Source organism: Fundulus heteroclitus, chromosome 6 (assembly GCF_011125445.2).
Source record: "Fundulus heteroclitus isolate FHET01 chromosome 6, MU-UCD_Fhet_4.1, whole genome shotgun sequence".
NCBI classification, from domain to species: domain Eukaryota; kingdom Metazoa; phylum Chordata; class Actinopteri; order Cyprinodontiformes; family Fundulidae; genus Fundulus; species Fundulus heteroclitus.
In genome coordinates, this window is record NC_046366.1 from 16,460,624 (window position 1) to 16,532,712 (window position 72,089).

The 72,089-nt window shown below is 40.2% G+C and overlaps 2 protein-coding genes and 1 long non-coding RNA gene across 4 annotated transcripts; all 3 read left to right on the forward strand.

Moving 5' to 3' along the window:
- Nucleotides 1–579: 579 nt before the first annotated feature.
- kncn (kinocilin) lies at nt 580–14,857 on the forward strand. 2 transcript variants are annotated; one of them, XM_036138189.1, is made up of 5 exons: nt 580–1,546; nt 3,450–3,518; nt 3,620–3,685; nt 10,968–11,061; nt 14,577–14,681. In XM_036138189.1, the coding sequence occupies exons 1-5, from the start codon at nt 1,399–1,401 to the stop codon at nt 14,590–14,592; spliced, it is 393 nt and encodes a 130-aa protein (XP_035994082.1). In that variant the 5' UTR covers nt 580–1,398; the 3' UTR covers nt 14,593–14,681. The 2 variants fall into 2 exon arrangements, with proteins under 2 accessions (XP_035994082.1, XP_012706713.1); XM_012851259.3 differs by having other exon boundaries at nt 584–1,546; nt 14,632–14,857.
- LOC118563442 lies at nt 7,395–7,862 on the forward strand. Its single transcript, XR_004931223.1, has 2 exons — nt 7,395–7,612; nt 7,790–7,862. It is a non-coding gene; the product is annotated as an uncharacterized LOC118563442 (long non-coding RNA).
- A 3,089-nt stretch (nt 14,858–17,946) lies between the features above and the next one.
- On the forward strand, nt 17,947–21,883 carry LOC105916685 (transmembrane protein 275). The gene is made up of 2 exons (XM_012851276.3): nt 17,947–18,491; nt 20,828–21,883. Exon 2 carries the CDS (start codon nt 20,850–20,852, stop codon nt 21,450–21,452), a length of 603 nt encoding a protein of 200 aa, XP_012706730.1. The 5' UTR covers nt 17,947–18,491; nt 20,828–20,849; the 3' UTR covers nt 21,453–21,883.
- The last annotated feature ends 50,206 nt before the right edge of the window (nt 21,884–72,089 follow it).

The following is a 72,089-nucleotide window of genomic DNA, read 5'->3' on the forward strand; positions in this document are numbered from 1 at the left end:
GTTAACAAGCTAACAAATAAAATATTATCAATATCAGAATCAGAATCAAGTTTAATTGCCAAGTAGGTTTGCTCTTACAAGGAATTTGACTTGGTATTGATAGTGCAGACAAAAAATAAGAATACAGTAAATAAATAATATGCTGATTTCTAATCAGATGTGGACTTTTAGATGCTATATATATATATATATATATATATATATATATATATATATATATATATATATATATATATGTATATGTATATATATATATATATATATATATATATATATATATATATATATATATATATATATATATATATACACATACATACAATAACAGGAAAGGATTTTAAAGGATTTTCTTTACTAAACACTTGCTTCTGTCACCAGTGTTTAGCAAGAGGTTAGAAACATAAAAAAAAAAGAATAAAAAAAGATGTTCCTAAACTGTTTTTTTTCCACAAACCTTTGCAAGTTTTCAAGTTTGGAACACACCAACCTTAATTATTGTTTTTGCTACACGACATCCTCTTTGCATTAATTAAAACAATAGAAAAAAGCAACTTTCTTTTCAAGGTCACAAATTACAGCTATATGACATGTGCATGTAATACACAGCCATATAGTTACCTGGTGCTGCAGGTAACTATATGGCTGTGCATTACGTGCATGCACATTTACATGCATGCACATATTAGTCACAGTGATTTATGCTGAATGCTGACGTCTGAATGAAGACAGACAGGGTTGACTTGAGGAGGAAATGTGTCGCAGTTTCTCCTGCACAGAGTCCTGTAAATTAATTTATTACCCTGTTCAACAGTGTTAATCCTGCTTACCCTCCTCTTTCCTGTGTTGCCATGGATATGCTATTCCTATGGCAACTGCATGCCTTTGTGGATGGCCTCGGGCCCCCGCCATAGAGGACTCTCTGAACCTTTCATTACACATTCCCTTCAAGCTCACAAGCAACTCATAGAAGTCACACATAGTCCTACTCTTTGATTGTGGCATTTTTTTATATATTTTTTTTTTTGTTCTGGCTTGCCGCCGCTTTGTCTCTGTGTTTGACCACAAACGGAGCTCATGATAAAAGATGCTCATAGGGAATGTGATCAGATTTGAGGCAAAATCCCCTGTCACAAGAGTCAGGGCTTCAAGCATTCTAATATCCAGCAGCAATAGAAACCAGAGCTCCGCTTTAAAGATTCATGAGGTCCCTTAGAAAACAGAGAACAGTGTCTAAACCAGGGAAAGTGATTCTGTGTCAGAGCAACAGACAAGCATTGGAGTGGCTGTAGTTGGAACTCGGGACTTGAGCTGAGGCAGATTTCAGTGTCCACGCTATTAGCTGTGCAGGAAGAGAGCGTGTTAGGTGAGCGTGGCGGGTGGAGGACCTCCACCTGCTGAATGAACCCTGTTAGCATTGGGGAGTACCATGGGCTACGGGTGGGCTCGGCCCTGCTCTGCATTGTCGCCGGCTGCATCATCATCGGGGTGTCCAGGGAATGTGACGCGGATGCTGTGGGAGGAATCTTCCTGGGAGCCGGAGGCCTCGGTGAGAGCCTAGAACTCTGAATGAGACGGACACTGATTTTGTTATTTTTTTATTCCTTATTAGCATTTGCAGATATTGTATAAATATTTAAAATGTTCTAAATGAGACGAGATAGAAAGGTTTACTTAGGACTTTATCAATGATCTGCTGAACATTTTAAGCTTTATGTCTCTCTGACATCGTTTACTTTGGTTTTAGTTTACTGTTTTTTTTTTTCTTCAAATAGCTGAACCTAGGAGCCCCCACAGCCTTCCACAGTTTTCAAAAGTTATATATTATATTAGGACCTTCTTTTAAAAAATAATGATCTGAAAAAAGTGGCGTGCAGCCGTGTTCAGGCCCTGTGTATAATACTTTGTAAAAAACATATTTTGCTACAGTTGCCGCTGTACGTTTTTAAGGTTTGCCTGTACCTGTTTTGCACATCTGGAAAGTAACACTTTCTGACAATTGTTTTTTTCTTCAGTATAGAACATCAGTCTGTTTGGATGAATACTGTCTGTGAACAGCATTTTTTAATCCTTGTCACAAACTCATTGAACTTTGACAAGACCATTTTGCCACATAGGTTGCAATCTTAACCAATTCATTATAGCTCTGGCTGCATGTTCACCGTCTCAACACCTTTTAGGCCACTAACAGGCTTTTAATCCAGGATTGCCTTCCATATACCTTCGTCCATCCTCACAACAACTCTGACCATCTTACGCTTTCTTCTTAAAGAAACGTTTTGTAAAATATGGAAGAGAACAGACTTTCTGAATATGTTCTACTATGGCTTGGTTTATCACATAATACCCCAAGAAAATACAACAAAGTTGGTGGTTGTAAAGTGAAAAACTCTGAAAATGTCTAAGGGGTTAAATATTTCAAAAAATAACATACATTGCAAGCATCAACAAAATTCTTAGATTTAACTTTCAAGGCAAGGGTGATGTGCCTTTTTACTTGTTCTGTCCCAAAATTACCCAATGTCCAAATATACCTGAATTCACTCTATACATGATATGCATGGGGGATATTTTCCGTCCCATGTTCATTCGATACAAGCCTGTAACCAGAACCAGCTGATAGCAGGAGGAGCTGCTCTGATAAAAGCGGGTCCTGACTGGTTTCCCGCAGAGAAAGAGCAAAGGGCAGCGCTTGTGATCTGTGCGAGACAACATCAGCACGTGTATACATAGTTAATGAGAAATTCATTCTCACTGGGGAGTCGATCGGCTTTCAATAATTAATCCGTCTTGCTAACATGCGCCAACCTGCATTTGCAACTAAAATCCGTGCACCGCAGCGTGACTGATACTTTCGCTCTCGCAGCATTATGTGCGGCTGAGCAGCAAACGTCCTAATTATGTGTTTTTTTGGGGGCTTGCGTGGCTCGCCGCCGCCGCCTCCGACACGCAGGCTGACTAATTGAGTATGAACAGAGTGTACTCGGCAGATTGTTTTCACTCCTTCTGCAGTTTCATGACATTTTAAGCACAGACATGCATCACAGCCACCCCCAGGAGCTGCCAGGCTATGAAGCCAGTTTTTTAGACTAATAAGAAAAATCAACGGTTGTGCTGAATGGAAGCATGGCGCTGCAGAAAAGCGCAAAAGCCCTGCGTTTTCTGAACCAGAGCAAACATCTCACACTGCACCGGGAGCAAGGATCATACCGCCAAGCTTATATTACCCTTTGGGGCTTGGCGTATGATTAAAAATGCCTAATCATCTGTGACAAAGTGATAAAATAGATCACCTTGGCTTCTGTTTTTTTAGAGTTACATCTTTTTCCAGGTATTAAAAGCAATTACACTATTTCTTAAAATAAATTGACTGGTTGGAACATGCAAATTATGAAGCTATTTCAGATCATTCACCCAAAAAATAATAATAATTGCCACTTTCTGCTTTGCAGGCTTGCTCATTTCAATCTATCCCTTCATAAAAGCCTGGCTCAATATCAACAACATCTTGCCATCTTTTGGTAAGTTTTTTTTTTTTTTCAATCTATACATAGATTCTCCTTTATTAGAAAACAGGATTGTTATTCTATCCCAATATCATTTGGCTGCTTTGTCCTCTCAGGAAATTTCAGAGTTCACCCCGCTGCAGCTATTACTGATCAACCCGCTGAGACACTAAGACGAGAGGGTGAGTAGAAACAACATCCCAAAGTGGAGACGGCTACAACTTCAAGGATCTTGAATTTACTTAACCTAGATCATCTTTATTAAATCAGATGTCTGCAAATACACCAGAAAGCTAATAAGCATCTATTTAGGACGTTTTTTTGCATGTTGTCAGGATACAAACTCAAACTTTGACGTATTTTAATGGCATGTTCTGCAACAGACTAACACAAAACAGCACATAAATGTGAGGTGGAAGGAATAGAATATATGGTTTTCCAAATCCTGCAGAAATGAAATGTGACATGCATTGTTTTACTCGATATTCCCAATTGAAATCCAGTGGAATCAGAATTTACCTAATTGGTAAGCAGAGTCACTCAGTGTCAATCATGTGAAAGAAAGCGCTCCAAACAAAAGAAACCAAAACTAAGCTTTCTGGCCTACATGCAAACTAAATTGTGTTCCCAACTAGCATTGCACTTCACCCTTAAGACACCATTGCTACCTTGAAAATTGGTGGTAGTGCCCTCAAACCTGGGCTGAGAAGCTGGTCAGAGTTGAAAGGAACACTGTTGGAGCTAAATAGGAGAAGAAATATGGAGGACCAATCCTGCCATAATTAAAAATACACACAGAAATAAATGAAGGACTTAATAATATAAAATGGCTTAAGAAAAGTGTCTAATAATATTAATTTGTGTGCCATTTAATGTGACAAAATAATAAAAATAAGATATTTCTTCAACAATTCATCAATTATTCATCAAAAAATATATATTTTAACTTACACTTTTATTTTTACTTTTCTTCTTGCTTTTATGCTGACTTATTTTTAACCCTTGTATTTCTGAAACAATCATTTATTTCTGCCTCTAACATTTCTAGCTGTTTTTTTACCCAAAGGATTTACACCTGCCCTTTTATTTCCTTTTCCCCTTTTTCCACTTCGTGTATTTCTAGTTCTTGTATTTAAAGCAACATTTTTAAAGCATGTTTTTACTCCACCATAAATATTTCTTTCTATTTTATTTTAAACTTATATTTCTGAAACATATATTTATTTCTGCCTCTAACTTTTCTAGCTGTTTTTTTACCCAAAGGATTTACGCCTGCCCTTTTATTTCCTTTTCCCCTTTTTCCACTTTGTGTATTTCTACTTCTTGTTTTTAAAGCAACATTTCTAAAGCATGTTTTTCCTCCACCATAAATATTTCTTTCTAATTTATTTTAAACTTATATTTCTGAAACAATCATTTATTTCTGCCTCTAACTTTTCTAACTGTTTTTTTACCAACCCAATTTTTGCCTGCCCTTTTTATTTCCTTCTCCCTTTTTTCCACTTCTTGTATTTCTACTTGGTGTTTTTTTACTTCCTCTTTTTCCACTTTGTTTATTTCTACTTTGCGTTTTACTTCCTCTTTTTCCACTTTGTGTATTTCTACTTCGTGTTTTTTTACTTCTTCTTTTTCCACTTTGTGTATTTCCACTTCATGTATTTCTACTTGGTGTTTTTTTACCTCCTCTTTTTCCACTTCGTGTATTTGTGCTTCGTGTTTTATTACTTCCTCTTTTTCCACTTGGTCTGACTGCAGCTGTTAATGTTAATACGATGGCAGGGAGGGAGGGGGGAGAGGGGGGCGGTGTCACCGGCAAAGCTTCACAACTATTGGCTAAGGCCTGCCTCCCCGGAAACGAGCCTGCATCAGCTGGCCGCTTTCCCAGAATGCACCGCGGCCGCAGCTTGCTTATGGACAGCGCTAACAGAGATCACAGTGGTAAGTTAAAAAATACATTTTCTGCTGCTGTTGTTCTTTAAAAGTACGTTTGAGGCAACAACATTATACTTTTAAGCTTCCCTATATGGCCTGTTTACAGAGTTAGTGTGTAATTTAAAAAGAACAAGTCCGACATGAGTGGACCACAGTGATCCGCAGATTCATTCGGGAGCGTCAGAAAGCTATGGTGCGTTCAGGAGCATGGGACATTTCATATTTACAAGGAAAGAGGCATAAAACGGAACAGAACTTCACTCATACAATATTTTGTCTATCCAGAAACAGTGTGGGCTTTCTTACAATACTGAATGCTCTATAATTGTATTTTGGTTATTTTTTTATTATGCACACCTGCTAGCTTTTTATTCTGAAACTTCTAATGTCCCATGCTCCTGAATGCACCATACCTTTCTGAATGCGCTGTGCTGTGTAGATAGATTCACGTCTGATCTTCCGCTTAAGACAAAGCTTTGCAGTTTCAAAACTCATGTCGGCTCTCACGGATTACTGTTGTGTGAATGACAAGAGACCACAACAAATAAATCAGCCATTCCTCTAGGGAACGCAAAAGTATTCTGAGGTAACGCAAAAAAATATATATTTTCCCCATGTCCCCTAAAGGGCTCTGTATACACTTCCCTCGGCCTTGTCGTGTGTCAAGTGCTGCTGGTTCTGATGCCGTTTTTTGTTGTTTTAATTCGGCAAAACGTTCATTTGTTTTGTGTTTATCTCACTGACTTGAGTTGCTTTATTAACTCAATACTTGCTGGAATAAATTATGTCTCCCAAGGACGACAGCAGCATTAAGGACAAAACGCATAAGCAGAAGCAGTTAGTTATCAGCTATTATATAGGTTACAAAATATGTTCGGTCTGCGAGTGTCATGTTAGTTACACATAGCAGAAGCAGTCGTAATATTGCCTAGCTTTTAGGTTTAACGTGGGTTCTGTTGTCTGTTCATCTTTTATTATGAAGTATTACATAATTGACATTTATATTTTAAACAGGGACCACAGAAGGAACCCAGGCCCTCATCAACTGGCGTATTCCCAATGAGGGCCTATTTACAGGCAGGAGGAACTCCTCCAAAACCAAATGGCAGTAAGTAATTTTTATTTATGTCTGCCTAAATGTTTATGTTCAGCTCTTGTGACACTAAACTTGTTTTCTATTCAACTAGTGATTTTGTGTGATTTTGGCTACCAAAAGGGCCAATAAATATTTGTCCCTTTTAGAAAAACTTGACAAGTTTTAAATAAAATCTATAAATGTTTTTCTTATCTAAGTGAGTTTCTTTTGAGCAAGGACACAGAGAATTGAGAGGGGAAAGAAAACAATTGTAACAGTGTAAAAAGACATTTATTTTATACAAATGATTTTACTTTGGAACAGAGTCAAGATGTAACATGTTCAGAACAATTAACATAAGATTTAAAACAAATAATTAACTTTTATAAACACCATGGACAAAGAGAACACCCACAAACATACAATTGATAAATAACAGGAATGGAAATTAATTTACTGATTTAATTTGTTTTACAGGTAGTGGAAAAAAAATTAAATGAAGCAGCATGTGTACATAACTACAACTGATCTAGGTTAGGTCACATGTAGGCTTGTTCACTTAAACATGCAGCCAGCTCTGCCGGGCTGCCAGTCTGGCTCGGAGGCAGCTTCCAGACAGCTTGCTGTCTTCAGCCGCCGGATGCCGTCCTCTTCTGGGTCAACCTCCTCCTCCTCCACGTCAAGCTGGTCCCCTGCCTCTATACTAATATTGTGGAGGATGCAGCAGGCGGCGATTACTTTTGGGGCAAATGTCGGGCGGACCTCCAGCGCCCTAAAGAAAATGGAACGCCACCACGTCTTTATAGCACCAAAGGCACGCTCAATGTTTCTTGCCTTGGCGTGGTGCCTGTAGTGGCGTGCCTCCACTTGGACTGTACCAAATATAAAATAACTTGTAATTTAGGTAATATGCTGATATGTCTTAATGTTCTATCCAATTAATATAATCTATGTATCAATTTTGTGTCATTGTTGGCTCTATTTAAGGACAAGAAGATAAGAGATCTTAATGGCAACTGGCGGGCGATAGGGCGTCAGGGAGGTGATTGGGTCCAGGAGGCATGGGAACGCACCATTGCAGTGTAGAAAAAAAATCCCTTAGGTGGGTATAAAGCATTTTTATACAACGGAGAGCGCCACAGTACCAGTGAGTGATGGACAAAGCCTACATTGTCGATGTAAACATTCAAAATCTTTCCCCGTGCCTCACACACACCCTGCAGGATGATTGAAGGGAAGAGTTTTCTGTTTAAATAACATTTCTTTTGTGGCTCTGCAGGTGGAACAATTCGCACGTCACCCACCAATGGCACCGACTGCTCCTTTGAGCGCCTCGATCCCGGCAAGGCGGGCAAAACCAGCACCCACTCCCTCCAAATCTTGTCTTTTTGGGAAGAATTTTTTTTTTTTAATGATCCCCATCAAGGAGTTCATGACTCTGTGCACCACCTGGCACACAAGGGCATCACAAAGATGTCGGCTGTTTCCCTATAGGATGCACCACCGCCAGCCAGAAGAGGGTCACCAGCACTCTCCTTATCCTCACATGTTTTGTTGGTGTTTCTTCCTGTAAATAAAAAATGCCAAATGTTACCATAATTGGTTTTTAATTTCTCACCTTTTCATATCATAAAACTATACCTGGTTAACATGTAAATTAATATAGTTCTCAAGAAGGAAAAAGTAAAATGTATAGTCCTGTAAAACTAGTCAAGTATAGCAAATGTAACAAATGGCTTCTCTTCTCTGGTGTTTTTATAATGTACAGATTCTCATTGTAAGATGTATTGATTAATTTTGCCATTTCACTAAGAATGAACTGAACTAACTGCACATAATTTATAGATTAATCACTGTAAAAGTGGGCAGACAGAAATGACTTTTCCTATCTTAATGATCAATGCTGTGGTCAGTAGGTACAACAAAGTACCCTAACCCTGCAATGTTATGTTAAAATTGTGTTTTCGTTTTCCCATGAGTTATAGAGAAATGGTCACAATTTCAACCTTATCACTTGGTCAATACCATCCTCAATGTTTTTTTTAAGATAAAAGTAGGAAATAGGCATGTTAATATTAAAATGGCTACCAGTTGGCACAGTTGAGCTAGCAAAGCAACACAAGTCAGTGAGATAAACACAAAACAAATGAACGTTTTGCCGAATTAAAACAACAAAAAACGGCATCAGAACCAGCAGCACTTGACACACGACAAGGCCGAGGGAAGTGTATACAGAGCCCTTTAGGGGACATGGGGAAAATATATATTTTTTTGCGTTACCTCAGAATACTTTTGCGTTCCCTAGAGGAATGGCTGATTTATTTGTTGTGGTCTCTTGTCATTCACACAACAGTAATCCGTGAGAGCCGACATGAGTTTTGAAACTGCAAAGCTTTGTCTTAAGCGGAAGATCAGACGTGAATCTATCTACACAGCACAGCGCATTCAGAAAGGTATGGTGCATTCAGGAGCATGGGACATTAGAAGTTTCAGAATAAAAAGCTAGCAGGTGTGCATAATAAAAAAATAACCAAAATACAATTATAGAGCATTCAGTATTGTAAGAAAGCCCACACTGTTTCTGGATAGACAAAATATTGTATGAGTGAAGTTCTGTTCCGTTTTATGCCTCTTTCCTTGTAAATATGAAATGTCCCATGCTCCTGAACGCACCATAGCTTTCTGACGCTCCCGAATGAATCTGCGGATCACTGTGGTCCACTCATGTCGGACTTGTTCTTTTTAAATTACACACTAACTCTGTAAACAGGCCATATAGGGAAGCTTAAAAGTATAATGTTGTTGCCTCAAACGTACTTTTAAAGAACAACAGCAGCAGAAAATGTATTTTTTAACTTACCACTGTGATCTCTGTTAGCGCTGTCCATAAGCAAGCTGCGGCCGCGGTGCATTCTGGGAAAGCGGCCAGCTGATGCAGGCTCGTTTCCGGGGAGGCAGGCCTTAGCCAATAGTTGTGAAGCTTTGCCGGTGACACCGCCCCCCTCTCCCCCCTCCCTCCCTGCCATCGTATTAACATTAACAGCTGCAGTCAGACCAAGTGGAAAAAGAGGAAGTAATAAAACACGAAGCACAAATACACGAAGTGGAAAAAGAGGAGGTAAAAAAACACCAAGTAGAAATACATGAAGTGGAAATACACAAAGTGGAAAAAGAAGAAGTAAAAAAACACGAAGTAGAAATACACAAAGTGGAAAAAGAGGAAGTAAAACGCAAAGTAGAAATAAACAAAGTGGAAAAAGAGGAAGTAAAAAAACACCAAGTAGAAATACAAGAAGTGGAAAAAAGGGAGAAGGAAATAAAAAGGGCAGGCAAAAATTGGGTTGGTAAAAAAACAGTTAGAAAAGTTAGAGGCAGAAATAAATGATTGTTTCAGAAATATAAGTTTAAAATAAATTAGAAAGAAATATTTATGGTGGAGGAAAAACATGCTTTAGAAATGTTGCTTTAAAAACAAGAAGTAGAAATACACAAAGTGGAAAAAGGGGAAAAGGAAATAAAAGGGCAGGCGTAAATCCTTTGGGTAAAAAAACAGCTAGAAAAGTTAGAGGCAGAAATAAATATATGTTTCAGAAATATAAGTTTAAAATAAAATAGAAAGAAATATTTATGGTGGAGTAAAAACATGCTTTAAAAATGTTGCTTTAAATACAAGAACTAGAAATACACGAAGTGGAAAAAGGGGAAAAGGAAATAAAAGGGCAGGTGTAAATCCTTTGGGTAAAAAAACAGCTAGAAATGTTAGAGGCAGAAATAAATGATTGTTTCAGAAATACAAGGGTTAAAAATAAGTCAGCATAAAAGCAAGAAGAAAAGTAAAAATAAAAGTGTAAGTTAAAATATATATTTTTTGATGAATAATTGATGAATTGTTGAAGAAATATCTTATTTTTATTATTTTGTCACATTAAATGGCACACAAATTAATATTATTAGACACTTTTCTTAAGCCATTTTATATTATTAAGTCCTTCATTTATTTCTGTGTGTATTTTTAATTATGGCAGGATTGGTCCTCCATAAAGAAACCCTTTTTTGAGGCTCCAGAAAACTTGAGAGTTTCAGCCTCCAGCATTATTACTCGTAGGTCCGAGCTACAGTTGAATTGTGGAGACCAAATTGTCTCAAAGACCAAGCATGAATTTCCCTGTCAATCTGTGGCAAGACTTGGAAAATGCCTGTTCACAAAAGCTCATCATTCAACCACATTTTCCCTCTGCTGCACAATTTAGCCCTACAGTGGGTTGAGGTATGACACAAAATTCTGACAAAATACAGAATTAGAATCATTATTGCATGGTTTTGAATTTTCATTAAACCTAAAAAATATATATATATATTTTTTCCTCTTCATCATAATGTTTGGTCCAGTGCAGCTGTAACGACGTGTAACAGTATTGCTGCAGCATGTTCTGTCTCCTTTCATGTGGCGTTGTCAGGCACTCAGAGTCACATCCAACTGGAGCGCTCGAAGAGTCGAATGGGAACCTTCGTGGAGGGAGGACCAACGGCTGAGCCCAATCCAGATGAGGGGTACGAACTGAAAATAGAAATGAGCTGAAATTAATTGAACATACTGTATTCACACATACTGGATGCAATGTTGTATGTTGGATGTGTTGTATTTTGGGCACCGCTGGTTGGAAACACTCCATATCACATACAAAACTCCACAGACTTAATTTCTAAGGTCCAACACATGAGACTGGCACCAGGGGAAACCATTGTTTGTTTGGTAGGCAGTGAACACTGTCAGGACCCAGCTAGAACATGATGCATGAATAAAAGACGGAACCAATTTAACACCAAATCAGATTTGTGACTTGTTGGACCTCTGTCTCTCAACCACATATTTCAATTACAGATGCAGCTTTTACAGACAGAAACATGGGGGTGCAATGGGCTCCCCAGTGTCACCCATTGTGGCCAATTTGTACATGGAGGAGGTGGAGAGCAGAGAGCACTCAGTGCTTTCAAGGGAACACCACCAACTCACTGGTTTAGATAGGTGGATGACACTTGGGTCAAAATCCAAACCAAAGAAATTGAGGCATTCACCAACCACATGAACTCAGTGGACAGCAACATAAAGTTTATCAGAGAGGATGCCAAGAACAACACGTTGACTTTTCTGGATTGTGCCGTACACATTGAGGAAGATGGTAGTCCTAAAACAGAGGTTTACCGGAAGCCCACACAGAGACCCATATCAGAATTTTGATTCACATCACCCACTGGAGCACAAACTCTCTGTTATCAGACATCTGAGTTACCGGGCTGAGAACATTCCCTCTGCCACAGAGGAGAAACAAAAAGAACACAAGCACGTCAGGAAATCACTGATTTAAAGCTTATGGTTACCCGAAGCGGGCTTTTGTCAAGCTGGCAGAAGAAACAACACAGCATCAAACACAGAGGAGAAAACAGAGAGATGCAAAAACTTTGCCATTCCATATGTGTCAGGAGTTTCTGAAAAACTCCGGAGAAGTTTCTCCAAACACAACGCCAAGGAGGGCCAGCAGCTCAGGGCAAGATTCAGCAGTCCACTTGTACCTTAAGAACAAAGGGCACTCTTTTGATGACGCTGATGATTTTGGACAAGGAGAACTGATGGTTTGAAAGAAGGGTGACAAAAGCCATCTTGGTCAAAAGAGAAAAGCCATCACTAAACAGAGGGGGAGTGTTTACAACTTAGTCCTCCAACACTTTTCAAAGAGATTACATCAGCATCATTCAGGTGACCAAGTACTCCATAGGATGGTCAAGTGCGAGACACTAAAATGATTAAAGACTCCTGGATAAATGTCAAAACGTTTTCAGAAAGAAGTGAGTGAAAGTCCAGTTGCCTCCAATTTAAGCCTGTTTGCTGACTTGGTGTATTATCGTGCCGTGAGCAGCAATCAGAACATTAAAATAGTTAAATTCAAAAACACTTTATTAATCCCAAAAAGAAATTAAATGCTTGTGTAAGTCATATTATAGGGTTTTCTTCTACATGTTGTTGTAGATGCTGATGGCTACAGGCAGGAAGGATCTCCTGTAGCGGTCTACAGTGGATCTCAGGAGGCCTCTAACTGAAGACACTGTTTTTGTGCGACAGTCTGATCAAGAGGACTCTCCGGGTTGTTTATAATGTTCTTCATTTTATGAAGAATCCTTCTTTGTGAAGTCAAAGGTCCCCAGAACAGAGCCAGCCTTATTTATCAGCCTGTTGAGCTTCTTCAAGTCAAGTGCTCTGATGCTGCTACCCCAACAGACGATGCCAGAGAAGATCACACTCTCCACAACAGACTTATAAAAGATCTGCGGCATCTTATTGCAAACCCTGAAGGACCTAAAGCTTCCTCAGGAAATTCCGTCTGCTCTGTGTCTTCTTGTAGACAGCTTCACATTTCCAGTCCAGTCTGTTGTCCAGGTGAACGCCGAGGTATTTATACTCCTCTACCACCTCCACTTCTTCTCCCAAGATGGTAATAGCGTTAGACCTATTCCTGTTTCTACCAGAAATCTACAATTATCTCCCTCATTTTATTCACACTCAGGATGAGATGACTGTTTCCATGTACTCAGCTCCCTGTCCGTCTCAGATGCATCCAAGGACTGAGCCGTGAGTCTGACTGAGATGAGATGTGGTGAAGTTCAGCAATAATGCTGAAGTAGGGTATGGCATTGAGATGTTTACTCCCTGGTACTGAGAACCCCAAAGTGAGCTTAGAAAATATGCTCCACACCAGTATACTACCACCATACTGAACTGTTTAAACAAGTCAATTGGATCCATGCTTTCACCCTACCATGTGGATATCGCTGCTAAAATCAGGACTCATCAGACCAGGCATTTTTACGAGTCTGTGTGAATCGTAACCTCACTGATGGGGTCTTCTGCTGCTGTAGCCCTTCTGCTCCCTAATGGGTTGTTCGTATCAGACATAGTGCTCCACATTCCTTTGTGTAACCCGTGGTTATTTGAGCTGCTGCTGCCTTTCCACCACCTCAAACCAGTTTGCACAGTCTCCACTGACCTCTGACATCAACAAAGGCATTTTCATCCGCACAACTGCGCATCACTGGGTATTTTTAGTAAGGCTGGCGAGTGCAATGAGTATAACTGAAAGGAAACACAAGGAGGGAAGCTAATAAGAAATATTACAAAATGTATATAGAAGGAACTAAAAACATAATCCACTGAACTAAAACGTAAGCGACTAGAATATATAGGTAAATTAGTAATTATTACTTAAATAGCGCATTTCTCAAGCAGTAGTCATAAAGTGTGTCAAAGTAAAATACAATTTAAAATAATTTAAAAGAGCAATTAAAAAAATAATTGATAAAAACTAAAATATGATATGAAAATAAAACAAATACAAATATCAGAAAATTAAATAAATTAGCCCAGACACCATTAAGTTGATTTTTAAAAGCATCGACAGAGTCCAGCGATCACAGGTAAGGAGGTATTTCATTCCACAGTCTTGGTCTAACAGCGTGGAAGGATCTGGCTGCATCCGAAAAAGGTCTTATTTGTAAAGGCTCTATAACCAAAGTGGAAGTGAGTCAGTGGTCACCACAAGTGCAGTGCGAATAGCGCAGAGAGTAAGGCAGGAGGTAGCAAAAAGAAGCCTGTATGCTTCCTATCATAGCTCCTTTAGCATAGTTAGCTCGTCGTGTCCCTTACTGGCACTAAGCAGCCATAGGAAATCCCACAATCCTTTGCGTGACATGACATATAAGTGAGACGGGAATGCACAGAAACATAAGGAATGAAGTAAAGAAAGCAACAACAAAGAAACTAAAAAAAAAAAAAAAGAACCCAAACATCTGGAGATCTTGACAACAGTAGGATGAAAAAGCTAAACTAAAGCTAATAAAATAAAACCACATTGAACTAAACTCATAGGGGCCATAGAGCAGTGGACAACCCTTTTTACAGCTCTTTGACTGTCAGGTCCACATGACTGTAATAAATATGTGCTGAACAGAGTCCTCCAACCCAATGTTCTTCTGATTTTTTTTTTCTGTGTATTTTTCATTTTCTCTCTTTTCAGTTCTGTCACACACTGACACCCACCCATGCGTGACTCATGCATTGGTCTGTTGCAGGACTTCATCAGACATGCCAGATGTCTTATCGAGACGGAAACTGAAACAGCCACCCACCGATCAAGACCTTGCGTGATGTCATCATGTGGCACGACCGGACCAGTGGAGACTTCAATTCTCTCCTGCTGCAGCGTTCTCTGTGCAGCTCTTGTTTCAGCTGAACTGCAGGTTTCCATTGCCTCCTTATAGTATGTAAACTATGTGGTCTAATAAACCAAACAACGATGAAATCAATGACTTTTGTTAAATTTGTTGAACTTAAATTGTATTTGTAAGGTTAAGGACTTGAGGCTCATTTGTGCGGCTTGTGTTATGGTGAGAGTAAAACTTAACTGAAGGTTATTTGCTCTTGAAGGCAACCACATGTTGTCACAAACAGCAACTATTAAACTCACATGGTGACCCGCTCCCCACTTTGTGACATAATGCACATATTCAGGATGGAAACAGCGAGGGCGAGGGAAGGAAGGCTGCAGCCTCACAATAAAACATAGCATGCTGTGAGGAAGAATAATGTCGAGTTGTGTTGATAAGGCTTTAACCATCAGGGACCTCAGGATTCAGCCGTGCCTTGATGACTGCCAGCAGCTTCATTGTCAGGCTTCAAACCACAATACCTCACCACACAATCCTTGTGCGTCACCAAGCGCCACCATGAATGGGCACATGGAGAACGTTCATCACTACAGTGTTCAGGTTTTTTGGTCAGTCAGTTGATCGGCACATCAACGAAGTACTGTAGGGTTTTACCTGAAATGCACCACAGCAGACCCTTCAGGTGTGAACTATTTAATCAGATTTAGTCATCTTTGTTTTCTTATCATTATTTCCCTCCCCTTTTAGCAATTCAGCATAATTTCGAATAAAAACACACTTTCAGGTTTAAATAGAAATAAAACTAGTTAATGATGTCCCAACTTATGTCTCAGAAAAGATTGCTTTTAAATAGATTTTATTGAATAAATATGGCGTTCAATTCCTGGTTTTCATGTCATGCATCTCCTGATAATCTTTGGTACTCTTCAAATAATTAGCCTAAAATTAAAGATAACCTGTCTTTGCTCCTTATTATCTTGTAAATGATACTTTGTAAATTGATTTTATTTATTATCATAAAATTCACAGGAAAACGTCTTATGTGACTCTTCCCCTCTACTTCTGTATAGGTTGAGCTCCAAGCCTGAGCAGCTCTTCTAATGCCAGCTCATATAATCATTTTTTTTTCCAATAAAATCCACAAAGAGATGTAAATCCATACACTAAATCTTGTATATTAGGCAAACATAGAATAACGACAAGGTGTCAAGAGAAAGCAGCAACAGTCTTTATCCTCATTCAGCCCACTTCACACTGAGTGGTGTACGGTAGATCATGTGATGATTTATTAATCACCCACTTTAAAATAAAATGACCCATCTTTCCTGTAGTTCCAGGATAGCTCTGGGTTTTGGAAACGAGATTCTGTTAAAAACCAATAAGAAGACATCTACTTGTTTTAGATAAACTGTGTCTTGAGTGTGGAACCAACCAGATTAATTGGTCCCAGAGGCTGAAGCCAAGCGCTCAATCAAGAGGGACACATTCTAAATTTCTACTGTTTAAAAAACTATATGGATTTAAAAAATCTCATAGTGCTTGAACTTAATGCCATTTTATGAAATATAAAAATTCTATGAAATTTTATTTATCTAGCCCCTATTCATAATGTATGTCATCTCAAGGCACTTTAGAAAGTGAAATTACTGTCTGTATGATTTGGTCAAAAGGTTCCCTGTCTAAGGAAACCCAGCAGATTGCATCGAATCCTGACAAGCAGCATTCACTCCTCCTGAAAGAGCTAAGGAGCCGGATAAGGAATCCTACAATTCTTTGCGTGACATGATGTATAAGCACGTCCCACCCCACGGAAATAAAAAAAGATGGCCAGAAAGATGAAAGCGAGGAATTCCAAGTAATCCAAGTTTACCCTTTCATACGGAAGAAGAAGAAATCTTTATTTGTCATTGCAGCAGAGTACATTCCAATTAAATTTTTCTTCTGCATTTAACCCATCCCTTAGGGATCTTGGGCTTGAGTTGATAAGCTGTTAGTTTCAGCCTTCAGGACCAACTAAAGGCTGACATGACGTAAAAAAGTATTGACACTTAGAAGTTTAGATACTAGGGTATAAAAATACTTCTATAGAAGTAGAAGTATGAATTCAAACTTTTTAACAAGTAAAAGTAAAAATTACTGGTTTTAAAACTACTTAAAGCATATAAGTAAAAGTAAATTAGATAGAAGAATGCCATTGAGGACAACCCCTCAATGCCAGGTGAACAGAGTGAAACTAATTACCAGAATGGGTGGAGCTGATCAGGGGGGACAAAATGGCTGGAAGTAAACTGAAGCTGATTGGATGGTGACTGGTGAAGGGGAGTGACAGGAAGACAAAAGAATGCTGGCAGGTGAACTGAATAAAGGCTGGTGACAGAACTGATCAGAGCAGGCCAGAAGAAACTGTTAATATAAAACAAAGTACAAAATCAAACCACATAAAAACCCAAACTATTCAATTAACCAAAATTAATACATAACCTAAACCTAAGACAGAATTGATTACATGAAGAGAATTACTAAACCAAAACAGAAGTTAAACTAGACTAATCCAGAACCAAAATCAACATAAAGACCAAACCTGAGACTAAACAGAACATAAGCAAATAATAAAAACCAGAGCTAATACTAAGACAGGAGAGTGAACTAATTAAAAAGACCAACATAAACCATAACAAAACCCCAAATCATGACACAATTTAGTACAATTAATATAAAAGGAGAGGTGCAACAATGAGCATCAACATAAGTTTCATGAAACAGAAAATCTGATGTAGTTTGTAACGGTGCAAAAAGCCTAACTTCACAGACTATCAATAACAGAGCCTGCACAGAGCGTCCATATGGGCCTAGTGCTGAATATTGACCCGAAAAATCATTTAATAGATCAACTTAAGCTAATACTTGGGTCAAAACTTACACGGTACTGCTTTAAAACATTTTCATAGAAACTTTTCAAAAACCCCGAACTATCCCTTTCAAAATATAACTGGGTGCCATTTTAATGCCTGTGGATTGCTATGTAAAGCTGCAAGACCACAAAGCTATTTAATCCATGTCCTTTATCCTTGAAATCTATGATATTTGAAGTAGGCTACCATGAATATTAACGGTTGAAAACAATAAGGGCATTACAGACATTTAAACACTCCTTGACAAGAAAGGTGAACCATGGGTTCCTTTCTTTAATTATATGGCAAATCAGCTTGCCATACAGCGACCCACTGATGGATGGATCTCTGACGTGGGGACCAAATCATCGCATCCAGCGGTCCACAAAGGAGGGGATCAGCTCTGCGCGGCACCCATCAGACATGAATTAAGGCAAACATGAAGACTTTAGCCCGTCTGGCAGGAAGATGCTTCGGACACACTCTGTGGTTTCCGCCATTGACGACGCAGCAGTGACCCGTCAGACGCCACAGGCATCTCTCCTCGGGTCCACAGCTGGAGCAGCGTGTCAGCGCAGAGGAAATGCCGTCTCACCTCAGTGATCCTCAGTCTCCTGCCGGATTTGACACTCCGCAACCCCTGTCTGGTGTTTCCTGTGACACTCACTGAATTCCTCTCATGACTTTATGCCCTTCGGGGTTGAAAAGGAGGGAAGAGAAGAGCGCAACGAAAGCAGGATGCAAAATCTCCGTTTTGGTGTTGATGCAGCCTTTTAGCGTGTCGGTAATCACATACGACTATAAAAGCGGAGGATCACCGTGAAAATCCGATGGATTGGCAATGGCAGCACCTTTACTGAGTTGACATAATGGGTAAGGGCTTATTCTGATTGTTTGATTCTATTATTATTATTATTATTATTATTATTTTTTACAGAGATGCGGAATACATTCAATGTCGCATGGGACATGCATTCTACCATAAAAAAAAAATAATAAAAATCTGATTTACTTTGTTTGCTGTAGTCCACCAGACAAAAACAGCACTCCCACCTCTCAGATCCGATGCAACGCGCTGCATCCATGCAAACTGGAATGATTTGGAGCCGAAAAATGATGTGATTGCAAATTTGCACTAATGTGGCCTCTCTGGCCTGAAGTAGGCAGCTACACTGCTTTTGATCACAATTCACTTCACGGACCCAGGGGAAATAATACAAGCAACAACAAGAAGGCTTTTGTTTTTAATGTAGTAGAAAACGTGAGTCGCTGCCGCAGAGGCTTAACAATTGTGATGCTATTGTTTTAGTCCAACACATTTGTTACGTTTGACCATCTGAATTAATGCCTTCCTTCTCTAATGTATTGTGTGAAATAGAACTGATATTTAAAATAGATTTTTTTTTTTTTTTTACAGAGGACATATTGGAAAACTGTTAAAACTGGGAGTTATAACATTAGGCATTTTCGTTGCTATAGTTTAAGGGCCAGTCCTATGTCACTGACCTCCAGCACGCAGGGGATGGCAGGGATCGTGAGTAATGGCTCATTGTTGCTACATGTGCGTTCTCTGTTTCTAAAACACAGAGAAGTGCAGTATTTTACCAAAGTAATCATACCCCTTGAGCCTTTTTACATATATTGTCACATCATATTGAAAAACTTCCATGTATTTTACCAGGATTTTGGGTGATAGACTAAAATCACGTCGCACATGGTTATGTAAAGAAGGATAACCGACATAACTGTCTCAAATTTCTTTGCAAAAAAAACAAAAACAAAAATAGTGTGGTATTCCTTTGCATTCTCCCCTCTTTACCCCCATACTCATAAATAAAACCCAGGGCCACCAAATTAATACCTCCAGATGTCACCTAACTATTAAATTAGTCCATCGGTGTGGAGTTTATTTTCAGTATGGATACGAAGGCCTCAGTTTTCTCGGAGAATCTTAGTGAACAAACATCATCATTTAGACCAAGGAACATACAGGGAGGTCTTAAGTAAAGTTAGGTTAAAAGAAAGTACCAAGAGCTTTGACTATCTTTTGCAGATAAGGAGAGCATTATTCAGAGTAGCCCCAAAGACGCCCATGATAACTCTGGAGGAGGTGGTGAGATCCACAGCTCAGGTGGACAAATATATTGACGGAGCAGCTATCATGCAGTCCGCCGTCTCTTCTTTCCTCTGATGTGTCACAAGCAGAAAGGCGCTGCTGAAACAAAGCAGTAAATAGTCCAGTTTAAAGTTTCGCATAAAGCATGTAGGGGACATAAAAACTTAATTTAGAGATTATTCTGGTAAGATGAGAATTTTTTTTCGGCTTTCATGAAAAATTTCATGTGTTTAACAAAATGAATTCTGCACATCCCCCTAAAGACTCACCATGCCCATGGTAGCATGTGGCGTTGGCCGTATTATGCCAGGGGATGCTTTGCTTCACCAGGAACAGGGCAGCTTGTCAGGGTTGATGGGAATCAGCGATCGAGATAGAGGACAGTAGTGGAAGAAAACCTATCAGAGGCTGCAAAAGACATGAGACGGGGGTGCGGGTTCACGTTCCAGCGGCACAGTGAGTGAGAAATATGTCCAGAGCTGGAGGGGAATGGTTTCGGATGAAAGCACATCCATGGGCTGGAATGGTCCAGTCAAAGTCCAGACCTAAACCATAGACTCTTTGAGAAGGCTGGAAAGTTAATGTTCCTCTCCATCCAATCGGACTGAGCTCGAGCTATTTCACAAAGAATGGGCTAAGATGTCCAGAACTGGAGACATGCCAGCTGTAAGACTCGCAGCTGTAACTGCACTGAAAGGTGGATTTACAAAGTACTTAGTCGGGGTGATAAATTCAACTGTATGCTACGCTTTTAAGAATTTAATTTGTAAAAAAAAAAAAAAAAAAACACTGCAGAATTTTCCTTTCACTTTACAATCATGAACAACTTTGTGATGGTGTATCACCTACAATCACCATAAATTACACTGGAGTTTGAGGTTGGGAATTTGGGAAATGGTCCATGAATACTTTTACCAGGCTCTATAGCTGCACTGTGATGAACGCTCAGGGTTTAGTGATGAAGTAAAAAAGAAAACTAGCTGAAAGGACAGAGCAGTGGATAGAATAAAGTATGATTCACAAGCTGCTTACAGGATTCATGCATTTTAGTCAATGCTGAAGTTTCTTCTTTTATTTTCTGTGTCTAAAAAAGATAGAAGATAGAAAAAAAGAAGATGGTCATCACTGACAGGAGCAACAGCACCCCTGTGTGTAAAAACGAGCCCGAAAAGAAGAGGAGGAAGTCGCGTCCTCATGGCCTCCCCTCCCCGGCGCTCTGCTGCGCCTGTGGACTATGCATCATGCTGGCAGGACTCAACATCACCCTGGTGGGAGCGTTTGCCTTCAGCACCCTGGTGCCTTCTGCCAACCCCCCAATCATAATCGGACCTGTCCTGCTGGTGGTGGCCTTCTCCTTCTTCGGGGCCTGCTGCGTGTGCAGCCGCCTCCCTCCTCCGAGCAGCTCCCGAGGCTCTAAGGCGGGCGGCAGGGGGACGGGGTTGATGGGACAGGGCGGGCTGGCCGGTGGCGCGACGTTTGAAATAGAGACCAGCGAGCACACGCTGCAGGACACCACAGCCGTGCAGCTGAGCCCCACGTCGTCCCCCGGATCATCCCGAGCCTCCAGCCCGGCAGGGGAGCCCCAGGGACCCTGCAAGCTCTTCACCATGGAGACCAACGGCCCGTCCTGCGCTTCGGCCACGGCGGCGTACTCGGCGTCTGCAGCAGCGGGCGGGGAGGTGAGGCTCAACCTGCCACGAGAAGAAGTGGACACCTAGCAGAGACTCCTCCCAAGAGCCAGACCGCCAGTTTTGTGAACACAATGCTGGGTCCTCCTGTTTACCTAGTGCCATATAAAGTTGTGAAGAGTGCGGTCATAATTTCCCCCCTGCTGTGCGACAGGTTATTAGCATGCAATGTTGAACACACACTAGCGCATCTGTGGACTTAAGCTTTTGGAATCAGAATTCCTACCTCTCTCGTGCTGTTCCTTTTACCCAGTTTGTCTAAAATCCAGGGCATTACCAACAGTTTCAACGCAGTAAACGAAGCGGAGGACATTTTTCTTTTTCTCCGCACCTTCGGTAACCGCTGACCTCGTGCGCCAGCAGAGATTCTCAGAGGGCTCGGGAGAAAACGCTGATTACATATTTATTCTGAAAAGATTACACGCCAAAAAGGTCGGCCACTGATCTTGACACGGGGAACGCTTGGCATTTGCTGAATTGCTGAACTTCTTTTAGGGACATTCGATTTTATAGGTCACCGGGGGGGGGGGGGGGTCCCAAAGCAATATTCTCTGAACAGAGAATAATTTCTAGGCACAAGACCTTCAGAATAGATTTGCAGTATATTAACTCAGCGTTAAAGGACATCGTCAGCTCTTTGGAAGCATCACTCTTGTAGCTTTTAACCATCCCTACAGTAAACACTGTGAATATTGTGGCTCTTTTCATGGTCTCCGAAACCTTCTGATAATGTTCGTCCATTGAGAAACTTTTTAGTGGGGCTCAATTCAGAAAGGTGTGAACGCACGAAGTTCACATCACCTATACGTGCTATTTCCAGCATTGCAACGCAAAATTTACTAGAGCTTGAAAGCTGAGATTGCATCAGTGGTATCTGCTCCCCCGATCACTGTGATGTCTTCTTATCAGCCATAAGTCTGAGGGATCACAGGAGACGTTAAACCCCTGTTCTCCTTTGAAAGGAAAGTTGCCTTAGATTAAAATTTCAGGATCATTCCAATGAGGGCTATACAAAAAAGTGCAAACTGCAGTTTCCTGAGAAAGCCTCTATGTTGCTCTGGATTCGAAAGGTTTTTGTGGTGCATGCAAAAGGCCTAAATGTTTTCTCTCAAACTTGTATAAATAGGGAGTAGCAGAAGTGTACACACACACACACACACACACTCAATGCCAACTATATGATAAATGTCTCTAACATTGTCCCTTAATGAGACATTTTTCCAGAAAAAGCTCAGTTTCATACTAAGTTAGAGCACTGAGTTTGTGTTTTTTTTTTTTGTTGTTTGTTTTTTGTGCATGCTCTGGAAACAAAAGAATTGAAGATGCAAATATCCTTGTCGTGAACTGTCGGTGTTTTGTCTGTGGTTTTATTTTGTGTAGCACAAACACCCGATGGGGAAAAAAAGAAAACACTGTAAAGGATGAAAATATTTTTGTGAGGTTTATAATTTAAAATAACTATCCAAAATGTGTGTTATATAAAAGATATAAATAAAAAAAATGTCTTTGAGTAAAATTTTAGGTATACATGTGTGACTTGTCGCTGAAGACTTGAAGCAACTGCTGTACTTTTGATGTATAATCCAGCTGGATTTTCTGTTAAAGTGGAGAAAGCAAGTAGAAAACATAGTTTTTCTGGAGAAATGGACGAACTGACGTGACATATCAGAGTAGATGTCAGTAACAACACAAGTAATCCACACATACAAAGAAATCAAGACAGATTTTTGCATAAATTATGTTTAAAAATTGGAGTGACACCAATTAGTTACTGAGCAGGCTTACTGCCGTTATTTAAATTGCCATAATGGCAACTTCAGCATGTCTCCAATATGGAGGAAATAATCACACACATTTCTCCTGTTTTTGGACCATGATCTACTTCATTACATAGATTTTCAGGTGGATTCATCTAATTTGCCTTTCTAGCAGCTTTATTATCTTTCGCTGAAAACCACTTCAGAGCTTTCTTGATTGTGGAATAATTGTCCTGGTTAAATACCCACCCTCCTTTCATAGTTAGATTCTTATCAAGAGAATCCCAGTTTATTTTTTTATTCATAATTTATTGAATTATGTCAAGTCCACCGTTACTATGTGCTGCAAAATAGTCCCATACTGTAATGATCTCACCTCCCCACCTCACTGCTAGCATGTTGTGTGCAACAACATCTGAAACATCGTGTTTGATCTCACCTGACAGGATTGTATTCTCTCAGTATTTCAATGGCTTGTCCAAAGGTCCCAAAACCAACTTCAACCGCGCTTTAACGTGTTTTTCCAGTAGCAGAGGAGTCTTATGCAGTGAGTAACCATATAGGCCATAGTGCTTGAAGCATTTCTTATTTTATGATCGTGTTTATGCGTTTGGCAGACGCTTTTGTCCAGAGTGACTTACACATGAGGATGGTACAACGCAGTTGGAAGTATGAACACTAACCAGGTTCTCTCCGGGTAGACAGCGGTCACAGTGTGGAAACAGAGTACAGGCATGGAGGAAAATGCAGACGGATACAGGGCAGTAGTAGGACTAGGGAAGTACAGGGTGGGTCCTAAGGGAGAAAGTGTGGGATGCTATCTGAAGAGTTGGGTCTTAAGGGGCCTAGTCACGGATTTTGACCATAAAAAGAAAGCACAAAGAACTATATAATCATCTTGAAATAAAACAATATACTCCTGTAGAATTGACACAGCTACTGTAAGAGCTAGTAGACCGTTGCCTGACAGTAAAGTGACAGCTCGGCATGGCTGATTTACAGGGTTTAGGACTACTTAATGGTAGAGTGGACGATTTTTCTGGAAATGTAGGTAAAAAACGCCAATTTTGAATAACTGGGCATGCTCAATACCATCTTACCTTCTCTTCTGCTCCTCAGGGGATCAGGTGAAGAAATCTCCCAAATACACCCTGGTCATATTTCTTTATTCTGGGTTATTCCACTTCTTCTCATAAACTTGTAAGACGATTGATTGGCATGTAGGACAACCAATAGGTATGGTGATCCCCGCTGAAACCGAAGCCGAAAAAGATTGTCCACCATACCTTTAACTTCTTTCTATCTTACTTCTCCGCTGGGCGTTGCTGACTCACTCGGCTCCATCGCTTCTCCCTGTTTACTCATTGTGTGCGTGCACAATATCGTATTTCCAGTCACATGATCTTGTTATGATTAAAAATACACAAAGCACTTTGCTTACCATCAAATGGAGCAAAAGTGTAAAACAAAGAAATGAAATATAATAAGCTGACAGGGCCCAATGATTTATTCAGAAAACCTCTGTGTGCAAACAGATTGAGCTATTCGTAAAATCATAGTTCGTGAGTAGAGCCCTTGACTACAGGGATGGACGCCCCTGTTCTAGTAGCACTCAGTGGGGCATCCCACCACGGTAGAACAACACATTAAAAGACTCTGGATTGCCTTGAGCCAGGTGACAATCCCTTGACAACCAGAGTGACCGAGTCGTGACAAGCCTTTGAGAGAGCATTCAAGTCAGGAAGATGAGAAGTGTTCCATAAAGCACTATGTAAGCTAATAGCAGTGATGTGAATTTGGGGTGGCTAATGATAACCATTGGAATTGTTTCTTTAAGGTGTCTTTACCTGCTAATCTAGGTCTTTTGAAGCTGTCTTAATTTGTGCTCTTGCACAACTCGATTCATATTTTGCATCAACTGCCAGAAATATTGCAAGGACCTCCTGGTTATAGCTGGTTTATAACGAAACTATGTTATTTTCATTTATGGATGATGGCCTCAAAGGTGATCAGTGGAACATTCAGAAAACATCTACAACCAGTGCCTTTGGTGTATTTCACTACGATAAGGTTGTAGAGGTTTTCAGAGAGATCTCTGCTCTCACCTTTCATGACAAGCTACTTGTATAATAATAACCTGTTAATAATGAACCTTTAATTAATATATTTACTTAATAACTTTAATTAATACTTAATCTTTCAGTGAAAATTAGACCAGTTGATTGTTTAATTTTCACTGAAAGGGAGGAGGATTGGTTTCTAAATAAATTACAGATTCCAGCTGGTTTCTTGGCTTTCTATGCCTGTTGGCTGTTTTTTTCCCCCCAATACCTATCTCCTGTGTCATTCCCCTATATTACACAGGACTTAGGTTATGGACTAATCTGCTTTAATTGCTTTCTATGTGTGTATTACTTGGTTTATTAGCAACATTTGTTGTAAATTTGTACAGGAAGATAAAAAAAACACATCAGTAAAGAAAACTACTGACGTGTTCAATACTTGCTTTCCTTGCAGTAGATAAAAGATTGAAGGAAGTGAGCAAAGGGAAATGGTAGATTAAAAGGATGTCAAGTTTTTTTTTTACATTCAAACTTTTATCAGGAAGAGGATAAATATTTGTGAACAGTGAAATAAAAAGACTTTAGCTGTTAAACATGGCTGAAAAAAAAAAAGCAGAATTTGTGCCATCTGGATATTTATACGCAGAGAAAAAGCACCTTTATCCGCGGTGATTGCAGGAAGAGATTCCCAAAGGCCAAGATAAAGCTTGGTTTATGTCAAGCCACCTGTGAAAACCCCTTTATATTAAGCTTTCCATGGCTGAAAACAGGGGGATTAGGTTTATGTAGACAACTTGTCAAGTTTCCCAGTTAATCCTCTGGCAAATCGATTCCCCATCTTAGTTATTTAGCTCTGTTCGTGACACTCTTGGTGCTAAAAGCCGAGGCAGTCTGGCTGAAAATGTGGTGCGAAGGACAAGAAATCTTGCTTCCTCTATAAACACATTAAATCAAGATGGCCTTGAGCAAAGAGTGCAACATGAGCTCCATCTGGCTCTCCAGCAGCGTTTAAGCGTTGGGACAAAGCGCTGCCACCAGAGGGCGCTAATGTCATATGTTTGAGTTGCAGGAGAAGTTGCATAACGTGGCTGCATTTTCAAACCTGCAGAGAGATACCAGTAGCTCAAATCAGAACAAGTGCTTGCTGGCAATTGATGAAGCTGAATCCGTGCTGGAGGACATAATCTGATCGAATAAAAGTATCTTTGAATAGCAGCTTTTTCCTACTGTTGTTATGTCATTACAGAGATGTATACACAGAAAACTGTAAAACATAGCAGTGCAGCTTCATGTGAAATGAGCCAGTTGCCTGATTTAAAATGGTTCTGATCAAGCTCTTCTTTGCACAAGAAATGATGCAAGAAGAAAATCTTCTGGTGCCTGAGTTAAAAAGGCTCCTTAGTGTTTACACATGAAAAAAATGGACTTGAAGAGCTTTTCCCATGCCCCAAAAATACACAGGTTGTCTCTTATTTCTTCATAAGAAGATTACATTTACATTGAGCTTTTATAACCCTCAAGCTTTTTCACATTTTTATCAAGTTCCAACCCAAAACGACAACGTATGATATTAGAAAGAATAGTGACAGATCCACACAGGACAGGCTGCATTTTCGAAAAATAAGTATTGTACACTTTCTAGTATTTTCTAAGTTTGAAAAGTGTAGGGTGCATATGTAATCAGCCCTCTTTACTGTTATCTTCCTAGATAAAATCTTTTATCGCTTTTTAACAGAGTGAACAATTAAAAATACCTGTATGGAAAACTGGAAAATACAACATAGTTGCTGAAAGAACATATGATTTAAGAAGATTAAAGCTTTGCACAAGAAGGTTTTCTGCACAGTGTGAAAAGCTAGTGAGTCAATGGGGGGTGGTGGGGGGGGGGGGGGGTGATGGGAGGAGCTAAATACAGGGTGATCTGTTTAAGATGGCTCTTCGTCTAATCATCTAATCTGCAGAAGACATGAAATGGAGCTTCACCTTCCAGTAGACTATTATTCTAAGCATACAGCCAGAGCCACAATGGGGGACGGTTTAGATCAAAGCATAGCCATGAGTTCGAATGGTCCAATCAAAGTCCAGACCTGAAACAAAGGGAAAATATGTCATCCAGTCTGACTGAGCCTGAGTAATACAACAAAGAATGGTCAAACATTTTTGTTGCAAGATGCGCACAGCTGAGATCTGCAGCTGATAGGCGTTCTATAAATATATTGTCCTAAGGGGGCTGAATACAAATGCACTGCACACTTTTCTATTTTATTTTTGTTTGTTGGTAATACGTATCTTTTTCACTCCACAGTTATGCGAAACCTTTTGCTGGTGGTCAGATGAGACCCTATTGTGCCATGACAGAATGTGCAAAAAGTTCAAGGGTCATTGATATTTATGCAAGGTACTGTAAAGCTATATTGTCTTGCGAAACCACTATCAAAACATGCACAGAACCGAGAACTGTTGATTTAAAATGGGACGTTGTAATCTTGACAAAAACTCAGTTTTGTTTGGTTTTCTCGTCCAAAGTGTGGTCACAGAAATGTTAGAAAGCAGATGGTGGATTCAGACTTGTCTGTTGCTGCACGAGCCAGGAGGGAAACTCAGCCAAGACAGAGAGCCATGTATCCACTTCATTTATTTGGATTTTCTGCGACTAAATCGGGTCAGAAAAGATAATTATTTTCTTTGGAAACTCATCCATCCACCCACCCACTTCCTGCTCGGAACTGCTTTTATGTTGGACCGCAAACGACACCTCCCGTGGGGGCGTTTTTCCAACACTCTGTCCTAAATCCTCTGCCTCTTGGTCTCGCGTGAACAGACCTGTAAAACACGGTGAACAGTCAGTCGATGCTGGAGGGTTTACTCCCTTTTGCAGCTCGCTGATCTGCAGCATAAGCAGACTGTTCTCATGTTTATGGTTTTGGTGGACAAAGATCAGGGAGATGTGCCATGATTAACTGATGTGGTTTTAGCTCACTTATCACACAGAAGGACAAATGGGTGTCACGCTTTAGCCCTCGAAGCATCCTGCCCTCAGACTACTTTAAAAGCCGTTTTACAAGCATGGCAGTGACAAGTTCTCAAGTGCCCTTCATTCTCAGGCAAACTGTTTAAATATCCCTTTGAGCGTCAACAAGTTTTTTTTTTATAGGTCCACGACATGGGAATCCAGACTTCCTTATTGCTCGTCATAACTTGCAAACCTTGAAGAGCTTATTTGGCACAGCTGCGTGACAGAAAAAGTCGGGTAATTATAAATGGTTTCAGCAGACTTAATGTCTCTCCTTCAACCTGGACTGTTCTTTCGTTGTTTACTTTTTTTAACCACAGGTATGTTCCTGGTGACTCTAAAATACTGGAAAGAGCTGATCAGCAAGTAAAACAAACGTACAGTACCTTGCCAACAGTTTCATACCTATTAAACGTTTCAGTATTTTTCCACAAACTTCAGTGTCTTTCATTGGGATCAAATGTTGTTAATTTTTTAAACAAAAAATCTGTAAAAGTTGGTCTGCATTAGTGTTCAGCTCACCTTTTCTTTCAATATCCCTAAAAGAAAATCTAGTGCAACCAAATGCCTTTTGTAAAGGCTGCAGAGATGGATGGAAAACACAAGTGATCTATGGCATTAAGACCAAGTAACCACCAGATGGGTCAGGAGCAAAGTTGTGGAGCAGTTAAAATCAGGGTTAGGTTATGAAGCAATATCCCCAGTTGTAAACATCTGCCGTGCAATGTTCAATCCCTTATTCAAAAGAGAAAGTATAGTCGGTTGCAAACATAACATGACGTGGTGATCCACCAGGCCAGGCAAGGAGAGTAAGAATCAGACAAAGGGTGAGGCCACAGGCACCTCTGGAGGAGCTGCAGAGATGTACAGCTCAGGCAGAACAATATGTTAATGAGAAAATTAGCAGCTGTCTTGGCTTAGGGACAAAATCTATTTTTTAATAGCTGTGGATGGAACAATATCTTTATTTAATTTAATTTATGATCACCCAGTTTTTAAGATCGTAGAAAGTGGAAACTGAATTTAAGTAAGTGCAGCACCTAAATAAGTGCATAAGGCACTTGCATGTGGCCGTATGTAGTTATGGTGAATACAAAAGGCCACGTGCAAAACATCTGTCCCCATCAGCAACAGAGGGAAAATGAATTGGACAAGAGAAAGACTACACAGGCTGTGTAAAACTACAAACAAATGTTTTGAAACATAAAAATACCCGAAGGCACCACAGGGATATTACAGGGTTCCATATGGAGGTGGAAGTAAAACAGCTGAACATACCCGCTGCGGTAAACCGGAAGATCATGAAGCTAGCAATGTCAAAGCTCTACATAACTTGCAAAATGCGATGCTAATTACAAAGTTTGTTGCTAGTTTTGCGGGGGATCCGCGACCATCGATTGTCATTGGGAATGAACATGGAAGCTAAGGATTGGCCTTTGAATGTAACATCCTATCTGGTAGGTTTTTCCTCTGAAACGGCGATTGCCACATGCACCAAAAGAAAGTGACGTTGTCATGAGCAGGTAAGATAGCTCTAGCATGTGATGCATGGATAGTTAGTGCTACGGAGACTTGTGTCACTGTAACAGCACATTTTTTTGGATGCGTAGCAGCTAGCATGCTCGGTGTTAGAAGGGCTTAGTCAAAGTCCAAACCTAAATACGAATGAGAATGTGCAGCAAGACGTGAAAATTGCTGTTCACAGATACTTTTCATCTAATCTTCTTGTACTTAGACTACTTTAACAAGAAGATTGTCATAATCTGATCGATTTGCTGCTGTGATTGTTGCAAAACGTGGTTCATACGTGCAAAGCTTTTCATATTTTTGTTTTTTCCTTTTCACGTCAAAACTGCCCACTGCCTTGTGTTGACCTATCAAAGTGCCTTCAAGTGTTTGGCTGTTATGTGCCAGGATGTGAAAAAAAGTTCAACAGGTATGAATATTTTTTGCAAGGCAATTTAAAAGCATGTAAATCGTTTCTCAACGCTCAATGTTGCACAGTGTAAAAGACTTAAAGACGTGTAATGAGGGTAAAGTAACAGCTGACGCAACATATTATCTGCATGTCACGCCCCCATATTGATGCGAAATAGTTTTAGCAACATTCTTTGTGCGAGTGTTGGGATCCTCATCGGCGTCATATGTTTGTCAGTATGAGCGTGCAAGCAGTACTCATTCACACAAATGTCAAGCTGCAGTAATGATTGAGACGGTGCATGCTGAGAAACCTGCACACACTGCACGTGGAATCGCACGTAGCTACTCTCAGATGCAGCCGCTACGAGTCTGCCTCGCCGCTGTCCCAAAAGGATGCTCAAAAACACACATATGTACACACATCTGCAATCACGAGCATCCCAGCCGCTTCAAACCGGAGCGTGGTGGATCCAGACGATCCGTTCATGCGCTCCTCGGCTGTCGTGCTTGTGCGCGGGAACACTGAATGGAGCGAGTAGGCAGAGGAAGGGCGGAGGGGGGCTGGAAGGTGCAATCAAGCCGAAAAGATTAGGGGAAGACGAGCTGCTGGAAATCTATGAGAACAGACACTGGTTATATAACTCCAACCCAGTTCAGACCGCTTCTACAGAGAGACAGGGTGGAAGGGAAGGGAGCCTGCATGGAACAGGGTGAATCCCTGGGCTCAGGCTTAAATGAACAAGGCCATCAATTAGCTGCGTGTACTATGGGCTTCAAACACTTCATTACACATATTCCTTCCTTCCAGGTCAGCAAGGATGTTTAGAGTGCAGCACACAATGAATTAGCGAGTAACCATGTGTTCCGGTTGTATTGCGTTCGGCAGCCCTGCAGGGGAAGTGTTTGCCCGACAATGCTTTTCAACCTCTGGACACCTGATTTGATCAGAAAACACACAAAGCTGGCCTCGTCCTAAGGGGTAATGGGGTTGTTTTGGTTAACTCTGTGTGCCATGTACGGGCAGGACTCGTGACTCTTTTGGTTGCTCTCCACGACCTCTCCCTCGAGGCTCTTCACAGATCTGGAGAAAAGGTCCTGCTGAATTTGATCAAAACCAATCAGTGTTGTAGTGCTGTATTGCTTGCAGAGACTTGCATTTTAATCAGGGCTAACAATGAATCCCTTGCCATTCCTAACTCCTCCATTCACACTTGCTAAATGGCAACATATTCAAGTGGCTTGGCTGTTGTGTAACCTATCTTTTTACCCATCTATACGTGGGCCCCTGAAAGGGGGGGGGAGTAGTAATACACAGAAAGGACACCAGTGTAGGTCTGGGAAAGGATGGCAACAGCAGAGCAACCGTTTGCTTCATAAGAAAACATCAATGTAGAGCAGTCAGATATTTCCGATATGCAGCCATTAGGTCAATCAATGTTGCTTTTGGATGCCTCAGCCACGCTCGGCCTCTTTGCACACCCGGCGCAGACCCTTTCTCTTTGCTCTACATGCTGTCTTTGAGTGATTCCGTGAAGTTTATCCTCAAACATGTGACCCTCTGTTTATCTGAGCAAATCAATGCACGTACCCAGAATAGACCATCGGTGAACAAATATTTAAGGGCGACGGCTTGTCAAACAGTCAACGTCAGGGATCTGCACACCAAAAATAACGCGCGCTGTGATGTCTGGGCTCCGTGATAACCCCTAAAAAAAAACAAAAAGGCACATCATATTGGAACCGTTGTGAAAACTTTATCCTCTCATAACATACCGGCTATGGTAAGTGTTTTTGGGGATTGCATTTGAGAAGTCAGATCTCTGTGGCCGAGATCTCCTGAGGTGAAAAAGTTTTGGTAAACAACATGCTGTACCGCTCAGTTCCAGCAGAGGCCCCTGCTTGTTCAAAGAAACACAGGGACAACCAGTGAACAAAAAAAACACTCCTGCACAGCAGACCGCTTCAGACTGGTTTCCCTGCTCCACATTTCAGGGAAGGCTGTCACACTCGGGAAATCAGCATCCAACCGATGTCAGCTTTTTCTGTGCATGCACCTCATCCCCTCTGCATCACGTATAACCTGGAGACTGTTTCACCTCTAATTGTTTTATGTGCATGAGCTGCACTCGTGCACCTGCAGTAAAGGCAACCTTTAAGTATTAAGGCACGCCGAAAAAGCCACCGGTAATGCTTTTACGTTGGCCTCTGCGGTTTTTGCAATGCTTTGATAACAGCCTGCAAGGATACTCTTCTCAGTGGGGAAAGACACAGAGGTCCCTTTCTGGTTACTTGTGCACAGTCAGGTGCACCGCTTAAATATCTACCATGCGCCTTTATAATAATGATATGATCGGATGGAGTCAATGACCATTATTTAAACAAATGTCTTCTAAGCCTTTATGCGTAGAACATTCTGTTACATAAAGGATAAGGTCTTCATTGAAGAACAATCTGACGCCACTAACGGTGAGTTCCTTCGCCGCAGGAACAAAAAAGGCCAGATCAGGTTGGAGTCGGTGGCAGACGCTGGCCACCTGTTGACGAGGAGAGGAAGCCATTCTCACTCTCTGTGTCCAACAGGCTGGTTTTTCTATCGGGTGTTCGGGTTTGCCATGGCAGCGGCTATCGTCACACACGGCCCCGCTGGGGTGGCCCAGTAAGTGTCACCACTCATTACCATCCGCCGCCTTTAGGGGAAGCGTCTTCCAGGAGTCCTTTGCAAACAAATAAAAGAGCGATGCTTTACACTTTAATGACTTTCCCACAGTGGCCCTCGTAAACAACGGCTCTGCCCAAAGTGCTTCAGAGACTGCAGGAGAGTCCCCACCGCTCAGCAGAGGAAGGGAAATACTGAGTCCACTGTCTGATCGTACTGCAAGGCCAGCCAACGAGCAGGGAGGTGGTGGTGGTGGTGGTGGTGGTGGGGGGGGATAATCAGATCTTTATGCGGCCCTGGGGCCAGCAGCGGACAACCTCGGTATTGTCGCCTCAAGCTCTCCCCCTCATTGCGGTTTGATTGTTCCTCGTGGTCACGTTGAAACCCCCCCACAACAAAAACTGAGGTCACTCATTTACTTCCCCTAACAAACCTCAAAACGAACCAAAGAGTGAACGTCTGGTTCAAACCAAACAGATGAGGCAATATGTTCTTTCAAATATTTTCCTCTTTTAAATTCCAGCACGTTTTTTCCCGGTACAGCTTTTTTGTTTGGTTCCTTTCTTGGCACGCTTGTTCATGTCAACATCAAGGGCCACGTTTAACCGGCTCATGGTGATCACATGATCACTGCTCCCCTCCAAACTAATCTTTTAGGATGTATGCTCTGTTGACATAAGACTGAACATATGATAATAGGACCTGCAGCACTGTCCGGGGGGTAAAAAAAGAAAAGAAAGCAACACCATCGGATTTATTTTTCTTTACACAGGGTAGGAAAAAGCCTTTACGCTTGCGTTAAATTTAACCCAACGACATCAGCCCCAGATTATAAATGCTGCTTTCAAGGTCTCTGATGTAATCGATATGATGTACAAAGTAAAGAATTATGGTTTGAATATAATTTTTTTCTGCTAAAACTTTACAAATAATTACTAATAGTTAGCATCTGAATTGCCAGAACTTAAGTGAAAATCAACCCAACTCACTTGGGTTGATTTTCATCTGACCCATCTGGTGCTCACCCAACTACTCACTGTACTTTGTTACCTACATGGTCACTTTTGGTGGGTTTTAATATTTTGGGATCAATTGTTATTAAATCAAGCTTTCACAGGGACACAATCCTCTGGTGACATCACTGGAGACATAAAGGGAGGAAACAGAACTAGTTTTGCGAGGGATTCCATCCATCCATCCATGGATGGAAGGATGGATGGAAGTGGGGAGTGGTGGCCTAGTTGTTAGAGCACAGAGCTTTGGTCCCAGAGGTTCTGAGTTCAACTCCCACAAGCTGCCATCCTGGGTCACTGAGCAAGACCCTTAACCCCCAATTGCTCCACAGGCGCCACACAGTGGCAGCCCACTGCTCCCCAAGGGGGATGGGTTAAGATGCAGGAGTGAATTTCTCCATTGTGAGATCAATAAAGTTCAATTATTATTATCCATCCATCTATTTATAGTTTTTCCGCTTATCTGAGATCGGGTTGCGAGGGCAACAGGTCCAGGAGGGAAATCCCAGACATTTCTCGGACACGCCCAGGATGCAGCCTGATCAAATGGCCGAATCACCTCAATTGACTACTTTTGATGCGTAGCTGCTTCTACACAGTAGCTGTGTAGAAGCAGAGGCTCTACTTTGAGCTCCCCCTGGAGCTCCTCGCCCTATCTCTAAGGCTGGGACCAGCCGCCCTAAGGAGGAAGCTCATTTTTGCCGCTTGTATCTAGGATTTTTTTATTTGGGTCATGATCTATATCTCATGAACATCGGTGAGGGTTGAAATGTAGACAGACTGGTATATCGAGAGATTTTGCTTTTTGGCTCGGCTCGTTTTCCACTTAACTCGTGTGCCTCTTGTGAAGCTGACAAGCCAAAGGCACACAGAGCAGAATTAGCAGATTTCTGGCTTAAACTTTGTTTTTATTCTCAGTGTACGTTTGTAAGTGAACTCTTCTGGCCTTTCCGCTTGCTGCCACCCATCCAGCACCGCTACAATCAAGCCCACCTCCTTCACCAGTCCATCTGTCCATGTTAACACACTGCAGCAGATAGACAGGCACCAGATTAATGAAAACCTTGCTAGTAGATGTCAAGTTTTCCCTGCTTGATCTCATGTTCTTGACCACGACCACGTCTTCACTGATATCTCTGACTTGCCCATCCCTTGATGGACATTCTACATTGAGCCTTACCAAGCCCTACGGATCTGTCACCACCTGCTCGGTTCTGACCCACAGCTGTCTTACGATACTGATTTAAGCTACCAGTGGTTTGCAAATATCTGTCATGCTGCTGATCACATCCTGCTGCCAGCAGACTGTTCTCAGCAGTGACAGGCTTCTGCGCCAGGAATCTGTTATTACCCCTTTCAAGAGCAACACCGTGTCTGGCTGATTATCAGGTTTTCTCTCAGTCCACTTGTAACATTAAATGAACGTGACGTCACTGGATAGTATCTGTAAAACAAGAACATTAGGATTCCACTAACAAGCAAGAGCAATTTTAGCCAGTCGTCGAATGATTTTTTTTTTCATCAGCGAATCCAGACAACACTGACCCTCAAACAGGAAAAACAAAAGTGTTGCTTGATCAAAATTTCTAATTCAAGATCTCACCAGACCCCTGCTTACACAGGTCACAAATCAGCGATTAAGTTCCACTTTGTCATTGCCATGTTGTCAAATATAATGCATGAATCTGGCAGGTTAAGAATCCTAATTTTACCCCTGACTTTGACTGAATAAATCTATTGTGTGTCCTATCTGCTGCATGTCAGCCAGCAACGCCCCGTTAAAGTGGATTACAACCAGTGACGGCATGTGCAATAAAACATAATCCTCCTCTAGCGGTAAATCCTCACTGTACATTACAACCAATCACTTGTTTGTCCATCTGCCCCACCTTTCTTTGTCAAACGTTTGTTTTTTCCCGGAGTAATACAACAAGCAATTTGCTATGTTGTAAAAAAGTTTCTAAGCCTATTTTCTGTTGCCACAACAACTAGCTTGTTGGCTGTGCACTTTCAATCTTGTTCTAATAACCTCTGCTGTGCAGCTGGCTTGTCCATTACGAGGTCCTGTATGCTTGATGTCTGCCCTACATTCATCTGACAGGAGAAGACGCAGAAATAAGACAGAATGATGAAATGCAGGCTAGGATGTTTTTTTTATATTTATATATCAACATCACACAACTGAATTCAGCTCAGAATGTAAATACTTACGGTTACGTACAGGGCAGGAGACACAATGACAAACTGTCCAGGCCGGATTCAGTAATGCAAAGAGGTGATGGTGACAATAATAGCAGTGGCTTAGGGGACGGAAAGTCTATTTTCACCTTCTAGAGAGCTGAAGACATAATGAGAGGCCAGTGATGGGATCAAATTTGTGAAGAGGATCCAAATGCAGGCTGGTGGGAGGTTAACACAATGCCATGAAAAAGCACTTGCCCCTTTTCAAACGTATTTTTTGTTTTGTTTTTTGCATTTTTATGTTTAAACTCATCAAGCCAGTTTAAAAAAATTTACTGAGTAAACATAAAAAAACACATTTCTAATGATTATTTTAAGGGAATATTGAGGGAATACAATCTATCCTAACCAAGCTGGCCGCATTTGAGAACATAAATGTTCCCCTTGTTAAAATCATAAATTAACATCCAGGCCTGTTTGTTATTTCAGCTGTAGAATGAAGAAATCCCTTTAAGCAGAGGCAGTCCTACAACAGGAAGTAGCCCAAATGATCTCAGAAAGCAACACATCTAAAGAAAGTCAAAGCCACAGGAGAAACATGCTTTTACATCTGTCAGTCTGGAAAGGCTTTGGGACGGCAGCAAACAACAGTGAGAGCAATTATCCACGGATGGAGAAAACAGGGAGTAGAGTTGAACCCACACGGCGGCGTGACCAAAATAAGCTCAAGAGCACATCGGTGACTCACCCAGGAGGTCACCAAAGAACTCAGGACAACATCTAAACCACTGCAGGCCTCGCCTCGGTTAAATTGTTCATGATTCAACCGTAACAACGGTCTGACTGCTGTCTGTCCTTTTGCACTCGGACGTTAAAGACTTTGATTTGTATTTGTGTATTATAAGTGAATTCTGAGCCCGTGTCTCACCAAAAATGTCACCGCGGTTACATAATGACAATGAAGACTCTTGATTCTTGGTTCATGATAAGAAAAAAACAATAATAAATAAAACAATAATGCCATTCATGGGAGAGGTCAACTGTTAAAAAAAGCCACTAATCATAACTATGCAAATAAATAAATAAATAACACTTTATAATACATAAATATTATACATTTACTTTATAATACAAACTTTTTTATGTAGCACCTACCAACAACACATTGCAGACCAAAGGGCTTTACAGCACAAAAAAACAAATAAATACAGAACACATTAAAACAAAGAAAGTATCAAGTAAAAAGATAGAAAAAAATTAAAACACTACAAGTTAAAAGCCTTTCTAAACTGCTCTTGGGTTTGGCTCTGCAGGTTGAGAGATGAAGCGTAACTCATAGGGAAGACTATTCCTCCATGTTGGACCAACCACTGGAAAACACCGATCGCCCCCATCGCTTATAGAGCCAATGACCTCCAGCAGATGTTGACCAGCAGACCCTGAAGCTCTGCCGGGCTGGTGGATATTCAAGAGCCCGGATAAATAGGATGGTGCCAGGCCATTTAGTACTTTAAAAACAAACAAGAGTAATTTAAACTCTATCCTGAGCTGAACCGGGAGCCAGCGTGGAGATAAAAAGACAGGAGTGATATGTTCATGTTTACGGAGGCTGGTTAATATAATCTTTATTGTCATTGAAACATACATTGAAACATACATTACAACGAAACTTGTTCTCTGCTTCTAACGAGCGACAGAGTTTTTTATAAGCTGTAAAGAGGACACGGAAGACTACCAACGTAGAGAGCATTACAGTAATCAAGTCTGCAGCTAACAGATGTATGGATCGCTTTCTCCAGATTGCTGCGACTGAGGAACGGCTTCACTTTAATAATAATAATTCATCTTAATCTCATTCATACCCAGTCAGGCTACATCCAGAGCTGGTTTGAGATCCATTTATATACGTCATTTAGAAGTCTGAATGCAAACTTCTACTGGCCACGATGATTTAAGCTTTTATTGTGAGAATAAACGTTTTAAAAACAAGCGGCAAAATCCTTTTTTCGTTTCGTGCTCTCTGCTGCTGTCAGACCGGACTTGACTTCACACAAGCAAACATCAAACAAAACTGTTAAAATTCAGCCCCTGACTGCCAGATCATTTTCCAACATAAAGCAAAACTTTTCCGGCAAAAACCCGACAGAACCGAGTGTTTTATTCCTTATGAGTGAAAAAGATTGTGTCATCAGCACTAATGTTTATCAGTGGGCCTCTAATGTATCACATGAGAATACTGCATTGTAAAATAATCTGTTAAACATACCTCTGGAACAGTATCTATCTATGTTTGTCTCTTGTTCAGCTATTTACAAACTATTCTTCCATAAACTGATGTGTAACAGTTGGCAGCAAACTAATGACACCCTAAAAATTAAATTAAAAGATTTCCAGACTGACAATCTCTGAAAAAAGAAAAAAAAGTTTTTTTCATTTTGCTTCTTTGTTTCTTGCATCTAGCTCTGTCTGAGCTTATCATCCATCCATCCATCCATCCATCCATCCATCCATCCATCCATCCATCCATCCATCCTCACTTATCGTTGCACATTTCACCCTAAAACCTGGACTGGTTGCCAATCTATCGAAGGGCATGACTTTATAAAAAATAAAATAACAATTTTGCGGTTACTGACCCGTGATCACTCAACATGGTTATAGGAATATAGAGGCATACCACACTGAAAAAAAGAAACCTGGCATCTGTTGGATCTATCTAAGCACATCGTGTTGATTCAACATTATTGTTTCATGTACTTAGAGAACTTAATAATATTGTATAGATACTGTATAGTATAAAAAAGAGGAGAAAAAAAACTTCACACAACACAGGAGCCTAGATTGAGGTTCAAAGTCCAACACTGTCTTTTCTGACACACTGATCAGATAACTCACAGTGCAATGAGACACCTTTAGCAAACCAAAGGTGGCAGGATTAAAGCCAGTAAGCTTTCCTATTACTTAAAACCCCACTCCTCAGCTTTAATTGATCAAATAGTTTTGCAGGGAAGTGATTGAGTTGTGTTGAAGTGAAGTGACCAGTTCATCTGGAATTAACACAAGATTATAGCCTGCTGTGAAAGAAAAAGGTTGGCATGCAGCCAATGTCCACTATTGAATTAAAGAAATCCAAAGCTATTTTTTTTTTCCAGTGCAGGGATGGACAAATGCATCTAGATAAGTGTGGCCACATCAGCTCCAGGTCTGATTAACCCTTCAGTATTCCCTTACTGTTCATAAAAAAGTCATGAGGGTAAGCAATAGAGAGGCTGAGCTAATTAAACTCACTCGATTGACTAATAATTTGCAAGTCTGAGCTCCTCTTTCAAAGCAAGTGTTCTCACTGTTTGCTAGTCTGGAGCACTCAAGATATTACAGTTTAATGACACGAAGGAAACGAATTTGAAATTATTCATGAGCAGCATGAATAGTTTCAATAGCAGTTTTATTTCAACACTATTATCAAACTGTTTAAGAATGGCCATCTACTGACATCCAGTCTGACACATTAAAATCTATACCATATAGCTTTAAACATGTGGTAAAATAACACTATATTACCTCAGCTTCACAAGACCTTCATTAGTATTTTGATTGAATCTCACTGAAATCCCCCACTGTTGCAGTGCCAATTTTTTTCTGAAAGCGATAAATATTTTGTCCCAACAGGAGTTTCTGCACATAGGTGTCTAAACATACTCTACAGTATATTACCAAAAGAGTTCAGTCATCTACCTTACAACGCATATAACCTTGAGTAACATCTCGTTCTTTATCTACAGGGTTTAACATGAGGTCAGCCAGCGCTTTGCAGCAACTGTATAACAGTGTCGGCTAGTGATGTCCCGATACCAGCGGCAAGTACTCGAACTTGTACTTGTAAAAGCAATCCGATACTCTGAACCGATACCAATTTTCCTCCTTTGCAGCAACTCAAAGGCTAGATACCACTCTATACCCGGTAGTGGTTCTGTACAACAAAATTGTTTGATCACCCTCCGAAAGAAAAAGAAGGAGGGAAGATAACTGAATATCTAACCAAGTTTTCAGTAATCAATTATATTTTTAAGTTATTTGTGATCTATAAGTACCACTTTGTTAAGTACTCAGTATCAGTACTTGGAATCGGCAAGTATCTAAACTGAAGTACTCGTACTTGTACTCGGTCTGGAAAAAAATGGTATCGGGGCACCCCTTGGTGCAAACAAACAGAAGTGACTCCGCAGACAAGGCTCGGCTTGTTTATTTAACACAGAAAATTAAATGTGAGATGAGTAATGGTACATATCAGTTGTGACATGTCCTGCATAAATGATTGTAAAGGCCTGTAATACAAACCGTATCAATGTTGGCAGGCAGCCTCCGAGGGAGAACTGGGGAGAGGAACTTTGCAGCTGGCTTCATAGCTTCTTGTCACTTCCACCTTTCAGGGCTAACCCAGGGCTGCAAGAAGGAAAAAACAAAGGTGCAATCGCAACAGCTCCATCTCTTCAGAGAATACTCACTAAACGAGACGAGTTATGGAAACCTTTCTGACTATTTATGCATTTGTAAGGACATACTTGTCCTTACATGTTGGACTGTTGGACTGAAAGCACTGGCTCAGTGTCACCCTTCTAATTGACCCCAGAGGTATTCTGTTGGGTTGAGGTCATAACTCCACAAACTTGCCCATCCATGTCTGTACAGTTATATTGAAACAGAAAGGGGCCATCCCCAAACGGTTTCCATAAAGATGGGAACAGCCCAAATTGTCTTGGTATGCTAGTTCACGGCAAGACATTTTGTGCGTGTGAAGTTCAGTGGTTGCCTACTTGACATTGCTGTGTCCAACACTTTTGCAAGTACTTTTTGTAAGACTTGAATGCAGCTGCTTGGGCATGGAAACTCCTCCCACGAGGAGGAGTGGCCTTCAAGCTAATCTGAAGTTTGAAGTATTAAAGCTATTGACTCTGCAAAAAGTTGGTGACCTCTGCACACTATGCGCCTCAACGTACGCTGACCATGCTGATTTCACGTGGCCGACCACTCTGCGGCTGAGTTACGGCTGTTCCTGAATCACTTTCACTTCATTATAATCACAATAGTAACAACAGTTTATAGTGCCATATTTAGTAGGGAAGAAACTTTTATCAAAGTACAGATTTCACTGAGCTCTGGAGTGCATATCATTCTTTTACAGATCTCTGTAAAAGCAATACCCTTGATTTTATACATGTGTGGTCAAGGATGAGATTAAGCAAGTGTATATCTGACTCTACACACACAGCCACAGTCTTCAATGAACTCATGTCTTGCTGCTGACGTTTTAATCTTCAGCACTTTGCTGAAGTGCTAGACTAACATTAGAAAGCCTCCTCTCCGCGGGTCTCTTCCTTTCATTTATAATTCAGTGTGGTTCCATTTAATTGTGTGGGGGCAAATTTTACAGGAAAAGTTGTTCACCACTTTCATAAACTTATAGCCCTGCTTTGACTGCAATCAAATTTAACGATGAGGGACTGGTCTGTGCATTTCTCCTCTTCACTGAAAGCTGTCTGGGAATACATTACAGATAGACCCACCACACAGACACCTACAGTCTCCAATCCCAGAGTCTCTCTTTTATTGTGAACTTTATTGTAAAGGGTTAAAAACCTTGGGCTGACACAAAAAAGGTTCACAGACTGTAAGGCAGTCTTGTAAACTATGCACACAAAAACTAGCTGACATAAACAACATATAACTAAAATATTATTCATATTGGGAGGTCAGTTTAGGAATCTAATATCCTGGAAAATATTCAAATGAACTAAGTGTAAGCAAATGAGAATCGGTCTGCCAGGAATGCTTTGCTTTGTGAGCCTGGTGAGGGGTAGATTAAGCTTGTTTTGCTTCTTGGACTTGTATAAAAATGAATATGTTCTCCTTAAATTTGACAACAGTTTGTGCTGATTATCAGATAATTACAACAACAGCAGCAATTTAGTCCGGGTCTGAGATCTTGCTAAATTCATTTGCTGGCGCAAGATGTCCATTATCATGTCTCTGTCTTTTGCTTTATATATGAAATTAACTAATCAGGCATAGACAATTTAAAGGTTTTAAAAGAAACTATTAAGCCTCTTGGAAATCAGGCCACGATTAATTGAAATATTCAGTTTTATACGAGTAAGTTGCATCTAAATCCGGAAGACTTGGAATGCTGTGGTGGTACCTGCCTTATTTAAAAAATTACACAAGGTGAAAAAATTAATACCGCTGATCCTGCAACAATACCGTGGCAGGAAATGGTTGCAAGGCCAGAACAGGCACCCTGCAGGCGATTAAAAGCAAGTTAGCAGACTTAGCGAACAAAGCAACAGCCTTGGAAACCATGTCAACATAAACACAGACAGGCAGGAGCATTGGGAAAACAGGGGAAGGCAATGAAGTATGGCAATAAGTACAAAGTAGTAAACATGCTACCTCACCGGCCACCTTTTATGCATACCTTGCTAACACTTTGTTTGACCCATCCAAAAATTTTGTGGCACCAATTCAACAAAGTATATTTGTCAGTCCATAATAGTGTCACTTATTTCCCTTATTTGCACTTATTTGTTGGCTACACATTCAAGATGCTAATGTCTATTTCCTCTACATGTCAAAGTTCCTGCCTTTAGTTTCGATCTGGAGTACTTTAAACTCATTAGAAGTAAGAAAACAGTTTTAGTTGATTTTTGACATCATGTTGCATTATTCTGCTACATAAGTAGCCACTGTGGTCAAAGAATGGACTTGGTCAGCGACAGACCTCAGACAGGCTGGGGTATTTAGATAGTTGCCTAGTTGCAATATGTTAATATGCAATTTTGGTAAACTAGATATTAACATATTGGAAACCTGTGTGAATTGCAGCCTCAGTTTTCTGTTCTAGGCTGACAGAAGTGGCACCCAGTGTGGTCTTCTGCAGCTCTTTTGATGTGCTTTGTGTTCAGAGATGGCATTCGGCCTACCTTGGCCATCCCAACTGGTTATTTTAGTTACATTTGCCTTTCTATTGTCACAAACAAGATACCCAAGTCTGTCCTTTGACCTCAACAAGGCACTTTTATCTGCACAACTTGGACATATTGTGTTCTCCAAAGCGTTCTCTGTAACCCTGAGAGATTGTGTTTGTAAAAAAAAAAAATCCCAGTAAATCAGCAGTTCATGAAACAGACCAACAGGTCTGGCACCAACAAACATTTCACATTAAAAGTCACTTAAATCGACCTTCTACTACATTCTAGTGATCAGTTTAAAATATCAGCAGATTGTCTTCAGCATGTCTAGGTGCCTGAATGCAAGGTGTTTCTGCTATGACTTTGGTTGATTCTTCTGTTTGCTGTTTGTGTCAACAAACGTTGGAAACTGTGCAGCACAAAAGTGCCCAGAGTGCATTAATTGACTCTGAAGAATGGTGTCAGCAATTCTGTTCACTTCTACTCATATCTATTCATACTTAGTGTAAGCGTGGATGGACATTATTTAACAAATTGCATGACATATATCATGCTAACAAGAAACAGTAGTAGAGCAAGAAACATTTATTTTTACAGGTAACATCAAAGTGGAGGCAGAACACAGATGGTTTTTATCTTAACCTTTATGGATCAGAGTTGAAACGGCAGTCTGGCTGCTCTTCCTCAGCTTATCAATACTTTGTACTGCCTCCAATTGCACGTACTCACCTACTGATAAACAAAATGCTAGAAAGAAGGAAGTTACATAAACCCAGTAACCTCACATCAGCATGCTTACACGCTGCTGATAAATACCAGTCAGGGTGTTTAAATGCCTGGGCTGTCTGAAGTTAAACCTCATTCTTGATCCCTCAAAGCTGTAACTTGCTTTTTAATTATATACTGAATTGCATCATACATGAACATATCACCAGATATGTTCCTTAAAATGATTTCTGGTATCTTTGCAATGATGATAGAAGTGTGAATGTAGTGCTATCTCTCAGTGACCTCAAAACAAGTCAGACAGCAGAAGGAAGCAGCTGTTTCCTCCTGTTTGCCCAAACTCATGGTGGACGTCACGGCTGACTCATGAAGAACAAAGTCGTTTCAGTTTCATCATGTGCAGACTGCTGGCTTAAGAAGTCTGGAAGAGGCAAAACGTTGAGCTTGGTGAATTTGAATCTCGTTCGCTTGAAAAAGTGAAAAGTGGATAAAAGACACAAGATAAAAACAAAAATGTAAACTTAAGAAATAAGTAAGGATTGAACATTTCTGAATATTTGAAATAAGTGTTGGTACTTGTTTCACACTGAACATCAGATGCCTGCGCAAATTCTACGTTATCCGTGTTATCGCAACAGCAGACAGGCTTAAATCGGAGGTAACCGGACTTTACATCAGTTTTTTCTGAGAACGTCACAGGTTGCTCAAGACTCATTGATAGGTGTCCAAACTGAGTGAAAGTCTGGTTGCTTCTGATTTAAGCCTGTTTGCTATTGAACACCACAGTTAAAAAGTGTAGCAGTGAATGTTATGCTTTGAAAGTGTCAAAAAAATGCTTAGTTTTCTTCTTATTTATTGACATTATCATTACAGGAACAAAATACTTTCTAAGTGACTAATATGTTTCTCAAATAAGGCGTTTGGCTTTGTAAAACTACCACCCGGTGTTGACTGCAGTGTTTAACTGTCTCTGGAATAAAATGTGCTGATGCAAGGATGTTTTCTAGAGGTTATCTGTTTTATTTAAACCTGTGAAGTTTTATCAGATTTTGACCTGGGGCTCTATTATCTTGTTTCCTCCTTTATACATGCAGAGCCAAAATTCTGTCTGGACCATCTGACACCAGAAGCCAGTAAAGAACTACAATAGAGAACACAAAAAAACCCTTTAGATCTAAAAATAGCCTGAATTTGTTTTACCGCAAGATTTTTGCTCTTGTAAAAATAAAAAAATAAAAAATACATCATCCAAATGGAGTCTCATTGCCTTTGAAATCTTTTGAAGGCCTTTACTGAAGTCTTGGATTAATCATACAGTGTCACAATAACATATCTGGAAAAATATGTACCCATTGTTATGTTTTCCCCAGCCTCAACATAGACTGATCAATGGCTTTTCTCTTTTCTTTTTTTTCTTTCTAATTCTTAACTTTTACAATGGAACAACTAAAGGTAAAACAGAACATTACTCATAATAGATGCTTGAGAAATATGGAAAAATAAGAAGTTTGAAAGCCCTAATCTAAATATCTATTAATTAGATCACCAGATATAGTTATGTTTATCACGCCGTATCACTGTAAGACATTTTTACATTTTATACTTAAAAATTAAAGCTTGCCCACTGTATGGCTTAGTTGTGTGCAAAATAATTAAATTTGAGACAGTTATTTTATCTCCCAGTTTTTGAACATAATCCAGACAAAATCTGTACACATCAGCAAAGTTTATTGTAAGGGTGGCTATTTCTGTAGCTATGGTGCTACAAGCTTAGACTGCTGGAGGACATGCGGGCCCCTTTTTCTCACTTGGCTATTTTCTCCTACTACTCTCCATATGTGCAGTTTTTGCAACTAATGCTGCCATTAACTTTGTGTTTTCTCCCCATTTCAAGCTACAATGAACATACAACTTATATGTTTAACTGTCTCCCTTTCCTGGATAGAGAACTGTTCCCTCCATTAACCATGTTAGTCTCTTAGTTTTTTATCCCATTGATGGGTCAGTGCTTCTCTGTTTAACTGTGTTTCTCTTCTAGGTTAAGCTGCCAACTGAGCTAAAACACTACAAGACCAGTACTTCCGTATTAGTTTTGTGCTTTCTGTCTACTTAACCCCATGTTAGTCATGGCAGACACACCTGGCAGAACAACTCAGTGTGCCTGGTCCTGCTTGAGGTTTCTTCTGTTGCTGCACATTTCCTGGTGAAGGATTGCGGCAAAGATCACATTAATCTCTTGGAACAATCTTGATACAATCAGCTGGACTCCCTTAGATAGCAAACTTTTTACTAATTGCTGTTAAATGATCAACTGACATTGATTGTATTGTTTTATGATTATGATCAAATTGCGTACTCAGATCTGAGTGTTAATGGATAACTGTACTCAATTGCTTTGAGCTGGATTGACCTGAACTGAATATGAACCGAATTTGATTTAGACCTGCTTGTAAAGTGTCTTGAGGTGACGTCTGGTGTAATTTAATACCATCTAGCCGGGAGAAACTGGAACTAACGGGAGTGGCTCACCACCTGTTCCAGGGAATACTGGACTACCTCACCGGCTGCCCACAGCATGTAAGGACACAAGCCTGTGTCTCTGACAGGATGGTCTGCAGTACAGGACCTTGCAGGGAACTGTGCTGGTAGCTTTCCTGTTGACCCTCTGCATTTCAGACTTCTGCATCAACTCCCCAGGCTGCCATCTGCAAAAGATCTCTGATGATTCTGCCACACGTCAGGATGACTCATGGACAGTGGACACAAGAACCTGTGGACTGGTGCCAGAGGAACCATCTCCTAATCAATGCAAGGAAAATCAAGGAGCTGCTGGTGGACATTCACAGGCACAGACCCACCCCACTGGCCTCATTGAATATCCAGGAAACTGATGTGAGATAGTGGAATCTCATAACCACCTGGGTGTTCATCTGAACAATAAACTGGACTGCAGTCACAGCACGGATAAGCAGGAAGGGTCAGAGCAGACTTTACCTATGGAGGAGACTGATGTCTTTTGCAGTGCAGAGGGCACTCCTGAAGACCTTTTTTGACTCTGTGGTGACATCGGCCATCTTCTATGGTGTAGATTGTTGGAGCAACAGCATATCTGTAGCTGAGAAAAACAAGTAGATACACTCATAAGGAAGGTCAGCTCTGTCCTGAAATGCATCCTCGACCCACTGCAGATAGTAGGAGAAAGAAGGACTCTGGGATAAAACAACATGACTGTTGGACAGTGTCTCCCATCCCATGCATGAAGTTGCTGCAGAGCTAGGTAGCTCCTTCAGTGACAGACTGCAGCATCCTAGATGCAAGAAGAAGCGCTATCCTACCGGTGTTTCCTACAAGCAGCTGTTAGACTTTACATCCATCACTGCTCCCAAGAAACTCAACAATTTTTTAATCTCTTGTATATAAACTGTTGTTGTTTTTTTTTGCACAAATATTTATGCACGTGTACAGTTTTTAGATTATCTTATGTTTCACATCTTTTTTTATCTGAGCTTACTATCTTGATTGTCACAGAAGTTTATCATAAACACAAAGTGCAAAAAAAACAACAACAGCTTAACAAAAAAACTGAACAATGGGATATGCCTTTGGTAAAAAAAATAATACCACATGGCTGAAAGGCAGTAAGAAAAAAAATTCAAATAAAGATCTTACAAACAAAATCTGCTTGTAAGTTAAGTCCTTGCGTGCTGCATTGCATTAGTCTCTAGTTTGAATGGGATGTCAATATAAGCCATTGTTCTTAAAATCTCAGAGACAAAGAGCAACATTAAATATACGTATGACAGTGATTGGCTTCCAGTCCTCCACATTGTCTCAAACAATAATATGTTTTGGTGTGATGCTTGTTTTGGACTAGGCTGATAAAAAAAATAAAAAAATAAGTTTTTCCCATCAAACCCTCTTCATTAACCTGAAGTAGAGGTTTTCTGTTGTATTTCACAGTAAAGATGCTTTTCAGTGGTAATCAAAAACAACCACAACAATGGTGGTCAAACCCAAGAAAAAGTTTTGAATGCTTTCAATATCTCTAAAAATGGTTATTTGTATTTATTTAGACAAGATATTAGAAAACCAATTACTAAAACTAAGTTTGGGGATACATCATATTAATTGATTACATTGGAAACCGTCATTTCACCAGTATTTAGTATTGAATGGTAGGAAGTTATTTGCTGGGCCATGAAATCCTGCTCTTTTTTTGTGTGTTTTATTTGCATGTTGTTATATTTAAAAATCCATAGTAAAAAGTTAAATCATCATCATTATCATAGAAATTTGCTCATCTGTTTGCTACACAGTCTTTCCAGAATGGTAATCAGAACTTTATCAGTAACAAATTTTATATTTTAATGTTTTAATCGTGTAAAATTTTAATAGCAAATTTTTTTTATATAAGTATAATAAAGCTGCTTTCAGGATGCTGATTACTCTTTCCCGCCTGATGAACAATTAACACAAAACACAATGCAGTGGGTGTTATTTTTTTATTTAAGTTTTTAAAGGAGAAATCCTTATAAAAGCATCTTAGTTTAGCAACACAACAATTTAAAGATGTTCAGAAAATTATCTGTGAGTGGAAGGCACCATTTCCTCCAAGAAAAAAGAAAAAAAATTGGCTCTCCGGGTTCCTTTCAGCTGAGCTCAAAGGCTTGCCTGGTCAGGATAAATGTACCCAGTGTCAGTGGTACTTACCAAGTGATTGGCATATGGTCTGCCATGTGACACAGCCAGCATGATGGTGAGATCAGCTTAATCAAGAAGCCATAAAGACACGCCGCATTCGAACCGAGAGATGAATGAGCACCATTATTTCATTCTTAGATTGTTGGCTCCTTTCATAAATATTACATGTGAAACTAACCAGCTTGATTGCAAACATAGGGATACTGTCGCAGTGTCACTTTACCGGGGAATAATTATGTTGTTTTGTGCAAAGAAAATAAAACTGAAATTAAAAAAAGGATTTGTAATAGGTCCCAGGATAATTGTACTTTCAGGACCATCTTCTGCGTTACATTAACGTACAGGCTACCGTGTATATAGCTCTAGATTCTGTAGATATATATCTATTTTGTCTGCACCATCAACACGTAGTCAAATTCCTTCTAAGTGCAAACCTACTTGGCAATAAACTTGATTCTGATTTAGAAAGGGGCTGGTTTTGCACAGCAAGGCAGGATAGAAGCAGCCTGCAATGGAAAAATGACGTCGAGGGAACTCAACATCCTCCTGAAGCCATCCTGAAACAGGTGTGAAGCACTGACCCCGGCATGTGCAGCTTCTACAGGGTTAACGCCTGCAATTTAACTTGTGCTGTACTTGTTTCAGTGTTTGCCGGGTGCAGACAGTACTGTGAAAGAGGCTTACAAGCCATCCGCTCCTAATGAGGCTTTGCTCACACCGAATAATGACCCAGCTGTGTGTGTGTGTGTGTGTGTGTTCCTTTTTCTTTACAGTCGCTCAACGTACGGAAAGCTCTGCAAACAGGTCAGTGGGAATAGAATAAGCCGTCGACCGACTGCACGTACTTTTTCAGGATTGCTGCATCTGCAGATGAAACGCGGCTGCGTGGTATTTATGGCACCGAGTGCATCCGGAACAAAGAACAGTCATGCGTTTCATCAAAGTTGAAGGAAGAGCAGAACTTGCAGAACGTTTGGGGGCAACGATAATGGACCGCAGGCCTCCCGGGTTCAGATTTCCTCTGTGTTCTCCGCACCGGTGCCAGGGCAGAATGATTGGTTTCGTTTATTCGCAGCTCGCTGGGCCAGTGTGCACGAGCAGGAGGCTTCTTATGTTTGAAGTTTGAAAGAGGCTTTAACCACTCGCCAAATAATGGAGCCATTGAGATCCGGCGGGGCTTTCACGCAAACTGAACTCACTGTGAATAAACAAGCCTCTCTTACATAAACAGCCAGCAAGGCAAGTCCCAATTACTGTACAATGGATTTCCTCGCTGGACGTCATGGTGTCAGAACTTGTTTGATTCATGCTTCATGACGGCCTCTGACATGTATTGACACCCACTTTGCCTTTAATGCATGGAAGTCAATCAACAAATCCCCCCCTGCCCCAAAACTGTAGCATACTTGTACATTAATATGTATGTCGCTACATTCACTGCAAAAAAGCATAAATAGGATTAAAAGTAATAATCAGATTTGACTCAATGGTTTGTACTAAGACCTCTCTTTAGTGTTGATGTATAAGCTCAGGGTTAATCCTGCTCTGCATAGGTTACTTATTCTGCATGTAACAGCTCACGCAGTAATCCAACAGCAATGTTTCTGATTAGGTTTTTGTAATGGGGATTCAAATTCTTTTATGCCTTTTATGCTATTTTCATCTTGACCCCGTGGCAAAAAAACAAGAACATAAAAACTGTGCACGATCTTTCCTAAGTCAAAGGACAGGTACTAAAGACTCCTGCAACAACATCTATGTCTAACAAAGACGGTGAGACCTTCTGGTCGATTATTTGATAATTAGATCAACAGGAAAACCTTTTTTTATAACATTTGTGGGAAGTTTCTTCCACATTAATAGCTCCTGCACGTTTTATTAGCTATGTTGCGTCATACCGGTGTTTTAGGCAGCTGGCATTGGTAAAAGTTGTTTAAATGGACAAGAGGGGCGCCTTGGCATCGCCATGACAAACTGTTAGATGCTAACAAAATGCCAACTGGTTGTGATGGAGCCATGCCAAAATTATGCCTTTTCTCTCCTACCATTACAAATGTCGACATGTGGAGTTTGCTAAACACTACTGCCACTTTAACTTGAGCTCTGTGCTTTTGTTGGTTGAAACTCAGCTGGATTTGAGTTTCTCTGCAACAAACAAACTAGGTTGGACCTGGAAGGAACATTTCAATATGTGGGAAAGCAGCTCATGCTGACTGGGGAGGTTCTGTGATGCTGTGGGCCTGACAATCGGTCAACATCGAGACCTTTAGTTTTGTGTCTTAGGTCTTCCCAGCCACACCAAATTATTCTCTCTTGGATTTCCATGCAAACCACCTTGCTTCTTTCTTACTTCCCCCAGAGCTCCCCGGCCCTCCTGTAAAGGTTCAACTTGATGGTACTTACCTTCCTGTCAGCCCTCTTCTGCTTTCTTTTCTGGCAAAAAGATCTGAAAGTCAAGCAGGAGAACAAACTCCACACTTGGAGGATTTCTCTGCCATGCTTGTCCACAGTAGCATTCACGGTAACCTCAGCTCATTAAGTCAATCACATTAAAAACATTTCTTTCATCTTCCACATTTATTGTGGATCAAATCGGGGTTAGTCCTCCATTGTTAATTTTTGCTTTCTGCCCGACTTCTCAACTGGGGGCAGAACGTCACATTATTCCTGTTGCCAACAAAACATCTTAAAACTGGACCACAATTTTGTTATCTTTTTGGCTCTAGGCTCCAGCATTACAAACATAACACAATGATCCAAATGAGGCTAAATCAACACATAAATGGTTAAATGGGCGCAAAATTCAACCTTTTTCCAAGACGATCTCAGTCCAACAGCCTGCTTGCTGTAGAACTCCTGAGTGATGAACTGAAGAGAAGATACTATAAAGAAGGAAATTAATTCTGTCATAGTGAATAATTTTGAGTGCTTTTTCTGTTTTTTCCTCCCTTTGTCTCCTCTCAGTCGAAATTGCTAAACAGCTGTTCACAATGCTTGTCCCTTCCCTCCTGCATTTTAATCGGCAGTCTGTCAAGATTCGACCAAAGTAATGAGGTGAACAAAATACGGTCTGATTCCAAATGTTAATCTGTTGTATTCTATCACAATTATTGGAAGCAAATAAAATGTGTTACATGTCAAATTACAGACCAAATAGCTCTGATCAAGCTGATTACTAGAGGCCAGTGATTTGTGCTTTATAGACACCGCTCTTCTGATTCTCAGAGAGAAATCCTGCATCTGTTTGTAACAAAAATTGCTGTTGTCCAAGATAAATGGCGGATATCCTTTTTTGCATTTTTGTTTTCAGATTTTTTAACATATAGGTTTTTCTAATAATTTATTAGGGATGTGCAGGGGATGTTTTTCTTTCTGGAAGGTGAACCTCCACTACAGTCTGAAGTTTTTCTCTAGCAGGTCTTCTACCTGAATCTCCCTAGATTGTAATTATTAAATCAACTCTGGCCATTTCTGCTGCCCCTGCTAAAGTAAAGCAAAGGGCTCGCTACAAAGGTGGCGTTTTAGTTTTTCTCCACACATATCATTTTGCATCCTGACCTCAAACTTCACCTTAGGTCTCAATTGACCAGAGCACCTTTTGAAACATATCTGCAGCTCCTCCAGAGTCACCACGGGTCTCTCATTTAGGCTCACTTGCCCGGCCTGTGTGTTTAGGCAGACGGCCACAACTTGCTAGGCTTACAGTACAAGACAGTACAAGTCTTTCCGTTTTCTGATGATGGATTGAACAGCGCAGATGTAGCTGTGAGATGTTGGGATATTGTTTTTAAACCTAACTTTGCTTTACACCTTATCATAAAGGCAATTTATTACACTTTTATTTACGACTGGCAGCCTAAAAGGAGCTGAATGAATATGCTCGACACACCCAGTTTGACACACACAGCTGTTACACAGCTATGTTTTATTTTGTGTTGGTCTGTTGCATAAAATACAAATAATTTTTTTTCCGTCCGTCCGTCCGTTGTCTTCCGCTTATCCGGGGTCGGGTCGCGGGGGTAGCAGCTTCAGTAGGGAGGCCCAGACGTCCCTCTCCCCAGCCACTTGGGCCAGCTCCTCAGGAGGAATCCCAAGGCGTTCCCAGGCCAGCCGGGAGACATAGTCCCTCCAGCGTGTCCTGGGTCTTCCCCTGGGTCTCCTCCCGGTGGGACGTGCCCGGAACACCTCTCCAGGGAGGCGTCCAGGAGGCATCCTGACCAGATGCCCGAGCCACCTCAACTGGCTCCTCTCGACGTGGAGGAGCAGCGGCTCTACTCTGAGTCCTCCCCGGATGACTGAGCTCCTCACCCTATCTCTAAGGGAGAGCCCAGACACACTACGGAGAAAACTCATTTCAGCCGCTTGTATCCGGGATCTCGTTCTTTCGGTCACGACCCAAAGCTCGTGACCATAGATGAGGGTAGGAACGTAGATCGAAATAATTTTTTTTTTTTTTTTTAATTCATTCTTAACTATAATGTGACAGAAAAATAAGAAAAAATATGCTAGTGAATACATTCATGAACGTAATTTAACTCACAGTTTATGTCAGAATGCAAAAACTGAGAATCCTGTTTTAATTTATTTCCTCCATTCAACAATATTTCTATGCACGAGAAACTGAGCAAACATACCTCCAATAGAAAAACAGCTTGCTCTTTGCAGATGCCTCATCTTTGCATCATTACTTCAATATTGCTCCCTCACTGTCATGAGTTGAAGGCATTGCGATTTCTTATAAAATGACCGGTGGATTTTGGGTTTCATTTGCCGTTAGGTGGAGTTTTCACAACAAGAACTGAACCTGAATGACAGCAAGTACAAGTAGGGCCTGCATATTGACTTGTGCTCGGTCACAAAGAGGATCTGAGCTCTTAACATGATCACAGTGAAGTGTAATAAACTTTCGAAAAGAGGAAATGAAAACAAGGTACGGGTCATTCACATAATTTAGGCCTCATAAAATCATTGCTTGTCGTCAACTTCGAAATGCGGCGTAAGATAGAGCCCCTTTTACGCTGGAAAAGGTGTCCCCGTAAACCATTAAAGAGATTTTAACTCACATCTCAGGACGCATAAAGAGTCCATTTGTCCTCTTTGTGTTCAGGTTTTAATTGAGATGGCTCAGCTAAATGTCAGTGCAACAGGGATGGCCTGGATAATAGCTCCTTCTGTCCGTACCCAGCGTTGCACCCAGAATAGAAGAACAATCAGATGCCTCTGGCCTAACGAGGTCCGGGTTGACTCGGGTGATGTTACACGAACAGTTCGCTGTGTGCCAGACAAATGAATTGGGTTCATGGAACAGGACAATTCTTGTTTTATCCCACTGTCCCTCTTGACATCTCCCGTGCAACAATGGCCTGCTCTTCACGGACATAGTTCCCACGGTACGGGGCTCAACCTGGGACACACAGCGTGGCTAATGGTGTAAGAAAGCACCGGTCTGCTTACCTGTTGAGAGGCTTTCAGCGTGTGAGGGGACGGATTAAATAACATTCAGTGAACTGACATCTTTAAACCTTGAGATAAACTTTAAAAAAAAAAACACCCCATTAAATAGTTTAAAGTGGCGGTGCAGCTATTGTAAGCAGGGAATAAAAGACGCCTTGAGACGCTGTTGTGAAAACCGCCTTTAGGGAACTAGGCGAGCAAAGACGATTGTGAAAATCCTCCAGAGGAAGCGGACCCAGACAGGGAATAGAACAGAGAAACAGTGCATCCGGGTCGAGGAGTTTTTCCTGAAACAGGGTGGCGACCAGGGTTGCGGGTTTGGGGTTGTGAAGATGAAGAACATAAAGTATTTGCCCCGAGCAGAAATGGGAGAGTTTCTAAATCCCTTCCTTCTGACTCACAAAATCTCTGCTTCAAGGTTATTTAATGTACTTCAGAGCAAGTCTCAAGTGATTTTGCTTTAAGTCAAATAAAGACCTCTTGAACGAAACAACTGATGTTGGCATGAATTCTGATTAAACTTTCCTCGACCATCTGAGCGACATTAACATTTGGGGGGGGGGGGGGGACTTTTTGTTTCGTAACTACAAAGGAAATTTCCACAAAGAGGATCCAGATGTGTTCTGTTATATGTACCAACAGGCTGCAGTTTTTCATTACACCAGACATAAACTAAGACTTTTTTTTTTAGAGTTTCCAAGTTCCACCTCTTACAAAGCTTAGGTCACAACACTGGTAAACATCTAAAGAATAATGTATTAACAGTTTAACGATTTGAATTAAATGTAACCATTGCGTGTCAGTTTAAAAGTTGTGTTTTCTCGTGTGGTTGCGTACATACGTTGGCACATGACAATACATCAGACAGGAATCCTTTTTTGCTGGCTGCAAAATAAAACAAACCTGATAGCAGTGAAACTGAACTAGAATTAATCTAATTCATTTTAAATCTTGTTATATGCTTCGACTGAAATCACTGTTTCTTTCTGTTTATAAATTGGATCTGTTTCTCTTTTATAGTGATTGAGATGGCATTTGCTCTAATTTGATCTTATATAAAACAACGCGATTAAATAAAAGTTGAATAGTATGTAAATCATTTTTAATTATAGGAATATTTCTTAATGTTCTTCTCCATAAAACTGGCTCTGCTCTGGCCACTGGAGGGCAATCCCTAACTTCATAGTTCACATGGATTCAGCTTGGCTGCACCCCCTCCCCCTGATGCCTGAACCACTGAACAGGTGAGCTGAAATTAGACGCTTTACTAACCAGTATTCTTCACAAATGCAATGTAAGCAACTAAATCACTGTAATACATTTTGGCTGCATCGTTTGCTAAACATATCATGCATGCTCAATACATTTGCTGGCACTTGGTCCTGTTTTATGATCTTATTCAGAGCAACAATGATGCAACTTTGTTGAACTGCCAGAACAGAGACCAAATGTACGCAGGGGTGGACGATACGGAGATGCAGCAGAGGTAGTTGCACCGCTGAAGCTTTCTGTTTGTGCAAAGGGGAGCCGGAGCAAGTATTACTGTGGACATGGGTATACGAAGGATGGGTCTGCCAGCATGATGCTAGCATACAAAGGTTTGAAATTTGATGAATATTCAACTAGAAACTATTTAAATATGTTCAAGTGGTATTAATGAACATGTAAACTTTCAAAAAAATAGTATTTAGAACTATCAAAGGCAGATGTTTAGGCAGTTTTTTTAACAGATGGATAATTTAAATAAGCTCCAGGTCTATTAAGAGTTGACTGCTGTTACTCATACTCGACTGTACTGTAATTTACTAATTACTTCTTTGTGCGACAGCATTATGATATATGCAGTTTGCTTTGCAAAGACGTTGACACCTTTTTTAACTTTCTCTAGCTATTCGTCATGTTACAACTACAAGCTTAAATCTGTTTTGTGGGTATAATGTGTGATAAAACAACACTAAGTAGTCCCTAAAGGTAGAGTCAGCGATTTTTCCTGGAAGTTTCCCTAAATCCCTTTTTGAATAGCTGCAAATGTGCAAGACCATCTAACTTTTTCTTCTGCTCTTCAGGGGGATCATGTGAAAAAAACTCCCAACTCCACTCTGGTGTTATTTCTTTAAACTGAGGTATTTCTCACCTTCTCACCAACTCTTGCCATTCCCAGCCATGTTCAAAGTATACGGTGAGGAGCTACAATGAACGGCTAACACCAAAGCTAACCGCAAAGCTAACCAGATACATAAACATTAGAAGTGTGCATGCGCAGCCAGCAAGAGGAAACTAACAAGAAATGTGCACGCACACTGGTGTTAAGGCTGGTTCACACTGCAGGATTTTTAGCCCGATTTTCACCCGATCTTCCCCTTCCGAGAGGCGGCGATTATCAGCTTGTCTCTTAGGATAATTTTAGGAGAATATCCTGCCGTGTGTGGTGTGTTAAGAATAATGGGGTCGGCTCGGTGGAACATCGGGACCGCTCCAACCTCAAATCGGGGATATTCAACATGTTAGACTGTCCTGCCCATATATCTTACCGTGTGTGGTGTCACCCGAAGACAAACGAGCCTGTAGCCTGTTCAATGTGACGCGTAGCCAATCAGAAAGCGAAGTGAGGGATTCCCCTGAGAGAACAAACACCCCACCACCATCACCACACACTGTACGACCCTTTTATCTAGGATTTTTTATCGTTATATGTGGTGTTAGAGAAAATTGGCCGACTTTAACCCTAACCCATGTGGGACAATCAATAGATAAGGCGATATTGGGAACTCGAGGGACAGAAGGGACCAAAGGCAGACCAAAACTCTGACCAATCACCGCTCTTCGCAACGAAGAGCGGTGATTGGTCAGATTTTTTTCAAGGCCTGAATTTCCCACAGAGATAATTTTTTTTAACCTCCTTTTTCCAAATACATAATGTATTGACTACTTTCAGGATGGGAGGACCATTTTACCCAGTATAACAAAAAGGACTAGTTCTGAACAACTATAGCTTTAATTGTGAAGTGAAGGGAAAGATAGTTTTCAAAATCTTCTACAAATAAAAATCAGTTAAATGGGTATTTGTAAATAGCCCTCTTTACCTGATGTCTCCTTGGAAGTCTGGCAAAAAGAAAGCATTCACTGAAAGAAAGACATAAGGAAAGCTGTTCACAGTTTCCCACGAGCCACGGAGGTCAGATCAAAATAAAATAGAAACATGTGCCTAAATGTTCAACACCATGCATGGAGAAAAAATAACATTGTACATTACCCTGAACACACCATTCACATGAGAAACATTGTGATGGCAGTATCATGCTGAGATAATGCTATGTGTCAGCAGGGGTGGGGAAACTGGTCAGACTTTATCAGATTATAGGCATAGTAGAACATTGTGTGATCCTTTAATTAAGATGGGAAGACTTGAAAAATTATGTACACACGCTCTCTAAATTGTCTGACTCACCTTGGCCTATTTTATTAAGAAGAACGCACAGTACTTTTAGTCTCTGCACGTGCAGCCATGTAAAATCCACTGCAGTTTGCAGGTACAAAGTGGCATACTCTATTAAAAAAATCCAAGGGCAGTTAATATTGTTTCCAAAGCACTACATGTGACCACAGAAAGTGTTTCTGACACAAGGTTTAACAACATGGTTTCTGTCTTTAAACGTATAAATTTGTCTGTTAGATGTATCATTTGGCTTAAACTCTTTAGTTAAGAGCTTCAGCTCACTCTTTTTTAAACTAATTTTTAACATACATAGAAGCTATTTTATATTTTAGCTGTTAACTTTGACACCATAGCTGTCTATAAAGAGAACATAGTTCTCAAGTTTATGTTCAACCACACTTGGGGTATGCAGAAGAACAACCTGAGCTCTAAAGGTCACCAGCAAGTCCACTATGGAATAATTAAAATAAGTAAAGTTTAAGGGTGGCCTAGTCAAAGTTCACAATTCAAGGGTGGCTGGAAACTTTATGAAAGTTTATGAAAGCCTGATTAAAATGCGGTGCCTTGACCTAAAATAGGGTGTTCATGTTCGGAGAGCCTCCAAAGATAGTAATTTAAAATAATTCTGCAAATTCTTCAATCTTAAAAATTGACATGAGACAAAAAAAAGAAATATGTAAGGAGCAACTACTTTTCACAACACTGTAAATGTTTCTGTGAAATATGTAAAGAAATCACTGGCAGCACTAAAAAAAATTCCTTGAAGGCCTTATTAAAATACAAATTGTAATATTGTAATATTTCCACTCAAAACTTTTCCATTTTCATTATAATTTCAGATATTGTTGTCCACTGAGTGCAATATAAGTATTTCTCAGTCGGGAATGTTTTTCTTTTGTCTCACAGCGCAGGTGGTCTCTGTCCAGTAACGGTCACGCGAAGTTTCTGAGATGTCGTGGCGAGACGGCAACAATCTCACACGTGCAAAAACATAAAGACCCGCTGGAGGGATGAATAACAGAATTGACCTCCAACCTTCGTTCTTATCAGGGCTCAGCCACAAAAAGCGCACATACTAGACCCAATTGGTATTAGCGTTCGGTTGGATGCTGTTATCCCAGGTGTAAACAAACAAACAAACAAACAATCATAAACTGCAAACAATCAGAACACACACACACTTTTAAAAGAATAATCGGTTAAGATACTTCTATTTAAAAATCAGAACATTGTCTTCTCAAACTTCAGTGTTTCGTCTGGTGAATTCAAATAGCTGAAAAGAGCGATTAGGGCTCGTCGACCAAACCTGTAATGTCAGATGCTTCACCTTGCTGCTGACGTAGGAAGTCTTGCAGAGACAGCCGCTCTGCTCAGGTTTTCACCAAGGTGATTATCAGCATGACATCTATGTTATTTTAGAAACACCAGCATTGAAGCTGAATAGCATAGCATCTTTTTCCTTGTCAATGGTAAATTCAAGAGCTCTCATTTGGTACTGGGAATATCACACACACACATAAAAGCTGGGCGACCTCTGCTCTCTATGTTGCTCAGCAGTACCCGTTGCTTCGTTTGTGTGGCCTACCACTTAGTGGCTGAGTGGATGTGGTTCCCAGTCACTTCCACTTTGTTATAATACAGCTCACAGTTGAGGAAATTTCACGACTGGACTTGTTGCACAGCTGGCAAAACTACACTGGTGTTCCCTGACCTCCTGAGAGCGACCCATTCCCCCACAAATGAATGCAGAAATAATAAACTAGTGCCAGCGGAACAACCTGCTGGTCAACGCAGGGGAAGCCAAAGAGCTGGTGGTGTGTTTGTGCAGGCGCAGGTTCACCATGCCAACACCGATTAGCTTCCAGGGCACTGACATTGAGATAGTGGACTTTTATATGTACCTGGGTGTTCCCCTGAACAATAAACCGGACTGGTGTTACAACACCGATGCTCTTTACAGGGTCAGAGCTGACTCTACCCGCTGAGGAGTGCAGGGGGCGCTCCTGAAGACCTTCTTCGACTCTGTGGTGGCATCAGCCGTCTTCTATGGTGTGCTTTGATGGAGCAGCAGCTTATCTAGAGCTGCGAGGAAGTGATTGGATAAGCTCATCAGGAAGACTAGCTCTGTCCTGAGATGCCCCCTCAACCCAGCGCAGGCGGTGAGAGACAACAGCTGACTCAACAACAAGCTCAGCAGGTGTTTACATCCCTGCTGTTCTTGCATTTTTTTTAATTTCTTGTAAATTATCTTGCTTTCTATGCACAAATATATTGCAAAAATGTAGCAGAGTATCTGCTAGGAGCTTTAATTGTTATTGGAATTTAACAATTCAAGGGTAGACACTTATAAGCTGAACAGCTTCAGCCTATAACTTTTTTATCTTTCTAACATGTATAATAAAAATTTAATTTAACGAATGTAACTGAAGTTTGATGAACTGTTGACTGATTATATTTTTGTGTTCAAGATGGTATAAAGTAATAATAAAACAAAATGCACAATTGTGTTGTACATTTGTAAATCACCCATTTTCAGTTATACATGTATTTAATCTGAGCATGCAACCTTTAATTGCTTCACAGTGTTTTTTCTTATGTTGTAAATTTCCCATTACAGCAGTACCTTATTTTCTTCTTGTTTATATATTTTGTACCTTATATGTATATATATATATATATATATATATATATATATATATATATATATATATATATATATATATATATATATATATATATATATATATATATATATATATATATATATATATATACATAAGACAATGTCCCACACAGGGATGAAATTCCCTCTGTGGGACTATAAAGGATAATTCTATTTGGATTATATTTCTATAATTATATAATTATAATTATAATATAATTATATAATATTATATAGTTATATTTCTTTAAATGTCAATTCTTGCCTAACTCAGGCTTTAGCAATGTTTGTATTTACATTTTGCGTTCAAGCACTTTGCTTTCATCACGTTTGGAAAGAGTCCAAACGTGATGAAAGCAAAGTGCTTGAACACAGTTCAAAATGCCTTCAGATCAAAAATGTCAAGATGAAGACTGATGAAGACATTACTAATGTCTTCAGATGTCTTCATCTTGACATTTTGAACTGAAGGCAGACGGGATGCTGCAAATCATACCTCGAGGTAAAAAGAGAACTGTTGCTAAACCTTTTAAGCATGCAAACTGCATTTGGTATTTCTACAGTGCAATATATAGATGTATTATGTTCCTAACAGAGCACTTCACTCTCAGACTGCAGGTCTACTGGTGGTTTCCAGAGTCTATAAAAGTAGAATGGGAGGCAGATCCTTTAGTTATCAGGCTCCTCTCCTGTGGAACCAACTCCCAGTTTTGGTCCGTGAGGCAGACACCCTGTCTACTTTTAAGACTAATCTTAAATCTTTCCGTTTTGACAAAGCTTATAGTTAGAATGCTGCAGGCCAATGACTCGATGCAATCTGCTGGGTTTTCTTAGATAGGGAACATTTTGACCAATCTGTCGATGATTTGATTCAATTTGACTTTATAAAGTGCCTTGAGATCACGTGTTGTGAATTGGCACTATATAAATAAAATTGATTAACTTAATTTCTAGATATTTTTTAAACATAGCTTTGATACCAGTAGTTAGCATTAAGATGTAAATATTCTAGCACCACTGAACACTTTTCATAAAAACCCTTTGTTGTTATGCTTTGTATCAAAAGAACCAGATATTAAAGCCAGCAAGGTGTTGCATTGAAAATCAAGTTTATTGAAAGTGACAGGCAGACATGTGATAGTAGTTGTAGGCTGAACTGATGATGATAGCTGTTAGCCTGACCAGGTGATGAAGGCTGTGGCAAGCAGCACGGGAAAAAGGCACACTGCAAAAATGGATCTAAAAATAAGTAAAATGTTCTTAAAGTTAGTGTATTTGTCCTTGATTTGAGCAGGTAAATAAGATTATTTGCCAATGGAATGAGTATTTTGACCCCTAAAATAAGATAATTAGACATACTGCACTTGAAATAAGATGATAGAGATGAGTTGTTCCTATTTTAAGTGCAAAAATCTTATTCCATTGGCAAAACATCTTATTTACCTGCTCAAATCAAGGACAAATACATTAATTTTAAGAACATTTTACTTATTTCAAGTTCCGTTTTTGCAGTGCAGTGTGCAGCGACTGGATAACAGGCAGAGAGACTGAAAACAGCTGCTCCAAACAGGCAAAACAGTCCAATGGGCTAGGCGGGAATCAAAAACCAGAAACAGTCCGAGTTTTGACCAGAGATAGCAGGCTGATTGCTCACTAGAGCGGGCGGAGCGGGCAGCAGAACCTCACAGGAACACATCGTAACAATTGAACAATGCACACAGACGCTGACAATGAAACGTCAGTGAGGGCAAGCCGAACACAATGTCTGGCAGGCTGACCACACAAGCACTGGGCGCAACGTACAGGCTGTGCAGAAGAGATGCTCTGGCAGTGAGTGACTGTTGGAGGCAGGTATAAATAAGCAGAGGTGAAGTGACTTAGACCTAGTTAACAGCAGCAGGTGAAGCTAATAATGGGGAGTGGAGCACAGAATGGGGGAAAACAACCAATCAGGCCAAAAAACATAAACAAAAAGGCTAAATTGTGACACTTGTAGCATGTGCTGATACTGCTAACAGTTTAGGGTGCATCATAAGTGGATCAAATATTGTGAGAAGGCCAGAAGCATAGCATGTTACTCAGAATTATCAGAGAAAAATCACATAGTTTGCATTTCCCTCATTCGATGCAAATGCTTTTCTCTCTGATGCAGAGCCATTGGGCCAAGGAGAGGAACCATCACCTGTTAAGTCACTGAAGGTGATTCTGCTTGTGCAATGTCATTTCAAAGACAGTATTGCAAAGACGTCTATGTGTATTTGTTGAGCAACCAATTACTGATAAGTAGAGTAAAACAGAATAAAAATATTCTTCATTCTTCCACATTGGGGAAATTCAGGTTGACCAGCAGCAAAGTGAAATGCAAAAGGCAGCATGTAGTCATACACAAGGGTAAGAAGTATATGCAATATGCCAAATTTAGAAAACTAGTCACAAATACTTTAGAGTAGTAAGTTGTTGAAGAGCAGAATCCAACACTCAGTGAAACTGAACAGAGTGAAACTGTGCCAAATATAAGGTATGTGGTCTTTCATGTGGTATCCAATCACACTTTTAACTTCCGTAGCCAAACGTGTTGTAATGCACGTCAAACTTTTTGTTTCAGTGAACATCTCATACGTGTCCCGAGTCTCAACAAGAATGTAGCTGCCTTATTACACAGAGAAACATGTCAGAGGCGGTGTTTCTGTCGGTAGTATACGGATACAGAGGTATATTACATCAGCTCTCCACACATCTTTTGTACTGTGTTTTTTTCTGACATCGTAGTAGACAAACCAGTAAAACAATTTTTGAATCCGGAAGAACCTGCTTATCATTCGACGCGTACGTCCATGAAAGGAAACTACGTCACATGGAAACAGTTGACTTGGTAACTCATGTTTGAAAAGGCTCATGTTACATCCCCTTTGAAGCACTTCCCTTAAAACAAATGCGTGACTCAGAAAATTGACTTTGGTGACTGTCACACATTTTTTTAAAAAGTGCAAATGAATTTTTATTTCCTTGTCGAACCTTCAGTTCCACTGAATGTGAACCATTAGCTACATTTTTGAAAGCAAAACAAAGAATATTCACAGGGAGCAGCAGGTTGATCACCTTTATACGCTGCTTTTATTAGATTAATGACTTGCCGTTCCTCATTACTGTAGAAGTGTCACGCTAGCATCCGACCCGCTTTGTAATACTTTCTGAAGGGGCTTGAAAGATATTTGACCTAAGAGAAACATACCAATCATTGCTGTCCTAAGAGAACACCAAAACAAGAGCACAGTAAACATGCCTTTTTGTTTTCATTACTGTTTTCTGTACAGGTGGCCTGGGTTTTTCTTTGATAGCTCATTCAGCAATAAATTCTGCGTCACACGGAAAAAGAGAACAAGGTTATCAGGCTTCAGGAAGCCAAGGATAAAAATAAACATTTCATTGCAGATTCCTGATTACAGTAAGGATCCATTTCTGCTCAATGTAAGTGACAGCAGGTAAGGAAACCATAATTTTCTAAAATGATGGTTTATGCTCACCAGTCACTGTAGTACGTGCTCCTTGTTGGCACCCGGCTGGACATCCTATTGCCTGAGTAACTGAGGGATAGACAAGATGTCGCAACCACTTCTCAGAGCCTTTGGTCCATACTGACATGATAGCATCAGCATTTTCAGCTGCACGTCCATAATGTAAATCTCCCTTTCCACCACATGCCATAGGTTCTCTACTGGAATGAGACCGTGGCGATCACTGCAGTGCAGGAAACAAGAAACCAGTTTGAGAAGATTTTTTTGCTTTGTAATATGAAGCATTATCTTACCTGATGTAGCCAGTAGTAAATGGGTACACCTTGGTCATAAAAGCACGGACACAGTCAGGTATAATGTTTGAACAGTCAGATAGTACAAAGAGGTCCAAAGTTTGCCCCAAACAATATCCCCCTATACCATTACACCACCACCAACGGCCTGGCAGCAGCCCATCTGCTTCAGTCAAATTTTTTTTTCACAGATTTTTTTTTTTTTTTTTGTGGGATCATTTTCTGTGAACTAGAGAGATGGTTTTGTATGAAAGTCGCAGTATTCTCATTAGCCTCTGAAAAGCTCAGAGCCACCCGCCTGGCACCAACAACCAAGCCACTTTCTGCTTCCTTCCTCATTCTGATGCTCAGTTTGAATTTCAGCCTTCATCAAATGATAATAGCCCAAAATGCATTGCATTGCTGCCGTGTGATTGGCTGATTTGCTATTTCTGTTTACAAGCAATAGAAGTGGTGCCCCTAATTGAAATGGATGCAGAAAGTACAGCGCAAAAACTCACTTTATATTTCCAACATTTGGTTGGAGCTTGGTCCAAAGATATCTTCTACAAGACTAAAAATAAACTCAAACATGTATAATGAAGCCATTTTGGAGCAGAGTTGGTGATGCAACTTCAAGTTGAAAATTGGTGGCATTACAATGTCAGGTTGTTTCAGCGCTTGAAGTTTGTCAGGATTCCAGGAAAGAGAAATCTACCTAATAAAGAAAATGTAAAAAACAAAATCACAAAAGATTTAATGAATGCTAAAATTTCCAAAAGTAGTGTGCAAAAATCTTTAGATAGACCTAAACTAGTTGTGCAGTGACAGTCCTTATCCAAAAGGATTAGCTTTTAATATTTCTCTCCAGGCTGAAATAAGTTTCCAAATAAAAAAGAAAAAAAACTGTGTGAGGCTTAAAGGCTTTGTCTTAATAACACTTGAGGCTGTTTCCTGTCATGCAATTTAGCCAAAGACTAGAGACCAAATGGTGTCCAGTCAGAAAATTTTCCATCAGCAGCAAAAATGCAACAATTAATTCCAACAGAAAGGCACTTTCTTCTTTCCGATGCTGCCCATGTTTCGTCATAGATGAGAAGATAAGTAACTTTTGTAACTTTGTTATCAACTTTGTATTCAAAAAAGTGACTTTATGAGCGTTTCTCTCTCACCTTAAAATTATGTTAACATTGCTTCATATTAAAAAGGAAGTATATCAATAAATGTTACATTTTGTTTCCCTTCTGTTGTATTTTTAAATTCAACAAATTTAAAGAATTATAAAACTGAAAGGTTTTTTCCCCCCCACTCCGGCGTTCATGCTCTCCACGCAGACATGCATCTGTCTAATCACTAGTGTCCCAGCTGCCTGCTGCACTCCTGCTGCTTCATGACCTCTCCAAAAACTCTGCCCTCCGCTGCTGTGATCCTATTACACAGAGCAGGTCCCAGACAGACTCCAAGATCACGGCCTCATGGGAAAATGCGTCATTCCCGTCTGTTGGGAATCATTCTGTTTTGATTACTGGCCGTGGATTAAAACAAAATTGTTTCGCTGTGATGTCGTCAATCCCGAGTTGAGACACATCAGTTTTGAGTCTTTGTTCCTATTTCTCACATCAACGCTACTTTCTGTGCCACGGCTAAGGCTAGCACCAGTGTGTGTGTGTGTGTGTGTGTGCTTACGTGTGTGTGTGCTGCATGTACTGAGGAAAATAAAGGATTTGCTGGGATTAGGCCCTTGCAGCAGACGAATGGCAGTAAGAAACTTGCTGTGGCACCATCAGATACATGATCAGCCTTTAATCTTACAGGAGCTCAACATGGTTTGTGTGTTTGTGGGGGTGGGGGGGTTGGAGAGGGCACTGCTTTCGCACAATCATCCCTAAATCTCGGGGTGAGAGAGAGGCCCAAGCACAGAGTGAGTGATTTGAGTGCTATTTTTATCACCGTCTTTAGGTTTTCAAAGAATGATCATCTTTTTCTTCATAAATGCACTGTGACTAAAAGTAGAGCAGGATAAAAATACAGGGTGACACTGTAGCAAATACTTGTGACTGTTGAGTTTGTGTTCAGTCACATTGGGGAGGGCATGAGCTGAGAACAAACGTATTATCTGTGAAGTATTTCCCCTATCTGTGGCTCGATGACCGCGGGCATGTTTACGTAAATTCTCTGTAAAATGGCGCAATAACCACACCTTGTTTATTTTTTTTAATGATGCATCAACAGATGGAAATCTGTTTGTGTGACTTAAATTAACTCCATGAGAACAAAGATTAATAGCTGAGTCAGGCAATTTCTATATTTAAACTATAAATGAAGATAGACTCTAATCAAATTGAATGTTGTGAGTGAAGGTGCTTCTTTAACAAAAGTGTTTTCTTTTTCTTTTTTTTAATTCTTACTATCATTACTTAAAACTGTTTTGAACATAGATCATATGATTTATTGCCAATTAAAGGTTTCCTGGGTGGAATCAGAACTTTAGCTCTTGTTCTGCTGCTCCACCAAATTGTTGTATCTGTTTAAGATACATTGTGCCTTTTGCATAGCATTTTATTTTAACTAATCCCTAGACATAGTGCACATAATGTATTTGCAGTATGGTACATCCTTGTAATCTTATGCTTTAATCTGAGATAAACCGAGATAACTTTTAAATAATGTCATATTAAAGTGAAAAAAATACTTGAAATAGTAAAAACATACAGATCTTAAAAGCATGGGGGAAAAAACAACAACAATAAAATCTGAGTTTCCATTATTTTTCAATCTGAAAACTAATCAAAAGATTACACAATAAAACTGTGGATGTTGTAACAGGAAAATGATTGCTTTACTGTCATTTTCTGTCATTGCTATGTTTCCATCCAGTTGTGATGGAATTTAATGTGAATTTTTAAGGTATCGTAAAAAATATATAAAAAAAAGAAACAGAAAGAAAGAAAAAGAAAAAAATTAAAATTATGTGTGTTTCAATCTACTGGTTTGGAGTGTTTTAATCAGGCTACGCAAAGTGTAATTTCATCAGAAGTTGATGTTACGCTTTGCTGAAACTAAAAGGAACTAGAGGTTACAAACTAGCATGAACCACACACCTGAGAGAAAGGGAGAGAGGTTCTCAGGAATGAGTTACTATTGGGCAAGTTCTAATTGTTCTGTCACGTTAACTAGTGTTGGCGATGTTAAATGCTGTCCAGCTGGAAATGAGATTTCCAGCCATGTTTCTGTGCGTTATGGAAAGATGCGTCCGGAAAGATGCTGATGTCAGAAAACAGCAGCTCAGTCATGGGAGGTGAATGTTCACTACATCAGAACATTTTAGACAAATGCATTTCCATCTCCCGTTTTGAGCATTAACTCTTTTTCGGAAAAGCCTAAAAAAACAACAACGTCAAGCAAAATGTTTTGGGAAATGAAGAAAGTTCTTAGAAAACGTTCCATCAACGTTTTCTAATGCGATGCTGAAAAGTGCGCTCAAAACATACATTGATGAAAACACAGCTATTGACAACATTTAAAAGGATGGAGGGAGCACTCTTACTTTTCCCACCAATGCTGCATGCTGCTGTATGGAAAATAATGAAAGTGAACAGGAAAAACTTCTCTTTGACCACCAAAAAAACCTTCTCAACTAGGAACACCGTTTGCCTGAAGTTTATGAACCACTCAGAATCTTGGCTTCCAGCAAAGGAGCAACGTGATGCTGAGGGATTAGGACACAAAGTTCATGGCACGGTGACATGCTGGTGAACAGCGAACACCAGCGGATTCAGCACACCAATCAAACAGGCAGGTGTGGGTGTTGCTCGTGAGCAGAACCTTTCTCATGCAAAAAAAATGTGTTTTACTGTTGTTTTACTGTTTATGGGTGCAAAATACATGCTGACCACGTCATGAAATGAAATCAAAACTGCACTCTGAACTTTTATTTTTGTCTGTTTAACAACCACACATAGTTACAGCAGCAACTAACACGAGTATTTTGGCTTCTCATCCAATTACCGCACATGTAGCATTAGCTAAAGTGATTTTAATTTTCCAGAATATTGTGAAAAAAAAAACAAATAGACGAACCTACAGAGTTTGTGTGGCTTGCCAGTCGGTGTCCTCAGAATAACATTTTGACTGTGTTACTGTAGTGGACCTGATTTGAAGAAAAGTCTTTCTTTTCTCCATCATTGCCATCTTTTACACATACATGAAATGGCTTGTTTGATTAAATCATGCATTTCTGTAAACAGTTTCTTTGGGAAAAGGGGACTGCTGAGATGCGCTTATTAGAGTAACAATGCAAGGTGGAACTTCAGTTGAAATTGCGACGTCAACCTGAATATTGCCAGAACTGGAGTGTTTCATTTAAAATCTTTGCCACACGCTATCATTCACTACTGTGGCTTATTATGGACAAACTGGGCTCATAAACACCCATATAAGTTAGGGACTTTGATATTATTACATGGCTTGTGTTTTATGCGTTCATACCCTGAGATTGGTGTTTCATGAGTAAGGTCATCACTGTTGGAGATTTTTCTGTGGTGCTATAACATTGTGTTATAACTGATCAGAACTAGAGCAAGTCTTATTTACTAATTCCTCTGATTAAAAAAAAAAGCTTAAACGTTTGATTGTCCATATTCTTACTATAGCTATCAAGATGTTAAACTTCAGTGTTTTTTTGGGCTTAAAACTGCATGGCTGCTAATGCATGGAGATGGAGATCTATGCAAAAAAACAAAAAAAAAATAAACATTTAGGAACATCAAAGCTGATTTGTTAAGTACTTTCTTCAGTTTTCCTCCACATTGTTACCCAGATATCCCCTCTCCTTTTTACCCCAGCTCTGAATTGCACTTTAATGGAGTCAGGCATCTAAAATACATTGTCATTTTAAAGTTTAACACCCAGAAATAAAAAAAAAACTAATATTTTAACTGAATTGGTTTATGGAAATTAATTGCTTTTATACTGTTCTCTCAGGAAAAGAAACATGGCCATCTGTGGTGGCTTTTGTCCTTCCGTGTCCTTTTACATGGGTAGCCACTGAACAATTTTGCGCCACATGAAAAAACATGAATACCAAGGGACATAACTGATAGATGAATGGGAACAAAATCCAGCAGCTTCAGACATATGTAAAGTGTGTTTAGCAAGTTCAATCATGTATCAATAATCTGATATCACATCACAATTACACATCCTGTAGATTATGTGTCACGACGTGGAAGGACATTTATAAATAAGCACATTTGCAGAGTAGATCATGTTTTGAAATATGTTCTCAATAACCATTACTAATGTAACCACTGCAAGATTTATATAGAGTCTGTATGAGTCCCTGGGTTATCTGAGGTTTCTTGAAGCTATTCAAGCTGCTTACTGTCCTCAGATCTGTTGGGTTTGTTTAACTTGCTGAGCTGGTTGAAATGACGCAGAGCTGGTGACACCTATAATGACTAACCAGGGAGGGATTTGCTGTCATTGCTCTCTTTAACCCACACTCTGCGCTCATGATGATTGAAAACTGAACGCTTACGTGTGTTTGTTACAAAGACTCAGGATTTTCCGGTCCATGGTCAAATGTGTTTAAATGTTTTTATTTTGTTTTAACTGTGATCCTAAGGATGTAGTGGTTAAAGTGTCGTACTAATTACAAAGACAATGAGGAAGCATTTGATGAATTAAAAATGTGGCGGAACATTTAATCCACTCTGTCACGCCATCGCCAGGTCTACGCTACGTAGACTGCCGTATCTGGGTCTCAGAGCCAAAGCAAACAGAAATTAGATTGAAATGCTGAATCTAATCTTTTATGCTCTTATTTATGAGAAGGAACTACACACCACAACAGATAGGCACATACAGGCGTAAGCAAAAATACATTTGCAGCTGTCCGGGAGGACCAATATTTTCCTTTGCCACTGCAACAAATAATTTTAAGATGTCTTCAGTGGAAAACTGATGAAAGGGCTTCTCCTGTCTTAGGTGGCTAGTATAAGAAACACGTGGATGGGTGAGCAATACATGACAAAGCAGCTCTGTCCCATACTTGAGGATGTGCCTGTTCACTATAACCAACAGCAGCTCTGGTCTATGTTGTTTGCTCTGCAGCCTCCTGCCCACTTTCAATATCCGCTTTCCCTGCGCTGTGTTTGCACTGGATGGCAGAGCAGTGGCTTAAATTCCTTTTAATTAGCAAAATGAGTAAATCATGCCACCATAAATAAGTTGTGAATACTTCTAAAATGTTATTAATTTCCCATCATACTGTTTTTTTAACCATAACCAATCGCCCTCGTATTTGTAATTCTGTTACAATTTTTACATTGATAAAAAAAAAAACAGAAAATGTTTGTTGTAAATCAGTTACAGATATCTAAATAAACTCAAAACTCTTGTTAGCTGGAAATGTGTATCCCTCAATTATAAAGTTAATATCTACGCTCATTTTTATGTAATGTAACCATGAGCCACGTTTCTCTTTTTTAATGGTGTTATTTGCTCCCGTTTAAATAGACATTTCAAACACCTCAGTCAAACTATTATGCAGAGGCCTGTGTTTTCCAGTGGTGCTTAAAGAAATGATGTCACTGGAAAATGCCGCTCCCACGTCACTTTACCATGCGTACCATGCATTTTACTCTGCAACAAACAGATATGGATCGTAAGTTAACCCAGGTTGGCACAACATCAAAGGACATGTCAAAAGGTTTTGCAGCATGAATGAAACAGCTCTCACACACCCTGTGAACCTGACATGTAGAGAATCAGTGCAACTACGACTCAGATATCACATCAATGACTCAATTATAAGGTTATCTAGTCTCATGCAAAACTATAAAACTGCTTTACCCCCCCGGGCCTGCTGGATCATTTAACTGAGAACACCTGACCTACTTTCAGATCAATTCGGCTACCAGTGATCAGGTCACTAGGGGCATTCATAGAGCCTGCTAATTTCATTCCCAAAGGTCCAGTTGATTTTTCGATAAGAAAAAAGTAAATGAACAAGATGTTGATGTCAGGGGAAGGCAAGGTACCCCATCATGATGGAGCAAAAAGAAGTGAATGCTATCCCTTTAATCTCAGTATAAATGTGTAAATCAGAATAAAAAAGTGCATCACCAACACCAAAAGACACAAACTTTAACGGTATGATCCTGTTAGACAAAATGTGCTTTATTTCCTTGAATTTTGACCCACGTAACACATGTTTTTGAGTATTTTATCATGCATGCCAAAGGAGGACACGCTGGTGCAGCTTAAGTTTTTCTAATCTTCCCTGACATTAAAGTTTTTTTTAAATATTTTGATCTAAATGTAATTTTGTTACCTGCAAATATGTGTAAGTTGTATTGAGATGTAGCATCTACGTTTTTTTTTTTCCCCATATATTATATTTCATTGCAGTCAGTTACCTAAGTTGCCAGAGACACACACGTAAAACAACCTCAGGCTTCAGAGCCTTAGCATGATTGCCTGAGAGTGATCAGTGAAACAAACACTTTCTGGATATTTAAAAGATGATTCCTATTTACTGCACTCCACAATATATGCACATGAGCTGCTTCACCAGGTTAACATTATGTGCAGAATTGCACACCTGGTCATCCTGCAGAGTTTTACACAGAAACCCCCCACACCTGCACCCTCTCATGCTTCTGCGCCACTCAAAGTCCTGATTGTCTTTTATTATCCGCAACAAGCTTGAAACTGATATTGAAGGTGCAGATGCCTGTGGATGAATTTTATATATTGTGAGGAAACACCCTTCTGCAAATGTGATACCGGTAGCATTTGCATTGTTTAAAGAAGGGAAAATGCATTTGAAGTGTACAGAGATCACTGTAGCATCATGATTTGATTACCGTTATTGTTTGAGATGGTTGAATAAGCTGAGGTCTGAGCGGCTGGCCGCACCAACTCAGTATAACACGCTGTAAAAACCCTAATCTGGGACGACTGGTTGTTCTTCCACCCAGAACTACACACCTTTTGGCTCTCAGCTATCATCCACCCCATCTGCTTCTGATGAATCCATGAATGAGACCCTCTCTCCACCCTGTCCTGCTCCAAGTGAGGAACGTTCTGTGAAAGACCAAAGAGAGGAAAGCTGCAGGTCCAGATGGCATCAGCTCCAGGCTTCTGAGGTGCTACACGGATGAGCTGTGTGGCATCATGGGGCACGTCTTCAAGATCAGTCTCAAACTCCTGCGTGGTACCAGTGCTGAAGAACGCACACAACAGCTACAGGCTGGTAGCATTTAACATCACACCTGACGATTACCCCTGTTAGGCTGATCCTCAACCACCTTCGCCTCCTGGTGAGG

What these genes read in the sequence shown, in the direction of transcription:
- kncn (XM_012851259.3), top strand. Translation starts at nt 1,399, where the DNA reads ATGAACCCTGTTAGCATTGGGGAGTACCATGGGCTACGGGTGGGCTCG. An exon ending in CCTGGGAGCCGGAGGCCTCG is followed by an intron (nt 1,547 to 3,449) that starts GTGAGAGCCTAG and finishes TCTGCTTTGCAG; the next exon opens with GCTTGCTCATTTCAATCTAT. An exon ending in TGAGACACTAAGACGAGAGG is followed by an intron (nt 3,686 to 10,967) that starts GTGAGTAGAAAC and finishes TGGCGTTGTCAG; the next exon opens with GCACTCAGAGTCACATCCAA.
- LOC105916685 (XM_012851276.3), top strand. Translation starts at nt 20,850, where the DNA reads ATGGTCATCACTGACAGGAGCAACAGCACCCCTGTGTGTAAAAACGAG.